The following is a 72089-nucleotide window of genomic DNA, read 5'->3' as shown; positions in this document are numbered from 1 at the left end:
CTAAAAGCAGATAAAATATCCAGTTGATAGTCTGGCCCAAAATGAGAAATTGTCTGGAGAATCAGGACTCTGTTTTACTGATTCTCCTGTTAATTCCTTATTTCGTATTGAATCCTCAGAGTCAAACTGGAACCTGGCTGAATTTTCCCTATCCCCAGAGGTATAGGTAACTGTAGGGATGTGGAAAATCTAGCCCATGTAACTACCTGATAAATCACAATGAGAACCATAGTCCTTCAGTGTGTATCTGTAGTCAGCTCAGTAAGTAGATGGTTAAATAAGTTAAAAACATCTGCTTTGACCTGTAGTTCAAATGTGTAAAGGCTGTTAAGGCCAACTTAGCATACTATACTTACAAGGTTGGTGAATCGAGTGCTATTGAATTGATTAAAAACTCTATTGTTCAAAACGTTTTTGTTTTTTTTAGCTGTGGCTGAAGTAAAAAAACTCAGAACAAACTTCTCAAGTAAACAGGATTTTGTGAGGAATCATTACTGTATCCATGGTAGCTTGGTACAGGTAGCAAGGCCGTTCTTATAGAAAATTATTTGTACATGAAGAGCAACACCAAACCAACCTTAAAGTAATGAAGAATAAATGATAACCAAAAAACCATTAGCAAAATAGATTAAAGAACAAAATATCATGTAAAAAACACACTTAAGAAAATTTGGTGTGTCGATTATGAGCTATTAAAAAACAAATTGGAATGCTTTTTCAGTTAACAGCATGACTCTAACAAGAGTTCTTGCACATTTGCAGTTACATACATTTTCTACACAGTTTCCCAGTTCCAGTTTCTCAGTTTTACAGCCAATGTAAGTCCACAATGCTTTATTTTATAGTTAATGAAAATGGCAGAATTTAGATTCGTATACAATTCCTTCCCTAAGCGAGTTTATTTCTAGCTCGATTTGTCTCCTCATACAGTATAAAGCAGCCTGCTCGGGCCCTCAGTGGATTAGAGTAAACTCATGCTATTCTTGGGAATATCTGCTACAACACCATGGGCCAGATGTAGGTAATCCCATTTTACCGACTCTAAAATACCGAATTTTACTGATTCAGTATTTTAGATTTGGATAATGGGATGTAGGAAAAAATTCGGTAAAAAATACAGATTCTGTAAAATTCGGATAGTCCCATTCAGTATTTACCGATTCGGCTTGGAGGCCCATAAGAATGAATGGGAATTACCGAATCGGTATTTACCGAATCAGTAAATACCGAATCGGTACATACCGAATCGGAAATACAAAAAACACCCAATTGAACCTGTCAACCAATCAGGAACACTCACCACACCCCACAACAAAGCAACAGAGGAACCAACCAATCAAATGCATCTACCCCACCCCACTACCAGGAAGTGGCCACACCCATACAGGTGCAGAGCAACTGAACAGCATTGAGAGCAGTGAGACACTGAGGACTAGGCTGCCCAGAGCTGAGCTGAGCTGCACAATGGAGTCCCAGGATGCCCAGAAGGATGGAGCTGAGCGGAAAAGGAAAATTAAATTCAGCACAGCTGAACTGCAGGTGCTGGTGGAGGAGGTAGTGAGACACCACACCCAGCTCTTTGGCAAGCAGTCTCTGAATGTTGCAGAGTCTGTTAAAAGGAACACCTGGCTGGGGATCCAGTCTAAGGTGAATGCCATAGGGGTCACAACCAGGGACATTGAAGACCTTAAAAAAAGGTGGTATGTTCTTCGGATCATAACCAAAAAGAAGCTGGCAGCCCAGAAAAAAGAAGCCGGTGCCACAGGTGGAGGAAGAACCGTGCACCAGCACTAACAGACCTGGAGCTAATGGTGGAGCCCACCCTGGAGCCAGAGAGTGTCCATGGGATAGGGGATGCTGACAGTTCAGCCAGAGCTGCAAAAAAACAAGGTAAGGTGCATGGACATCAATCCCCACCCTCTTCCCTGTCCCCCTTCCTCAAGGTGGTTGTGTGTATCACACTCCAGTACAGGTTTCAGGATTTACTTGCAATGCATCATGGGAGACGTAGTCATGGAAACATACATCAATACATACATCACAGAAAACAGCAAGGCATGCCACACACTACATCCATAAGCAGTTGAGGACTATGCAATTGTGTGGCAGGAATGTGATTTAATAATGACACACAGGTGTACATCATCACTGAGCCAATGTTCAAATCTGTCCCCAGGAGAGTCATCGTGCAGTACAGCGCAGGAAAGGGAGGACAGGGCACCGGCAACGGAGAGGAGTGAGGATGCAGCCACAAGTGCAGGGCAAAGCACTGTTCCGCCATCCACACCCACAGCGCAGGCAGCAACACCATAGCGACCCACCACACCACAGCCTCTGTCACCTCTGCTGTTTGGCTCACAAACTACCAGCACTCTCCCGCACACCAACTTCAGTTTCATCTGAACTGGTAAGGCCAAGGAGGCATGATGTGCCCCCTCTCAGGATTCTGAAGACGTCCGATGAGGATGATGGGGAGGGTGACACACAAACAGATCCTCTTGAGGCAGACAATGCTGGGCAGCAGACCGCATCTGGAGGAGGGCGTACCTGTGCCAGGCGCTGAAGGGTACAGGAGAGAGGCGATGCCCAGGATGGAGAGGGGGTCTTTTGTGGTCTTGAGGCCACTATGGTCAAAGTCCAGTGCCTGCAAGCAAAGGGCATATTACCAGTACATAGACAGGTGCACAACTTGAATACCAGGATGGGCAACATTGACCGGGGGATTGGCTCCATGGCAGAGAGCATGAAGTCCATGGCAGAGGGAATGAGGGACATGTCGCAGTGCACGATTGCTCTCTGTGAGAAACTAGATTCTGATCACACAGAGAGGCGCCCAGATCGACAGTGCATGCAGCAACACACCAAGGCCATGAACCGGCTTGCCACATCAACCTCCCTGCTATGTCGGCGCTCTGTCACCATGCAAGATGGCATTGTGCACTGCTGCACGGATTTGTCTAGGGGGGATGGGGAGCATTACCTCTGCCATGGAACTATTACTAACAAGCCAGGCAGCCACTGCTGGGGACACAGGTGTCGGGGACACTGAAGATTCCACCAGCAGGAGTAGCTGTAGCACTCCTATTCCTGACATTCGAAGAAGCAGCAGGTGCTAATCTGCTGACCGAGGCTCCACTGCCACCGTTGCCACCCAGCCTCGTGCATCCCGCACTGTTGTGCATGGGCGCAAACATTGATGATGCCCACAACCCACAAGACATGTCATGGTGAGGTAACCTGTGACCACCCAGTGGGGTATTCAGACATTGAAGTAGCATGGTGTGCTATCAGTAAATTGGCATAGTGCACATTAAACTACGTCTTTCAAATACAAAGCGTGGCTGTGTCTCCTTACTTACATCAAAATAGCTGCATGTGATCTCTGCCCGTCTCAGTCTCCCATCTGTGGCTTACGCTGTTCCTGCTGCATAGGGCTCTGGCTGTTCAGTTCCATCATCAATGTCCTCATGATATGTCATTTCCACTTATGTGCCTTTCTTGGTGGCAAGGTTGTGCAGCATGGCACAGGTCGCAATGATATTACAGCAGATGATTGGAGTGTACTGCCGTGCACCTCCGATCTTGTGGAGGCAGCGGAACCTGCTTTTTAGAAGTCCAAATGTGCGTTCTACAACGCTGTGTGTGGCTCTGTGTGCTACATTGTAACACCTCTCACTCCTGGTAGATGGATTAAGGTAGGGGGTGAGCACAAAGGACCACACAGCATAAGCGCTATCGCCTAGGTGGAAAAGCGAGTTCCATTAGTTACATACTCATTATACATTCATCTGCAGTAACTATCAGAGTGTGTCACAGTTAGTTACCTAGCAGGTATCCTTCCCCAAAATCTCCAGCAGCAAGACGTGTGTAGATCCCACTGCTCTGGAATATATAGGAGTCACAGGTGCTCCCAGGGAATTTAGTCACAATGTCTGTTATGATGTTGCCAGCGTTGCATATCACCTGCACATTGATTGATAGTGTTGACTTCCGGTTCCTGTATATGTATTCTGTGGCTGCAGGTGGGCAGATTGGGATGTGGGTGCCATCTATACAGCCTATGACGTGTGGGAAGTGTGCCAGTTGATAGAAATCCGTTTTTGGTCTTTACCAGTTCCGCATGTGTGTCAGGGAAGCTAATGTAATGATGCATTCTCTGCATCATAGCCTCCAGGAATTTCCTGAAGAAACGGGACAGGCAGCTCTGGGACACCCCACTTACCGCAGCAATCACACTCTGGTACCTCCCAGATGCAAGCAGGTGTATGCTACAAAGCACCTGCACATGGGGTGGGATGGCGTGCGCCCTTAGTGTTGGGTGCTCCAGGAGTGGGTGCAGGTCCCTGATCAAGTCCAGGATGGCGTAGGGGTGAAGCCTGTACCTTTGCAATATCTCTGGCTCAGTGAGTTGGAAAAGCGTAATGCTCTGCCTGTAGACTTGCCTCTCCCTTCTCCAGACCCTCTCTCCTGCTGCCTGTAGCCAAAGCCGCCTTGGAATGACGTAGAATGCCGCCATTGTGGTCAAACTGTTGCATTTTGGGCCCTTTTGTATAGCCTGCACCTGGTTACCCCCTGCTTTCACTCCATGGTAAATACCGACTCTTAAATACCGAATTTTATGACATTCGGTATTTTTGAGGTTTCCTACATCTCAATGGTCATTTTTTACCATTTCTTATTTACCGATTCGGTAAATAAGAATTCAGTAAATTAGAATTCAGTAAATAGGAATTCAGAAAATAAGAATTCGGTAAATTCCGAGTCAGAAAAATACTGACTCGTATTTAACGAATCGGTATATTTTTGGCTCCTACATCTCAAAAAGCCAATTCCAGTTGGTAATGGCCGAAATTCGGTATTTTTGTCCGTTACCGACCGGTATTTGCCTAACTACATCTGGCCGCATGTGTTGAGAGATTCCTCCGGTTCTCTGAGAGCTCCCTTTCCCTCATTTACAGGCAGCTGTGGCAGGAAAGACTTTGTATAGAGAAGGCTTTTATCAATGCCATTTGGCCTCCTCTACTCCAGGAAGAGGAGTGAGTGGTTGTACATACCGGTAGGCTCCAGGTTGATCAGCCACCGTAAATGGATTACGTGTGACAGCACAAAGTGATAGTTTGAAAGACAGAAATGTGATCACTTTATAAACGTTAGTGTAGCAGCATATATAATGAAAAACTATTGTGACCAATGACTTGTATTTTACTTTAAATGTATGAGTTCAAAATAGTAGCTAAATTTGGGACCACAAAATATAAAAGACCCAGTGAAAACAAGGCAGAAAGATAGATTTCCTACAAGTTTATGCAACATTATTTATATCTCTCCTTTTTTAATTCCCTTACTTTAGAGAGCAAGGTTTTTTAAAAGGATGAGAGTTTTTTCACAGGGTAGAATGTTTACTTTAGGTTTCTCTGTTGATGACCAATCCTTTTTCAGGAATTCTGTTGGTTAGGAATTCGGGTTACATCATAAGGTAGCTCTGCAAATACAGGTTGTGTTTTAGGCACAGCTAGAATGTAAACTCTGGATATTTACTGTCTTTGTTTCAGATAGAGACAGGACACTCATTAAATAGAGAGAACAGTAGGAAGTAATTGGACTTTCATTTGGTACTTTTTCTAACCATCCTTCTCAAGTCCAAAAACTAGATCAGTGAGGAAATGTTGGGGTTTATGTGACAGATGACTTTTCAACTTGCACTAGCTTAACAAAACATAACATTTACAGCTTTATCTGTGAGTTGTGATAAGATGTGCAGCTTTATCAGTGACTTGAATGAAAATTAATGAAACCACTCACTTTATCTACAACTACTTTTATATAAATAATAATATGAGAACATATTACATTTTGGTCACAGCCCTTTGAGACACTGAAGACAGAGAGAGGATTAAGGAAGCAGAAATACTAAGGGGTTGATTACAATGTAATTTGTAAAGGCTCCGAACAGCATTCAAGTCATCGGAGTCCAATTCGGAAGGCTTGTTTAAACCTACTCTGAAACACTCCTGAATGACCGATTATGATGTTTGGAAACCGTTCAGACTGTTCAACCCGTATACAAACGGCATTCAGAGTAACCGAGTCGTTCGGATCTGACTCATGAAGGTCTATGGACCTCATTTCAGAATGAGCGATTAGGATGTTGGATTCAGACAGCCTTTCTGAATCGGTTGTTCTGACAATGATCGGCTGTTGGAATCTATTTTTGGGGGCCAGTAGCAGGGCTCCCTTCACCCGGAGGCCCCCGAATCAGGGCCCGTGGGGGTACCCATGGGTCCCCCCTTTCCAACCTTGCACAGTGTGGAAGGCACCCAGGGTTGCCTGCCATAGGGTAAATGATTTTCCCCAACCACCCTTTTTTTCAATGAGAGCCTGTGTTCTTTTTCGAAACACAGGCTCCCATTGAAGTCAATGCGAGTCCTACCGAACGATATTTGGTAGCATCGTAAAGGGTTGTTTGGACTCGCGGAGACCGATTCGGTCAGAAACGATTCCGGAACCAATTCGGTCGGATGAGTTTCCGAACAACAAATGTGATATAAATTGACTGTTAGGGGACAGAGGACATGAATGCGAATGTAAGAAGAGGGGCAAAAAGACTGCAGTGGATTCTTCACTTGGGTGGGGGAATATCGCCCCCAGTCACTGCGAGCTGCGCAGGAAAAACACACACAGTGGCAATGAAAAGATTTAATTGCCATTTTATTCTTCTGATAGATGCACTTGCAGCAGCGCCAGTCCCAGGCCTAGAGTCGTGTTGGGTGTGTCCTCTGCTGCTGATTGGCACCAGAGGACAGGGCAGTGGCTGTCTTGCACTGGCCAAAGTGGCAGGTGCACTTTGAAGCTCTCTACCTAGCTGTCTTAAACATCGGGTGGAGACCAAGCACAGGTCTACAGGGTTTGAAGGAGTATCCAGCCAGCCCACTTCGTTCAATCCTGGTGCTGCTCTCACAGCATGAAAGCAGCGCCAGGATTGGTTAAGGGAGTTGGCTGGGCCCATGCTGGATCAAGAAGAAGATTGGGACCGGCGAGGACCTGCAGTCAGGTAAGTGACTTTTTTTTTAAATGGATGTATATAGTTTTCTGTCCCATTATTTACTTTTCTTTTTACTGGACCAGTTATACATCATATATGTTTTTTATTTTTACACCAGCAGCACTTTGCCTGCCCTTCCAGCCCCCCATAGCTGGCAGCTGCCACTGAAAAACGGGTTGATGTACTGAATTGTATCACAATTGGAGAGAAGACTAGACAGGGCAGCAGTATAGATGGGGCTAGCCGGTGAAAGGAAAAGAGGTGTGGTGAGAGCATAGATGATTAGAACAAGTAAGCAAAAAAGTAGTACATTAAAAAGAAAAGTGGGGCATATAGGAAGGATATGATCTCTTACCATTTGTGTATGTCTTTTAATTTTGGTTTATTGGCTTTACTCAACAGAAGAGTTTCTTTTGTGCTCACAAACTCTTCTAAGCACAGGCTTGGCCTTCAGTAAACAGAACCATGTGGTGAAGTGCCATAACAGAGTTTAGAAGTGTCCTAGCCAGATTCCCACCCACCAGTTTACCCTAGCCATGCATGGGATGTGTGAAGGGCACAGAAGATATTGGCAAGTTCTCTTCCAGGTAAAGAAGGACAGAACTAAGGGTGTCCCTTACAGCTCAGTGGTGGTTCTTCCTTCTCTTCCTTGACCTAGCAAGTCCAAAATTATTTTGGAAAGCTGTATATAACTTGGATTATGGCACTTTCTCTTAAGCCACTATCATTTATTTTACTATCTTATTTACATATTATCGGAAACTTGTGACTATTGCTCATAGTAGTAAAGAAAGAATAAGCACCTAATGGGCCTTCTGTTTTATCTGGCGACACATTACATATTTTGGGAAATGGGGTTACTGATTGTAGGGGCCAAACCCTACTCAAGCATCAACCACAATCCTTGTCAGGGTGAAGTAAAAAGCAAACCTAAAAATAAGCTGTGCTCAAACCGCTGGTAGCATGCCACAAAGCAGTCAGGTTTAACTTGGAGGCAATGTAGAAAGTATTTATGCAGCACCTCAAACAGTGATGAAGTTAAAACACAATAGAAGAAAGCTCCCATACCAATTTAGAAAAATCAAGTAAAATGTAATAAATAATTATACACCAAAGTGACAAAAATCCAATAGATAGAACTAGAAAAATGCAACTACAAAGATTTCAGTGAATATGGCACCAAAAAGCACGTCGAAAACAATGAAGGACCTGTTCAATAGGTGAATACACTGTTCAGTGATCCCTCCATGGGTCTGGGGTCACCCAAATTTGTGTGACGAAAAAGCGGTTATACTCATGCCATCAATTCTAGGAGAACACGGATCGCCTGCTATTCTTTAAAATCAGATGTGTCTGTGGGGATGTATGACGTTACAACGCATACACTCACAACGCATACAATCACAACAAAACATTTACAACGCAAGATCCATTACAAAGCATGCTATTATAACGCATGCCATTACAACGCAGATGCTATTACAACGCATGCCATTACAAAGTAAGTATGGGTAAGTATTTTTTCATTTTACTTAATGGGAATGTAATTGTAGTGTAAATGTTGGAGAGTGTAGGGGTTAAAATTACTATTCTAACTCCAGGGGGTGTAATAGTAGGGTAAGTGTTGGATAGTGTAGGGGTTAAAATTACTATTCTAACTCCAGGGGTGTAATAGTAGGGTAAGTGTTGGATACTGTAGGGGTTAAAATTATATTCTAACTCCAGGGGGTGTAGTAGTAGGGTAAGTGCTGGATAGGGTAGGGGTTAAAATTACTATTCAAACTCCAGGGGGTGTTTTTGTAGGGTAAGTGTTGGGTAGTGTAGGGGTTAAAATTACTATTCTAACGCCAGGAGGTGTAATAGTAGGATAAGTGTTGGATAGTGTAGGGGTTAAAATGACTATTCTAACTCCAGGGGGTGTAATAGTAGGTTAAGTGTTGGATAGTTTAGGGTTTACAATGACTATTCTAACTCCAGGGGGTGTAATAGCAGGGTAAGTGTTGGATAGTGTTGGGGTTAAAATTACTATTCTAACTTCAGGGGGTGAAAAAGTACGTTTAGTGTTGGATAGTGTAAGGGTTAATAAAAATATATTAAATTAAAATGAAATCAAATTAAATTAAAATATATTCAATTAAATTTAAATTCGATTTTATTAAAATAATAAAATTAATTTAAGTAAATTAAATTTAAATTAAAGTAATATTAATTAAATTAAATACTTACCCATACTTACATTGTAATGGCATGCATTTTAATAGCATCTGCGTTGTAGTGGCATGCGTTGTAATAGCATGCGTTGTAATGGATCTTGCGTTGTAAAAGTTCTATTGTAATGGTATTGCCTTGTTATGCCCGCGTTGTGATGGCTGTTTACCATCTGTGGGCTCTGTCTCCCCTGGTCGGTACCACCCTCTAGTGTGAATAACCAAACATGGAAAGGAAAAAGTAAAAAGTGGTGAGAAAAGTTGGCAGTGCCTTAGGGGAGTAAAACCATGAGAGTTCGCAGACTGGTTCACGCCTGCATCCCCAGGTTCTCATCATCAGCGACTGCCAACCCATAACAAAAATTGAGGTGAAGTAAAAAATAGAAAAAGAACAAAGTGCTAAGTGTGGTATCACGTGTTGCCAGTGCACCAGATAACCTATCGGGGCACACTGCAGTGTTAACCCTGTAGGGAGTAGCGGGGTCTGGACTGGGTTACCGCTATTCCCAATCTAAAAACGAGCTAGATAAGCACTGGCTGTATTACTTTATTCCGTGCTGTGGGTCGGCTCACTTAAAAACCAACATTTGTCATTGCCTGGGGTAACTTATCAGGGCAAAGGTCAATTTTCCACACTGCACCAATTTGTATCTGTTTTTTATACCTGTGGGAGACAGAGACAACACAACACAACATATCAACAGTTGGCACCAAGTGTAACGTGTAGTTTCATACATGTGGGAGTTTCATACAAGCGTGACCTTGACTCAAGGGAACACCTGGTACCTTAACAGGTTTAGCAATTGCAACATGATTAATGTCATCTTTGGACTTACATGCCCTTGTGGACTCCACTATATTGGACTCACAACACGCAAAGTCAAAACTAGAATACAGGAACCCCTGAGCACACTGAAAACAGGAAAACTAACCACAAGACTGGTGCAACATTTTCAAACACAGAAGAACCCCTACAAGGACATACGATGGGTGGTACTGGAAAGGGTAGTGGGAACCAGTACAATATGGAGACCAGACTATGTACTAAAGAGGCGCGCTGGATTTACCAGGAGGGGGTGGATCAACATGGGTTGAATGACCTTATTGAATGGAATAGAGTAGAAGTTCATTACACTTATATGATCTTCGATCTCATGAATCACCGCCAACCCCCCCCCCGAGTACTAGTTATCATAAGTTGCCAACATAAGTGTGTGTTGGGGTGGTGTCGGCCAGATTTGAAACAAAGGTTTATAAATAAGGGTGGTCATATACATACTCCCAATTTAACCCCTATAGTTATGGGTGCCCTCATATCTAACAACACACAAGAGACAGCTTTGGTAACATAGGGACTCAAATCTTTGTAGCATAATGCTGTACTAACCTATGAGTAGATGCGACAAGCAGACAGAGTGGAATCACGCTGCTGTAAACACACTAGCAGGATTTTGGCAACTAGGTGTTCCCGTAACACCTTCCACTTAGATTGTGAAGCATTCAAGGACACTAATAGAAATGTTATGCCTGACAGAACGTATTTAAGCATGGGCGAATTTTGCGAATCTCGCGTTCGCGAATTTTGCGGATTTGCGAATTGGCAAACCGCAAAATCCGCGAATTCTCGCGAATTTGCAGATTTTTTTTTTTTTGTGTTCGCAAGTGTTTCTACCAGTTCGCGAGGATTTGGTACTAGTTCACAATTGCAAACTTACTTGTCGGCTCGCAACGGTCGCGACTATGTTGTTTCTACGTCTGGTTCATCATCACAGCCTCCCAGCACCCTCTGTTTCACCACTGGCACCCTCTCTTTGACCCATGCCACCCTCTGTTACATCAATGCCACCCTCTGGTTCATCATCACTGTAGAAGATGGGGGGGGAAAAGCAAGCCCACCTGCCCTGCTTGAACTGACATGAATTAATTTGGGGTTAGTTTATTAACAACACCTGCCCTGCCCCAACTGACAATAATGAATTAGGGGCTAATTATTGTGTCACTGAAAGAATTTCAAGTCCCAGCCTGGCACCTGCTTGTCTGCTCCTTTAGCTGTAAATCAGGACCTTTGTGGCATACAGTTAAGGTCAGAGCAGGGTCACACAATAGTTGCAAGCAGGCAACCGAATTCTGGAGGGCCCCCTCAGGAAGCACTACAGAGAATCGTTACAAATCATGAGGTTGACCTTTTGCACCTGCTCATTGCTTTTGCTTTTGCTGAAATCGTTTTTCGGTTTTTTCGCGCTATTCGCGGGGCGCGGCGTCGTGCGAAACCGACCGCGGAAGCCGCCAATTCGTGCGAATGAGCATTTTATTTTTTTGCGGCTTGTTGTTTCGCGAGTTTTTTTGCAGTATTCGCGAGCCGCTTGCAGCGCAACACGCGAATTTACCCCAAGGTCGAGTACGGGCGCGGCCATTTTGTTTGCGTGACGTATTTCCGTTTCCGCCCGCTATGTATAATCTCGCGCAGTAAGCGCATTGCGAGTAGAGGTTCGCACGAGATCGCGCGGGAAATCTAGAGGTTCGCACGAGATCGCGAGGAAAATCTCGCGCGAACTTACTTTCGCGCTCGTGAACGGGCGCCGGCCATCTTGTTTTTCATTCATTTCCTGTGTCTGGGCATGGTGTTTAACCCTCTTGGTATCTTTGCCATCCTTTGCTTGTTTTCAGTTTTTTTTTTACGATTTTGCTTCTTATCTATCCCTCTCTTTTCCTAGCTGTATATTTTTGTCTTTTCTGCTATTTTTCTTTACTTTTAAACTACTTTTTTAAACTCTTTTCTTTTCTTCTTCCCTATCCTATTCTTTCTTAATTTTCTACTTCTTCCTACCTTAACTGCCCAGACCATGGTCAAGCCAGGCGCCGTGAAGCTGCCCAGGCACTTGAGGGCCGCAGCGGCGGCGGGGAGTAGTGCTGGACCCAGTGCCAGGACAGCATGCGGGAGATTGAGGGGGGAGCAGGTGACGCGACGGGAGATATTCAGCCCGGAGGAAGTGGGCGCGCTGGTCTACTTCGTCCAGCGCCGCCTGCCCAGGACCATCGCGGGAGGCGGCAGGATCGCGGCCGCGGCTACAACATGCGGGAGCGCCGGAAGCGGTGGGAGAAGGTGTGCTGGGCCATATCCCACCTCTACGGGGTCCAGCGCACCTACAGCCAGGTCACCCATCGCTGGACGGACCTCCGGGACCGCGAGCGCGACCTGCTGGACCAGCTCGGCTTGGAGATCCCCGGGCTTGGTGAGTAGTAGTAGCCATTTAATCACTCACTACTATGATGTTTTCTCCTGCTCTGTGTTGTTGTATTGCAAATATTTGTTTTTTACATGGAGCAAGCCAATAATGCCGCTGATGACGATTACATTGTAGTTAAATTATATTTCAAAATCTTCTGTGCATTTCAGGTGCACTGCTCTCCTTCTCAGTGGCGTTGCTACTATGCTTATTTGTTTTCTATTTCGTGGTCTCATTGGCCTGAGTAACTATTATGTATGAGTGTACTTTACAGAACTGCGTAATGCTAGACACTAGGGGGCAGATTACATTTACAAGCCCCTTGCGCCACGTTTACGTTGCCTTGCGTGACGCAACAGCGGCGTAAACGTGCCGCATCCCTGCGAGTCATTTACGACATGACGCATCTAGGGAGATGCGTCACGTTATAAAGCCATGGGCCTGCACCACAATGGGTGCGTTCCTAGTACTCAGGGTGGGCGGTCCGGCGGCTGTGCGCCTCGCAAAATTGCCTGCGTGAAATCTACAAGATTTAACGCAGGCACTTCTGCGACGCTGCTACGTCAATTCAATTCCTTATGTCTGCTCGAAGCAGGCGAAAGGACTGACACAGCATGTTAAGTATTGGGTGGCCCTGAGCATTACTGGAGTTGCATTGCGTTGGCGACGTGACTCCAGCGATGCGCCGCTTTTACGTGACGAGATGCGTCACGCAAGTGCCTACCCTTGCGCCAGGGTGCGCCGCATTGTAAATGAGGCGCATCTGCCGTGTCTCAAGGGTAGTTTTGCGTGACGCATTTGATCTGGCGCATCTCTGGAGATGCGCCAGAACGCGTAAGTAAGTATGCCCCTAAGGGGCAGAATTGCAATTACCGTCGCATCCCTGCAAAGTAGCAGGGATGCGCCATTAATTGTGCGGCCCGCTACCACCACCAAACATGGTGCGCCGTATTTGCAATGCGGCGCACCATGTGCCCAAAACGTCAACGAAGCTTTACTGCTGGAGTTGCGTCGCAACGATGGCGCAGCTCCAGCAATGCTCTGGGGTGCCCTATCTCCCCAATGCTGGGTCAAGCCGTACGTCTGCTTCAAGCAGGTGCAGGGTTTGTGTGACGCATCATTGTCCTAAAGGTGACTGATTGAAATTTTGTAGATTTCCCTCAGCCACTATTAGGATGTGTTCCAGCGCAGGAATGCCCTCCCTTGCGCCGGAACGCCCCCTGATGGCGCAGGGCTTTATAACGGGATGCATCTCCCAAATGCGTCAGGTTGTTATAATATTATACGCCGCACCATGGCGCCCTTTTTTGTTTAGCTGCTGCGTCACAAAAGTCATGCAAGAACGGCGCAAAAGAGCCGCAAGGGGCTTAAATCTGCCCCTTCCTTTGTACCCCTGTCAATAAGAAAAATAGTGGCGGTGGATTGATAGTTTGACTATTTAAATGACTGGTAATGTAGCAGGCAACTGTTAGTGTCGTCACTGATCTGACTGAAATCACAATGGAGTTTGTCTGTCACTTTGCGTCTTGCCTGCTGACTGCTGCCTGCCAGTCCTAGGTGAACGTTTCAGTACTTTGTTTAGTGAGTTACGTGACTTTCGAAGTCACAGGTCCACAAATAAATGAAAACTAACCCTAATCAATATAATTTCGCGGAAATATTTTGTTATTGTTCTTTTGAAATGTTTGATTTGGTTGACATTGACAAGCAACAATCATCCATGTTTTCTGTTCTTTCTTTCATGTTGTACGTCAGCTCCCCCCAGGGGCGAGAGGAGGACACAGGAGCAGCAGGCGGCGGATGCTGTTCAACAGGGCCAGGATCGGGCAGGCGAGGGCTCCTCTGCTGGCCCCAGTAAGTTTTCATTTTAGACTAGTACCTATTTTTCCTAGCGTTCCTCATTTGACTTTTTTCAAAATTGTCTTTGCTCTTCTTGTAGACTGTATCTAAATTCTTGTCCTGCCTCTACTATGACTCCCTGTGGTATTACTAGATTATTCTTATTAGTCTGTCTGTGTAGCTAACTAAGATTGCACGGTTGGCGAAACTCCCATGATTCTAGTCAGCAATAGCTCTATCAACTTAGTGCAGTCCTCTGGGATTGTCCATAATGTCTTTTGAAGTGTTCTATCTGGACTCATGCTTTCAAAAATTGCAAAACCTTTCGCTCAGTCACTCTAGTCTGGACCAAAATACACAGATTGTATTTAAGTTTAAAAGCTTTATTAAAAGTAAACACATTTATTAAAATGAAGTCATAATAAAACTAAACGTTTAACTGATAATGGAAAAGTGGTTAGTGCTGACGATTAATTGAAGACATTTCTTGTGGTCGAGCCGAGCTCTCACCTGGTTTCAACTTGATCTTGTTGTTAGAAGTCCATCTTCTGTCTGTGTGGAGAAAAATGGTGCGTGTTAAAAAAACAGCCTTCATCAGTTGTGCCAAAAAGTGCAGCAAGACAACCTTCCCTGGAAAAAGGGACATTTTTTTTAACTTTAACGTAGACAGTCACAAATTACATTGTTTTCACATGTCTTCATTCCTAGACCAAAGACTAGTGAGTGCTTTATTCTAACATTCTTAAATGTACTTTGTAGGTGGAACATCTGGTGGCGGGGCCAGTGTGGAGGTGGTGGTGCTCGACACGGAGGCGGAGGGCGATTCTTCAGGGGAGGAGACGGCGGCTGTGAGAGTTGAGACGGTGGTGGTGGCGGCCAGAGGTAAGCTCTTATAATTCCTTACTTATTGAGATTGAAGACTAGCTGGGAAGGCAAGAATATGAGATGCATGGCTGGGTGAATGATGAAGCAATGATGGGTGGAAGGACAACAGCCTGGGTGGGTGACACAGAAACTGTATGTGTCCATATACCTGGATCATGCTACTATCTGACTCTTAGATAGCATATGTGTATCTAGAGCAGGGGTACTCATAGTACGGCCCGCGGGCCGGTGGTGGCCCAGCAAGCCTTCCTTGGCGGTGCGCAGACCTTGCAGACAATCACTGCTCCCCCGGCCCCCACAGAGCAGAGGCTTTTTTGTATTTCACCTGTTAGCGCCCCTGCATCTCCACTCTGACAATCACTGCTCCCCCGGCCCCCACAGAGCAGAGTGGAGATGCAAGGCCACAAAGAGGTGAAATAGAACAAAGCCTCTGCTCTGTGGGGCCGGGCAAGCAGTGATTGTCAGGGTGGAGAAGCAGGGGCGCTACAACAAACAAAGCCTCAATAATATGTTAATGGTCTTTTAAAGACCTGTTAAGTACTTTGGTGTTGTTGTCTGTGTGTGCGCGTTGAGGAAGCGGTCTCAACCCGGGCTGAAGGCTGACACAGATAGACACACACACAGTGAGATGACAGAGGGGGAGGTAGAGGGAGGGCAGGAGGGAGAGAGAGATGGAGAGGGAGGGCAGGAGGGAGAGCAGGAGGGAGAGAGATGTATGTAAATGCTGGGTCTGGTGGCTCAGTGGGTGAGGGCATCTGCTGCAGGGACCTGTGTGCAACCTCATGGTCACAAGTTATCGTTTTGCTTTAGCCCCGCCCCCTCTGACTCCGCCCCCACCAGTGCGGCCCTCGGCCCCAAACTACACTGTAAATGTAGCCCCTGAGAGAATGTTTGTGGGTACCCATGATCTAGAGAGAGTAGACGGTCAGTGGATGAACTAAGTGTAACTTTGAAGAGCATGTAACACTGCACCCGCACGTCCGTTCCAGTGTAGGAAAGGCAAGGAAAAGAACTTTTAATTTTGTCCAAATACTACCATCAATAGTAGCAGTAGTTTGTATTGCAAGCACTGCATAGATCCGGTTATTACGGTGGCCACTCCCTACCTCTCTTAATAAGTTTAGTAGTACTCAGTCATTCATGTGTGGATGTATCACTGGTCACTCAATAAAAAGCAAAGCACCTAAAGTCATCCCATATATAAGCAAAAACATCCCATGTGAAGTGATAGATAATCCGATTATTTATCTTCTTCAATTTTCCATTTCTAGTACTCATTTCCACTGTAGGGTGAAAGTTAAATTAATTAAGCAGTAGCCCTTGAGTTGTAACAGAGTATTCTCAGTGCCACCCGTAATAGAAAAGTAAGAGCTTCACCACCTGCATGTACTGGACGGGTACAGTAACGCAACGCAAGTCTAGGTCACTCCTCATGGCGTGCGTCTCTTTTTCTCAGGTGCAAGTTTACTGCGCTGGCATTATGCCGGCTTGCAGAAGATAACGTACCAATTTTCCAAAACAAGAGACAAGAAGAAGAATAAGACTGGTGTACTTTCATAGTCGACTCCAATGGAAGTCCATAGTGCTCGTAGAATTTGTTCCTTAAACTCCCACTAATGTTAGAGCAAGGATGAAGAAGTGTGAGGTTAGATAGATACTGGCCTCAATAGTTATGTAATGCGTTTGCAAGTTGCTAGTTGTAGTGCAACACAAATTTCTGCTGAATGATTGAGTTAATCTTAAGGAGTATTGGTTACAGACTATGTCTTTCTTTCTTCATATAGGTTCTCCTTCCAAACGAACAAGGAGGAAGGAGCTGGCTAGAGCGGCCCGGCAACGGAGGATCGATGCCACTGTGGCCGAATATCGGCGGCTGGTGGCCCTGGAGGACGAAGAAAGTGTGCAGTCGACCACAACAACTACGTCGTCTGCATCGGCCTCCGTTCCCCCACGGGCTGCCAGTGCCACCCAGCACAGTGGTCCACCCAGACTGAGCCGGGCTGCCAAAGCAAAACGCCACCGCCGAGTAGCAAGGACAACAGCTACAGCTTCCTCTCACAGCCGTTGCACCTACAAGGCATTGAAGGCACGCCTGCGCCGCAGTACCCTGATGGTGTCCCGCCTCCAGCAGGAGCTCCACCACTTTTCCAACCAGTTGGAGGGGCTCCGCGTAGAGCACGCCTTGCTCCGCCAGGAGCATGATGCCCTGGCCCAAAAAGTTGACAGCATCCACCCATAGTGTTCCTTGCCCCTTTTTTAGAGACTTTTGGGGGGTGGGAATTGGGAGTTGGGTTTTTGGGGACTTTTGAAGGACAATCGTTGGGGTTAGGGAGGGTCTTGCGGGAGATTATTTTGTTAGGGATATAAATATACTTTTTCAAACTTTATCTGAGCATACCCGTTTCTTACTGCTTGCCTGGTGGGTGGGGGTTTAACGTTGACTTTGTTTTCCTGAAAGTTTAGTTCCATTTTCTTCCTTTAAGTGTAAATCCCCAAATGTTTTCAACACTAAGTGCCTCTCACAGACTAAGTGAAGTGAATCCAAGAGTCCTAGGACTTTAGTAGTACTACCTTCAGTCTCTCGTCTCTCGTACTAATACTCCATTATACCCCCAAACCACCAAACGCTTATCTTACCTGTAATTTGTGTTTGAAAGTAGGGCTAGACCCAGGGCTGGCTCCACGGGAAACAGCGAATATGGTTGGCAATCTTGGTCGGATAACATTTCCTCATAGCGGTGGTACTAGTGGTGTGACACAGTGGCAGTTGCATGCCTATGAAAAAAAAAGAAAATGAAATCTGGTTTGTCCTCCTGAGCAATTCAACGGTACAACTGAGAATATAGCAGGTGACAGAAGTACAGTAGAACAGTGCCACATTGTAGCCTAACAAATGGTAAAGTATAACTACTAATTCGGTTGAAGTTCTTTCACATTAGCAATGGTTCTTTGTCAAGCAGAGTAAGAATATATCCTCAGATTTCTTCACCAGCCTGTTGCTATCACCTTATCCTCCCCAGCAAGTGTGTGGATTTATTGCTGTCATTTTTAGTCACACATCAATCAAAACCACACAGCCCGGGGGAAGAGGGTTAGGGTTTGAAAAATGGATGGGTACGGGGGTTTTTGGGAAAGGTTTTGGGAGACAAGAAAAAATAGCACAGCATAGACAAACAATTGTGAACATAAACAAATCTTTGGGTACAAACCTATCCATCAATCTTTGAAAGTGCATGCACTACTGCATACATGTCAGTGAAAAGTAAGTAGTACATTCGACAACTGTGGAAGAAAGAATGCGACAGTACAGGGCCTGTGTGGAATTATTGATAACGATATTCAACATAAGGTCTCTGTAGCCAGATACCCGAGAGCCTTGCTGGTCACTATAAATCCATTCACAACAACACTCAATGGGGTTGGTCTGGAAGGTATAGTAGATAGAAAAGGAGAAATTGCTTTTTTTCTAGGTGTCCCCTCACTCACCAGGGTTGCCCCTTGGTGACATGCTTCATCATTGGGGCCATCCCAGTCCTCTACGGCCTGGGGCGTGCTGCGACTTGCGAATTACGTAGGAGCACTTACAAATGACTATGTGTGGTGCAGATGTGATAGTGGAGTGGACTAAGTGATGTGTTAAGGGATCAATTTAGAAGCAGAGAGAGATCCAAGAAATGCAGTCACAGTCAGAGAAAAAGGCAAGGGATACTGTATCTATGTGGTTGTAGTGGTCCTGTTGGAAGTGGTAAGTAAGTTGCCTGCAGAAAAAAAATCCTCCTATTAGCGGCACTCCTCCATTGCAGCCGACGCTTCGTCCATCGATGTTGGTCACCAGAAGACACCCTGTAAAAAAAAGCACAGCATAGACAAACAATGGAACATAAACAATTCTTTGGGTACAAACCTATCCATCAATCTTTGAAAGTGCATGCACTACTGCATACATGTCAGTGAAAAGTAAGTAGTACATTCGACAACTGTGGAAGAAAGAATGCGACAGTACAGGGCCTGTGTGGAATTATTGATAACGATATTCAACATAAGGTCTCTGTAGCCAGATACCCGAGAGCCTTGCTGGTCACTATAAATCCATTCACAACAACACTCAATGGGGTTGGTCTGGAAGGTATAGTAGATAGAAAAGGAGAAATTGCTTTTTTTCTAGGTGTCCCCTCACTCACCAGGGTTGCCCCTTGGTGACATGCTTCATCATTGGGGCCATCCCAGTCCTCTACGGCCTGGGGCGTGCTGCGACTTGCGAATTACGTAGGAGCACTTACAAATGACTATGTGTGGTGCAGATGTGATAGTGGAGTGGACTAAGTGATGTGTTAAGGGATCAATTTAGAAGCAGAGAGAGATCCAAGAAATGCAGTCACAGTCAGAGAAAAAGGCAAGGGATACTGTATCTATGTGGTTGTAGTGGTCCTGTTGGAAGTGGTAAGTAAGTTGCCTGCAGAAAAAAAATCCTCCTATTAGCGGCACTCCTCCATTGCAGCCGACGCTTCGTCCATCGATGTTGGTCACCAGAAGACACCCTGTCCACTGCCTGCCTGATGCTGAATTGTGGCTCGCTACTGTGAAGCCTGACTCCATCCTTTTTTCCCCATTGCAGAGACTGAAACCCGGCCTGTAATTATTCAACGAAAAACAGGAAGTGATATAATATTACAACACCACTGATAAATAAATATAAGGTATGTAGGCTGTGGAGTGCAAAAAGTCACAATTTGATTTTCCTAGTAGACAGTACAATATTTTTGAAAGTGCGTACTCTGAGTCACCTTTTGAAGGATAAATAAGTATGGGCAAATTAATGTAGCGGATCTTGCCCCTCAAGCTAGGTGTACTGTAAACTGTGTTTTAGAACAAAATTAGATCTTCCTAGCAGTGCTCCCACCCAGACCCTTACTAAAGCCAGTCGCAAAAATGTAGAAGACCCCCAATCAAATCTCAAAAAACGAGGCCTAGCAGAAAACTGGTGACAAAACTTACTTTGAAAGTAAAAGTAGGCCGAAGTACCCCCTTCCTAATTACCCCTTACCCACCGTGGATTGCATTCAAACCACTTGCAAGCAACCAAGCAAAAGTAGCCATAGCCATCATCGCTCCAAGACTCGAAATCCCCCCCACTCAAACACATGCAATAGAAATACTGCTAACCCTAACGAACCCTAAGTTAAGAATAGTGGCAAAGGCTTTCTTTAACTATGCCAAATCCCCCCTTTCCCACCATGGATTTTCTTCAAATGACTTGCAACCAAAATTACACATTCTCACGAGTGCTCTAAGACCCCCGAACTCAGTTGCAAAAATCTAGAACACCCCGAAACACATGCAATCCTGCTGCTAGGGCTAACCCTAACGAACCCTAAGTTACAAAAAGTGCCAAAAGGCTTTTCCGCGAGGATTTTGTCCCAACCACTTCTACCCGGTATTAGACCTTCCCAGGAATGCCCCAAGACACGCCAACCCACCCGCCAAGAAGCATAACACCCCCAAAAAGGCCAAAAGCAAAATCTCATACTTGCAATATTTCTCGGCCTTCGGTCCAAACGCGCTGCGTAGCTAGGCCATAAGTCGGGGTTGCCACCACGGATTTCCTGAAAAGCAAATGCAATCAAGATTAGAGTGTCCCAGCAGTGCTCCCAGACCACGAAACTCACCCACAAACACCAGGAAGCCCCCCAAACAGGCCCCCGAAAACGCTACATTGAGCAAAATGTCAGAAATAGCCAAAAAAAAATCGGCCTGGATATTGTCCCAACCACTTCTACCCGGTATTAGACCTTCCCAGGAATGCCCCAAGACACGCCAACCCACCCGCCAAGAAGCATAACACCCCCAAACTGGCCAAAAGCAAAATCTCATACTTGCAATATTTCTCGGCCTTCGGTCCAAACGCGCTGCGTAGCTAGGCCATAAGTCGGGGTTGCCACCACGGATTTCCTGAAAAGCAAATGCAATCAAGATTAGAGTGTCCCAGCAGTGCTCCCAGACCACGAAACTCACCCACAAACAGACGGAACCCCCCCTAAGAGCACCTCAAAGGCAAGCAAGTCATCAAAAACACAAAAAATGTTCCGCCTGGGATTTGATCCAAAACACTTTTATCCGGTATTAGAGCTTCCCAGCAATGGCCCCAGAGCCGTCAACCCAGGAGAAAACGAGTAGAAGACTCCCAAACAGCCAAAGAGCAAAAGGACAAAAATGGGGACTTAGTCAATTTTTCACAAATTTCACAAATCACTCCGCGCGCGCTCTGCAGCTAGGCCCTAACTCCCCTCTGCCACCATGGATTTGCTTCAAGCCTCTTGCAAAGTAAAGTATATATAGCCAGTAGTGCGCCCAGACCCCGAAACTAAGCATGGGCGTAAAATCCGTTTCGCTTGCGGATTTTGCGGATTTTCGGGAAATTCCCAATCCGCGAGATTCGCGAATCTCCCGCAAAATCCGCAAATCCGCGAGCAGCGGATTTTGCTCGCACTGCTCGCACTGTTCGCGTGAGTTCGCGGCTTCCCAGTACAACTTCGCGCCCCGCGAATAAGTGCTAAAACTGAAACTACTTACCAGGTTCAAAAGTTCAGGCTCATCATTAGTAGCCATTTCCTGTAGTGCTTCCTGAGGGGCCCCTCCAGAGTTCAGTTGCCAGTTGCAACTATTATGTGACCCTGCTCTGAACCTCAGAATAGTTACACATATGCCACAAAGGTCCTGAATTACAGCTAAGGGAGACAAGCATGAGCCAGGCTGGAAGTTAAAATCCATTAATCAGCCCCTAATTCATTATTGTCAGTTGGGGCAGGGCAGGTGTTGTAACTAATTTTGCAACAATGAAAGCACTTAGCAAGTGCAAAAGATCACTAATCAGGAAGCACTAAGGAAGCAGGTGCCAGCTAAAAAAATATTCTGTGACACATTAATCAGCCCCAAATTAATTCAGGTCACTTGAGGCAGGGAAGGTGTTCTTTGCTTTGCCGAAAATAATGTACACTGGACAACCAGAGGGTGTGGTGATGAAACAGAGGGTGGCGTGGGTGGGCCAGAGGGTGGCATGAGTAGTCAGAGAGTGGCAGTGGTGACAGAGAGTGGCAGTGATGAAGAAGAGTGTCCCAAACAGGCTGGACACGTAGAAACAACAAGTTCGCAAAACTTGCGACCCGACAGGTAAGTTCGCAAATTGCAAAATTGTAAAAACCCTCGCGAACTGGCAGAAACACGGGCGAACACAAAAAAAAAAAATCCGCAAATTCGCGGGAATTCGCGGATTTTGCGGATTGCGAGTTCGCAAATCCGCAAAATTTGCGAACGCGAGATTCGCAAAATTCGCCCATGCTTACCCGAAACCCACCCACAAACACCAGGAAGCCCCCCAAACAGGCCCCCGAAAACGCTACATTGAGCAAAATGTCAGAAATAGCCCAAAAAAAAATCGGCCTGGATTTTGTCCCAACCACTTCTACCCGGTATTAGACCTTCCCAGGAATGCCCCAAGACCCGCCAACACACCCGCCAAGAAGCATAACACCCCCAAACAGGCCAAAAGCAAAATCTCATACTTGCAATATTTCTCGGCCTTCGGTCCAAACGCGCTGCGTAGCTAGGCCATAAGTCGGGGTTGCCACCACGGATTTCCTGAAAAGCAAATGCAATCAAGATTAGAGTGTCCCAGCAGTGCTCCCAGACCACGAAACTCACCCACAAACAGACGGAACCCCCCCTAAGAGCACCTCAAAGGCAAGCAAGTCATCAAAAACACAAAAAAATTTCCGCCTGGGATTTGGTCCAAAACACTTTTATCCGGTATTAGAGCTTCCCAACAATGGTCCCAGAGCCGTCAACTCACCTGCAAAGAGGTACAACAACACCCCCACAAGTGCTGAGTCTTTCTTCATTGGGCGTAAACCAGCCCTCTGGTTTGATGGAAATAGGAGTCTGGAGGAGGAGGATAGAGGAGCATGTTCTTCTGAACTTGTGAACCTGAGGAATGCAGACTGCGGCAACTTCAAATCAATTAGCAAACCAGCGAAGACAGTTCTGCTGATGGGCTTGATTTTGTGATTATCTGATTAAAGTTTGAAATATATTAACTGTGCACAACAAAGAAAGACAGACACACAGCAATAAAAGTGAATAGGGACGAAAAAGAAAGTTATTGATTCGTTGTCTCATTTTCAGGGCTCGGTATCACGGTCCAGGAATGAGAATAAGGCTTCGTCATCATACTCTGCGAATTCAGGCAGGGTGAGCTCAGTGTCACCTGACAGAGTAGAAATTCCCTCATCTATGTTGCAGGCCACTTCCTCTTCATCCGGCACGCTCTCTCGTACTCTGAAATCTGGTGGTATGAGGTGCTGATTCATCTTGATCATTGTTAACCTCTCCACATTTTTGGGCGAGAGGCGGCTCCGTTTGGGAGTTACAATGCCACCAGCAGCACTGAAAACCCGTTCAGAAGACACGCTTGCGAGTGGGCAAGACAAGTAGTTTAAAGACAGGTTGGTGAGCTGTGGCCACAATTCTTTTTTCCCATGCCAATACGCCAATGGGTCAGAATTAACATAGACCTCTGTTGAGTCATTCAGATAGTCCTTCACCATCAACTCAAGGTCCTCATCCAAGGTTCCTCCACTTTGCTTAGCTGTTGCTGTGCCTCTGACCTTTTGAGAACCAAACCCACGCAGAGCTAGCCAATCCTCTTCAGCCTCCAATGTTTCTGTTGTGTTTCGTGCAGATGATCCGGTTGCCGGTGTCTTTAACGGCTGAGAGGTCACTTGTGCCACAGCCACAGGTGCAGAAGTGGATTGTTTTGACTGGGGATGGCCTGCTGATGTACTGCCATTTCCTTCAATTTCCAGCCGTTCTGTTTCAAACCTCTTGGCTGACAAGGCTAGCCAACGTTTGTACTTTGGAACATGTTCATCATCAAAAGGAAAGAATGCTTGGCATGCCAGCGCCTTTTTGTAGCGTGGATCCAGAATAGTAGCACAAATGTAATGCTGTTCTGAGTGGATCTTTTTAAGACGTTCATCACCTTGTAGGAGCTCTAATAATTGCTCAGCCAGAAGCAAAGAGTCTTGGTTTTTGTCATCTTTTTCAAACACAGAACACACCTCCTTCAGTTGGTCCTCCAGCATGTACAACAATGGGATAGCTTTTCCCAAATTAGAGTCCTCCTTGCTGACTGCACGCGTGAAGAACTCAAAAGGACGAAGCATGCGTGTCAGGCTTTGAACTATGTTCCATTGCGGCCCACCCATCCTCAGCTCCTCTGTACCCTCTGTAAGGAAATATTGATCGAGTTCCGTATACTGCTCATACAGACGCTCAAGCATGTAGAAGGTTGAGTTCCAACGTGTTACCACCTCCTGGATGAGTGCTTTCACTGGCATTTTACGTTGATATAGCAGGCTCCTCAGCTGCTTCCGGGCCTTAAAAGAATGGCTGAAATGCTTGCACATTTTTCGGCAGTTGTCCAATACACTGTACGCTGCACTGGATTTATTAGCCAAGAATTTTTGGACAACCAGGTTTATACAGTGCGCCAAACACGGCACTCTGAAATAGTAACCGTCCCTCATGGCCTTAACTATATTGGCGCCATTGTCCGTGGAAACATAACCAACCCGGCGTTTTAGTGGGGACAGCCAGTTAAGGACCTTTGTGTTAAAGACATCCAAAATGTTTTCTGCTGTGTGACGTTTCTCCAAACCAAACATGGCTAGTGTTGCATGTTTCCGAGCAGCTTTAAAAACAATGTTCGTGTCAACACCTGTGTTTAGCTTTGCTTTAGCCCCTGAAAAAGAGACCCAGTGTGCAGTGATGCACATGTAATCAGCGCCTGCGCCACTGGTCCACATGTCTGTTGTCAGATGTATAGTGTGAACAGCACTCTTCTGCAAAGCTGCCCCAATCACCTTCAGAACATCTTCATGTAGTGCTGGAACCGCAACTCGGGCAAAATAGAACCGGCTAGGAACCTTCCATTTAGGGCAGAGCGCTGCCACTAATTCTAGAAAACCAACCCCTTCTACAAAAGAAAAAGGGAGAAGGTCCAGAGCTAGCATTTTAGCCAGCTTAGTGTTATACAGACGCGTCATTGGGTGGTTGCGTTCATATTGCGCTTCTGTAAACAACATCTTTTTAATGTTGCCCTGGACCAAGGATTTACGGGATGATGATGATATCTTCGACCCAGTTACGCTCGCTGATGAACTTTTCCGCATTGATGTCTCACTCTCTCCCACACTCTTAGTGTGGCTCACATGGGGTGTGCTGCTGACAGGGGTACTGGGTGTAAGTGAAGTGTTTGAATCGTCTTCTTCCTCCTCGTCATTATCAGATGAAACAGCATTACGTGCAATTCCGGCTTCCTCGATCGCCTGTAGGTGCGCAAACCATTTGACAGTGTGCTTTCTTTCAAGATGACCTCTCTGGCCTCCGGTACCATAGTTGGAACCCAACTTACCACGACTAACTCGAAGCTTACACATGCTACAAATGGCTACGGTTTCATTTTTTGGGCAAACACTAAAGAAGTCCCAAACTGCAGACTTGAAATGTCTTTGGGGGCCGGAGGAGGCGGCGATACTGGTGGTGGTGGTCCTGCTGCTAATGCCAGATGAAGTGGAGGATGTGGATTGCCGAACTTCAGTACGTTTTGCACTTTCACCACCACGAATTGAGGTCGAGGACGAGGTGGGTACCTTCTTGCGAGGAAGAAATATGGAAGCGGTAGGTTTTGGTGTACTACTTAACTCCAAATCTAATGATTCCATTTCCATTGCCTCCTCGCCGACATCATCATCACGCTCAGCAGCTTCTCGGGATAGGGTCAAAATGTCTCTTTGCTGCATGCCCGGTGGGGCTGCAGTGACCTTTGTGATGACTGGCTCGTCGTCATCGTGAGAGGCTTCATCACCAGCAGTATCTGTCACTTCTTGTTGAGCCTCATCACACTCCATGGGTATGAGTTTTTGGACGACCTTCCTTTTACGCTTAGGTACCTGTGTCAGATCATGGTGTGCCTCACTGTCAGACCGCAGTTGTGGTTCCCAAGACAGATCACTTGCATCAGAACGAGGTGGGCTTGAAGAAGATGTAGACACCCCCCTTGATCTTTTCCTTGCTAGGGATGTGGAAGACAATGAATGATCATCAGGAGGAGTGGCTTCCAATGATACCTCGGCTTCATTGTCGATTTCCTGATGTGCCCCTACTTCGGGAGGAACAACTATTGTGGGCACTTGTGAACCTCCATGCACCTTTGCTTGCGCATCTCCTTTTGCTGCCTCTCCTTCCACATGTACTTGGGCGTGTACTTGCACATGGTGTTGTTGTTGCGGCTGTGGTTGTTCAACACTTGTCAGATGAGTTACAACAACCTGTGTTGATTCAGGGACATTGCTGCTACTTTCTTGCGATGAGCCAACATCACTGGTCGATGGTGATTGGAGAAGTACACTGACTGCCTCTGAAGCACTCAAGGGCTTTGACTTAAGTTGGCGTGGTGGTGGAGGCACTGAACCCAATGGAGCAGGGGTGCTGCTCCCAGCTTGGTCCCCAGCAGATCCTGCTGCTGCAGGCGTACTTTTTTTTTTTCTCCCAAAAAACGTGGCGGGTGGCACACCAGCCTCCTTGGTAACTTGCTTCTTCTGCTCCTTACTAGCAACTTTCTTGCTAGAGGAGCTACGGAGACCTTTCTTTGAGGCCATCTTCTTCAGAGCAGGTCAGACAGCAGGCCGCAGTTGCACGAATTGTAGAGTTGTCTGAGGTCAGACGTGACGTCGCGTGACGTTATGCTGCACACACACACCGCTGCAGGACTTCTTCCTGGCACTGGTGGTTCTCTTGAGTCTTGTGCACCTAAAAAAAATGGAAGACAGAGGAACATCAGTTCAGTTATACAGCACAAAAAAAACGAAAAACACTGCAAAATCAGCACAATCCCAATCCATCCATGCCCTCCATAATGTTTAAATTCAAGACAACCCACAGAAAGACTAGGCCCATGCAAGACTCACTACCCCTGGGCATAAATAAAGGTTGAAAAGTAGGCAAAATGGTTGGAGGCCTAACAACAAAGCCTGCATTCAAAATGGCCACTTGCCTGCCAGCACATGGCCAGTGCCTGTAGCTGCACTCAAAATGGCCACCAGCCACATGGCCTGTCCCTCCCCATGAACACCCCCAAAAATCGAAAAACACTGCAAAATCAGCACAATGCCATTCCATCCATGCCCTCCATGGTGTTTAAGTTCAAGACAACCCACAGAAAGACTAGGCCCATGCAAGACTCACTACCCCTGGGCATAAATAAAGGTTGAAAAGTAGGCAGAATGGTTGGAGGCCTACCAACAAAGCCTGCATTCAAAATGGCCACTTGCCTGCCAGCACATGGCCAGTGCCTGTAGCTGCACTCAAAATGGCCACCAGCCACATGGCCTGTCCCTCCCCATGAACACCCCCAAAAATCGGAAAACACTGCAAAATCAGCACAATCCCATTCCATCCATGCCCTCCATGATGTTTAAGTTCAAGACAACCCACAGAAAGACTAGGCCCATGCAAGACTCACTACCCTTGGGCATAAATAAAGGTTGAAAAGTAGGCAAAATGGTTGGAGGCCTAACAACAAAGCCTGCATTCAAAATGGCCACTTGCCTCCCAGCACATGGCCAGTGCCTGTAGCTGCACTCAAAATGGCCACCAGCCACATGGCCTGTCCCTCCCCATGAACACCCCCAAAAATCGAAAAACACTGCAAAATCAGCACAATCCCATTCCATCCATGCCCTCCATGATGTTTAAGTTCAAGACAACCCACAGAAAGACTAGGCCCATGCAAGACTCACTACCCCTGGGCATAAATAAAGGTTGAAAAGTAGGCAAAATGGTTGGAGGCCTAACAACAAAGCCTGCATTCAAAATGGCCACTTGCCTGCCAGCACATGGCCAGTGCCTGTAGCTGCACTCAAAATGGCCACCAGCCACATGGCCTGTCCCTCCCCATGAACACCCCCAAAAATCGAAAAACACTGCAAAATCAGCACAATCCCATTCCATCCATGCCCTCCATGATGTTTAAATTCAAGACAACCCACAGAAAGACTGGGCCCATGCAAGACTCACTACCCCTGGGCATAAATAAAGGTTGAAAAGTAGGCAAAATGGTTGGAGGCCTAACAACAAAGCCTGCATTCAAAATGGCCACTTGCCTGCCAGCACATGGCCAGTGCCTGTAGCTGCACTCAAAATGGCCACCAGCCACATGGCCTGTCCCTCCCCATGAACACCCCCAAAAATCGGAAAACACTGCAAAATCAGCACAATCCCATTCCATCCATGCCCTCCATGATGTTTAAGTTCAAGACAACCCACAGAAAGACTAGGCCCATGCAAGACTCACTACCCCTGGGCATAAATAAAGGTTGAAAAGTAGGCAAAATGGTTGGAGGCCTAACAACAAAGCCTGCATTCAAAATGGCCACTTGCCTCCCAGCACATGGCCAGTGCCTGTAGCTGCACTCAAAATGGCCACCAGCCACATGGCCTGTCCCTCCCCATGAACACCCCCAAAAATCGAAAAACACTGCAAAATCAGCACAATCCCATTCTATCCATGCCCTCCATGATGTTTAAGTTCAAGACAACCCACAGAAAGACTAGGCCCATGCAAGACTCACTACCCCTGGGCATAAATAAAGGTTGAAAAGTAGGCAAAATGGTTGGAGGCCTAACAACAAAGCCTGCATTCAAAATGGCCACTTGCCTGCCAGCACATGGCCAGTGCCTGTAGCTGCACTCAAAATGGCCACCAGCCACATGGCCTGTCCCTCCCCATGAACACCCCCAAAAATCGAAAAACACTGCAAAATCAGCACAATCCCATTCCATCCATGCCCTCCATGATGTTTAAATTCAAGACAACCCACAGAAAGACTGGGCCCATGCAAGACTCACTACCCCTGGGCATAAATAAAGGTTGAAAAGTAGGCAAAATGGTTGGAGGCCTAACAACAAAGCCTGCATTCAAAATGGCCACTTGCCTGCCAGCACATGGCCAGTGCCTGTAGCTGCACTCAAAATGGCCACCAGCCACATGGCCTGTCCCTCCCCATGAACACCCCCAAAAATCGAAAAACACTGCAAAATCAGCACAATCCCATTCCATCCATGCCCTCCATGATGTTTAAGTTCAAGACAACCCACAGAAAGACTAGGCCCATGCAAGACTCACTACCCCTGGGCATAAATAAAGGTTGAAAAGTAGGCAAAATGGTTGGAGGCCTAACAACAAAGCCTGCATTCAAAATGGCCACTTGCCTCCCAGCACATGGCCAGTGCCTGTAGCTGCACTCAAAATGGCCACCAGCCACATGGCCTGTCCCTCCCCATGAACACCCCCAAAAATCGGAAAACACTGCAAAATCAGCACAATCCCATTCCATCCATGCCCTCCATGATGTTTAAGTTCAAGACAGCCCACAGAAAGACTAGGCCCATGCTAGACTCAAATACCCCTGGTGAAAAGGCCACAAGTACAGCCCCAAAAAACGAAAATCACTAAAAAATCACCACAATCCAATGCCATCCATGCCCTCCATGATGTTTACATTAAAGAGACCCCACAGAAAGACTCAGTCCATGCACCACTCACTACCCCTGGGCAAAAGGCCCCAACAGCAGCCAAAAAAAATCGAAAAACACTCTAAAATCAGCACAATCCCATGCCATACATGCCCTCCATGATGTTCACATTAAAGAGACCCCTCAGAAAGACTCAGTCCACCCACCACAGAGTACCCCTGGGCAAAAGGCCCCAAAACAGCCCAAAAATCGAAAATTCCAAAATTTTTGTTGCAGCAACTGTAATGCCCCAAACAAACTTACTTGTAAAATTTCTAGTCCAACAATGATCCAAAGAAAGTCAAAAAGGCCTCAAATCCAAATATCCAGCAGCATCCACAAAAAGTATTCCTTCCAGTTCCAGATCCAAATGAAAAGTGACCAGGAGATGGACAAAGCACTGGGAGGAGCCTGCTGGACAGGAACAGGAAGTTGAAGACTGTGGGGCGCTTCCTTCCTCCCACCCCACTCCCCCCTCCCCAAAATGGACTCCTCGCTAAAAAAGTGCAGGCAAATGTCAACCTAAGCAGTTATTCAGATAAAAATCATCATTTCAAGAAGGTTTATGCTGCTTGCTGGTGGATTTCTTGTGCAGAATTGCAAATTTTATATTTTCGTTTGTGCGAGATTCTTGCTGCTCGCCGCATCTCAAATCTCGCAATTGCGAAGTACCGCGAGACGTGATCTCGCTGTACTCGCGTTGACAAACTCGCTCGCAAGCCGCGATGACGTAATCGCGCTCGCCAAATCCCGCGGGATCACACAGCAAGATCCAAAATGGTGCAGCACTCGCAAACTATCGAGAAAAACAACCCGGCAAACGATGATAAACGCCGCGCGCCGCAAAAATTGTATCACCAACGCCGCGCGCCGCAAAAATAATCCGCTGCGTGCGAATTTGCGGATTTTGCGAGAAATTCGCAAATCTCGCGGATTGCGAATTTCCCGAAAATCCACAAAATCCTCGAGCGTAACGGATTTTCCGCCCATGCTTAAACGTATTCAGTTTCACTGGGATGCGCGATGTACAATTGGGAGCCCCATACCAAGCTGAGAAATTGTCATGATACTGCATGCACTATGATACCACTGCACGTGTAAAATAATTTTTCTTATGGAACTCCATTTAGGGAGTACGGTTAATACGCCAGTCTAATATGGTGCCGACCGTAGTCCTGAATGATCGAAGAGGACGTCAGGGTCAGAAGAGGGGTGGGACACATACACACCTACGTGGCGCGCAGTGTAATGAAAAACAGTTCTGCTCATCGAGACCGCGAGGAGCTGAGCAAACACTTGCGGGGTCATGGTAAGTGGAAACAGACAGGCTTGGTAGTGGGCAGAAGTGTTTAGCTTTTCAGGTTTTTTAATGCTCTCCTCGCGGGGAGCAGTTTCACGATACTGCCTCCGCGAGTATAAATGAAGCTATGTTGTAGATCAAGGCATGAATAAGCTACATACACACCCTCGGAAATAGGAAGGGGTTAGATATGTTTGAGGCTCAATGGAGACTCACACTCAACTGCCTCGCATTGTATGAGCATGCTCTCCAAAAGTCTGTAATTTTAGAAAAAGGAGCAAGCCCTAATTTCTCTTATAACAAACGGGCACAGTATGATTTAGATACTCAATTCATTTCTCTATCTCTTCACAGGCTGACTTTCAGCAGGAATAGTGACGGACAGTGTGAGTGTGGACTAGTACACATTCAACAGTAAAGGGGGTTGCAGGTATGCCCATAAAGGATAACCACCCGGTAAATATGTTTATGAAATGAAGGTGGCTCCCACATGTATGAAACTATATGTTAACTGTTTATTTGTTATATTGTGTTGTCTCTGTGTCCCGCAGGTATGAAAAGCAGACAAAAATTGGCGCAGTGTGTAAAATTGACCCTTGCCCTGATGAAATTGCAGCAAGTTACCCCTAACCATGAAACATGTTGGTTTTTAAGTGAGCAGACCCACATCACAGAATAAAGTAATACAGCCAGTGGTTGTCTAGCTCGTTTTTAGATTAGGAATAGCGGCATCCCAGTCCTGACCCCGCTACTCCCTACAGGGTTAACTCTACCGCTTGCCCGGATAAGTTATCTGGTGCACTAGCAACACATGATACCACACTTAGCACTTTGTACTTTTTTTTCTTACTTCACCACAATTTTTGTTTTGGGTTGGCAGTCGCTGATGATGAGAACCTGAGGGTGCAGGCGAGAACCAGTATGCGAACTCCCATGGTGTTACTCCCATGAGGCACTGCCAACCTTTCTCACCACTTTTTCCTTTTTCCTTTCCATGTTTGGTTATTCAGACTAGAGGGTGGTACAGACCAGGGGAGACAGAGCCCACAGACACATCTGATTTTAAAGAATAGCAGGTGATCCAGGATTCCCTAGAATAGACGTCATAAGTATAACCGCTGTTTCGTCACACAAATGTGGGTGACCCCAAACGCATGGAGGGATCACTGAACAGTGTATTCACCTATTGAACAGGCCTTCATTGTTTTTGATTTTGTGAGTGGGGGGCGACCTGTTCTTTTACCCCCTTCAGCTCCTTTATGTATATGACCAAAAAGCACATGCCAACTGTGGTTATCTGGTTGTACCAGACTGGACAAAGTCACAAGTTCAGGCCAACCACGATCGAGCACAGGCCAGCTACAGGAACTCAGTCGGGCCTGCTGAACAAGAGTAACTTAAATCCTGGTTATGGTGTGATGCGAAGGACCTGCGTTGAGTTGCGCTGGGTGGCTTCTAGAAACCATTGACTGGAGATTGTAATGTGAGGTACTGTACCAAGATGCGATTTACATCGAAGTCAGTGACGGTTGATGTGAGTTTGCAATGCGGGTTCCAGCAGCGTCATCGGGGAAGCAGCAAGGATTTGCAAAGACTTGCGTAGCCATGCGTTGGTGCTGAGGTTGAGCTGTGTCACACTGGGCTGGTGAATCTGCTGAGGCTTGCAAAACACTTATGTTAACATGTCCTAAGCTATGTCGAGCTGGGCCGGTTTTCAGCGTTAAGATACATTGCGTTGGGTCGGGTTACGGAAACTGCTGAGCCAATCCGTGGTCCTGCATCACAGCTGTGAGGAGCTATGTAGTGCCGGGCCAATTGTTGGCTTTTAAATGCATTGTGCTGGATCAAGCTTGCGGAGCTGTTGAGGTAGTGTACAGTCATGCGTCAAAGGTTCATGGCACAGAGAAGCCTTGTGTGTCCCTGTGGCTTGAGAACAGGAGGTTAGTTGAATGACCCTTGGATATTTTGAACTCCTGGGACATATAGGCAGGCTAATTCAGCAGGACAGCTCACAGCAGAGGAGTCCTGGTGCAGCAACAGCAGGCCTTGGGCAAAAAATCAGGTTAGCAAGGCAGACTTCACAAGTGCCTCTTACTGGTAGAGTCCACAGGTCCAGAAGTGATCTGAGGAGTTGGGTCTGAGGACCAATATTTACACCTGATACCCACCTTGAAGTGGAGGAGGCTTCTAGAGATTTCCACTCCCTGTGGTGTCCTCCAGGGTCTAGCCACAGCTTGTCTGGGTTCACAAAAGGCTAGTCACAAACCATTTGTGAGCGTGCTCAGGAAGCGCCTTTGTGATGTGCAAGTCTGTTACGTAACAGTTCCTCACCCTCGGTACCTCAGAGTGGCCCATCATGCCAACACATATTTTTCCTTTGTCTCACTGTCTGGGAGAATTACAAAAAGACCACCTTGCAGCTACATCTGGTCATGTGACCCAGGATCAGGTTGCAGGTACCGAATGGTTAAGACAAGAAAATGCAAACTTTCTAAAAGTGGCTTTTTCAGAAGTTTGATTAAAAATCTGGCTTCGCTATTATCAGAGCCTTTAATTGCAATTCTTTAGACATGACACTCGATCTGTCTACCTGCTTACAATTGAAAGTTATCACTTATTAAATGTCATAAGATAACCCATTGTTATTCTATGGTAGAGGTAGGCCTCGCAGTAGTGAAAAACGAATTTGGGAGTTGTTAACTACCAGGACATGTTAAACTTAAAAGAACATGTCCTGCTTTTTAAATACATTGCACCCTGCCCCCTGGGCTGTTCGAGGACTACCCTGGGGATGACATATGTAATTATATAAATGGAGGGTTTGGGCCAGGCAAAAGGTTTATTTTCCCAGGGCCAGGTTAAAAACTGCATACTGGCTGCAGTGGCAGACCTGAGACATTTTAAAGAGCTACTTAAGTGGGTGACACGATCAGTGCTACAGGTCTACCAGTAGAATTTTATTTACAGGCCCTGGTCCCTTGTAGTTCCACTTTCCTAGGAACTTACAAGTAAATTAAATATTCCAACTGGGTGTAAGCCAATTCTACCACGATTAGAGGAGCAAGCACAAGCATTTAGGCACTGGTTAGCAGTGGTAAAGTGCACAGAGACATAAGGACAGCAAAAATTAGATCACCAAAAGATGGATGAGGAAGGCAAATGGTTGGAGGATGACCCGGCAGAAAAGGCCAAGTTCAACACATATGGTAAGTCAGAGAGAATAAGGCACTCTACCAAACTACTATTTTCTCTGGAGACCACTCAACGTGAAAAGCATTAGCCCACCAGTGAAAATTAACTCTCCTACTCAAAGGCCCCACTAAAGGCAATAGCTAAAGACAATAATTTGGACTATGAAGCAGAAACAGCACGGCAGTGTGATGGCATTCACGTCCCCTTCTCTAGCCTGCATGCAAAATACAATGTACTATTACTGAGGAAGTTCAGTCAGTGCAAGTAAGTGGATCTAATTTTGCTCTCTGTTTCTTACTGTTCCTAAACGTCTTGAACACTGCCAGGCTTGTTTAAGTAACAGTGTCTCTGGGGTCACAATTAACAGCTAATGGAGGCCATCAACATGTTATTTTATGGTACACATTAACTTGCAGACTAGATATGTTTGCTACTATTAATATGATTATGTACATAAAAAATGTGCGCGCGACTAGAAGACATTTGCCTTGCTATTCAATTATAAATAGCTTGGGGCCACATGATAAAAATATTACAAAATATGCGGTGGAGCTTTGCTTAGGCGATACATGCTTCTGTTTTCAATATGTGCTAGGATGCCTCCAAACAATACTGCGTGGAATTGTTTTGTGGCAGACTCATCAAGAGATGTTATGCACAGAATGTATTGTAAATCGTTCTTCTGAAATCAGAATATAAAGGGCTGACAATTGTTCATCGAATAGTAGAAGAAAGATTAACACATGTCTACATATAATCGATCGTCTGGTTGAAACGCACGCTAAAAAGATTAATCATATTTTATCAATTGAAAATTAAAATTTTAAACACCTCATTGACTAAGTAATAGCATACCAGTGCCTTCAACTGAAGATGTTTGTCAAGTTTCTCCGATAAAATGTGCATTTCGTTGACCAGCGCCATTAAATAACATGGAAGAATGCCAGCATTTCAAGTAATTGACACATTTCTTGCCCAGCCATAAGATATAATATCAAAAGGGAGAAGGAGCAGCCAAACAAAACTCGAGGGTCAATATCATGATGAGATTGACTGACCCAGCATAGGACCCTGCGCTTGTTTTAATGCTTATGCGCTTGCAGTGTGTAATGCGAATTTATTTAAAGATATTTGTGAGTTTATGGCCACATGCATCAACCTATTTAGGAAGTGCAAACGGTGCGAATCGGTAAATTCTGCCGTTTGCGATTCCTAAATAAGTTTTTGGGATGCATCATGCATTTTTGTGAAATTCGCTATTTTTAGCGATTTCCAAAAATGCGATTGCTTTTAAGGAATCGCAAATTTGCGATTCCTTAAAAGCAATGCATGATTGTTTTTCAAATTGCGAATTCGCATTTAGGGGGTGCAAATTACCACGAGGGTGAACCTTGTGGTAATTTGCGAAAAAGTATTAAAATGCTCAAAATTGCATTTTAAACACTGTCATGTTACAGACACACATGTCCTTAGGACATGTGTGTGTGAAACATACACTTTAAAATACATTTCAGGGGTGCAGGGGGGGTCTTTTGGACCCCCCCTGCACCCATGGAATGCATTAACATTTTGCGAATCGCTAATTGAAATTCGCAAAATGTCAAAGCCTTCCCATTGATTCCTATGGGCCTTTTGGCCCATAGGAATCGATGGGAATTGGGAAATCGCAAATTAGAATTCGCATAATATTTGCGATTCGGTAAAAATTGCGATTTTTACCGAATCGCAAAAATTATGCGATTAAAATCATGCATCCCATTTTGCGATTCCTTATTTGCGATTCCCTAAAAATCGCAAATAAGGAATCGCAAAACCATACAATGATGCATGTGGCCCTTTGTGTTTTATATTATGAGACAGTACTTCTCGGAAAACAGCAATGTTTGGCGCTTTCTTTTTCTGAGCTGTGATGTCTGAAAATACAGCACTAACTTCGAGAAGTATGAATTAAATGAATTCTCTTTATGCACTGTAGGCACATGAAAACAGTTGTTCAAGTCTGCGCCAGTAAATCCCATAGTGCTGCGTTTTTGGGAGGGCTAAATTAAAACCCTGGCACAGATTACTAAATATTTTCGACAGGCGCTATTCCATGCCCTTGTTGGCAAGTTAAAACGGTGCTTGATCTAAATCACCTTTTGGGGGCTGTATCACAAAGAGCGAAATCTGAGAGTAGATAGTTAAGGTTCAAGCCCATATTTACCAAACATTCATGCAACACAACCCAGCACACCACCTTGCTTTGCTGCACTGCCTGAAAGGGTAGGAATGTGCAGTATTTACTATTACAAAGCACATTCCTGTCCTTTCCTAGTGAAGGCACAATTTTGGCTGACTAGTGTGAACTGAGGCATGCTTGCGTCATGTTGCAAAGGTGCATGCATTGCAAGAAGGATGTTTATTGTACTCAGAAGCATTTGCCTCGTTTAAAGTGTGCTACAGAATGCAGCACACCAAGAAAGAGGAAACAACGAGGAGAAGAGAAAAAAACATCTTTCTCCTCGTTGCCCATCTGGTGGGGAGGCATACAGTTCTGATGCATTACCAGGTCTATCACTATTGGTAAATCTGGAAATGTGTCAGAATGCATGGGTGGATGTGTGGGAACACCCACGCTGAAGCCATGACCTGCAACCCAGCTGCAGAGTAACACAAGGCTGCGATTTGTGCTCCCTTGCATTACTTTAGATTTATCAAGCCACTCAGGGCCATGCAAAGTGGCCTTACGTGCAGCTGTGGTCCTTGCAGGTAACAGTGGCAGGGCTGCGTAAAGGGTGATTTCTAGAGACTATGCCAAGGGAAAATCTATTATTTATTTAATTTTCCCTCTGCATCGTCCCTCAAAATCCCCCCTTACTCGGCCCCACTGCTATTACCTGCACGGACCGCTGCTGCTTTCATGGCTTGATAAATCTCATTTAGGTATGGGGTCATCCTTGCATCCCCTTGTGTGCTGCAAGGGCTACGCAAAATCTTGATGTAGTAAGGTGGAGCATTATGTGGTGATGCTCATTTGGCTTCCCCATGCAATACACTCACAGTACCCCACAGAGGACCCTTGGAATCACAATAATGAATCCTTAGCCCATTTCTGGTAGAATGGAAAAGAACATTCAGTATTTACTATAGGAACATGTATTCATCATCTCAGAGTACCAACTTGGATGATAAGTAATTGACATGGCTCAAAAGAAATTTGATGCCAATTTATAAAAATACAGCAGATTTTTATATAAATTTGGACTCCCAAACAAAGAAAATCGAATAAGTATAACCAGAGTTATGGATTTTAGAAGCAATAATAAATCAGTGCAAAATAGTACTGCAAACCGTTATTATTGCAGTCAATGGTGAAAAGCACAAGTGGCAATCAGTCACTTGCAGGTTGAGTTGCATAGAAGCCAAGGAGGGTAAAGGAGATGCAGGTCTCAGGACAAAGGGCCAGATGCACCAAGGCTTTTGCGACTCGCAAAGGCCGAAATTCGCAGAATTTCGGCCTTTGCGACTCGCAAACGGCCGATTTGCATTTTTTCATATGTATGAAAAATCGCAATTTAAGGAATCACAATTATTTGCGATTCCTTATTTTGCCATAGCATTTAAGGAATCGCAAATTTTGCGATTCCTTAAATGATAAGTATGACACATTTTGAAATTGTGATTTTGTGTTAAGAAATCGCAAATTAACACCAACTTGTACTTGGTGGTAATTTGCGATTTCTTTAAAAAATTCCCTATTTGGCATTTGTGAGGGTGGCATGTGACACACATACATGCCCATAGGGCATGTATGTGTGCCACATGCACACACATGTACATTTCAGGGGTGTCTTTGAGACACCCCTGCACCCTTGAAGAAATTCTCAAATTGCGATTAGCAAATTGCGAATTCGCAATTTGAGAATTTTTGCACTATCATTCCTATGGACCTCCTGGCCCATAGGAATGCATTGGAAATTATTCTTTATTTGCGATTTCGCAAAATGTGAATTTGCAAATAAAGAATAATAAGGAATCGCTAAAAAATAGCGATTTTGTACATACATTCCGTTTTGCGAATTCTAAATAGCGATTCGCAAAAAATCGCTATTTAGGATTCGCAAAACGGAATCTTGATACATCTGGCCCAAAGTCTCAAAAGTCAGTTCGTTTGTACTTGGCTTGAGAAGCCCAGGTGCAGAGTTGTCCTGGATGTCCTTGGTGCTGAAGCGGGAGCTGCAGGAGAGATGGTTTTTCTGCTTGCATTTGCTGATGGGTAACTGGGTGCAAAAAGTTGACAAGAAAGTCACTGCTGACATCTTATGAAGGTTTTGTGGAGTTACCTCAAGGTAACCAAAACGTAAAGGGGATTGTTACCTGAAAAAGCCTTGGCTGCTGTAAACTCAGCAGAAAGTTAATTTGACGTCCAGAGGTTCGGATGGAAAACAGCAGCTGCTTGAAAGTTGATGGAGATTAGAACTACATGTCCCACAATGCACTGGACCATCTACATTTGGGGGATCCCTCAGCGGACCTGATGGCCAGCGATTCTTTGGTATCAATTCTTTGTTTTTATTTGATGTTTTCAGGGGGCTAGTGCGCATAGTCTAGGGGAGTCTGTAGTTGCTTTTGGTTCTCAAAGAGTCCCTCTGTCTGGGGGAACTGAACTTTAGTCCAGGACGATGTGCAGTCGTGCAGTTCTAGGAAGGTTACCACAGGTGCAGAGTATCATGCCTTTGCTTTGTGCAGATCCTGTTGTCACAGACTTGGTCTCCTCTTCGTCCTTTATCGCAAGTAAGATCAGAATTGAGGTTCCGGTGTCAGGGTTACTCCTTAAATCCTAGATTTACGTGTGTTAGGGGTATGGGTGCAAATGGCCAATGGGTTACTAGCCCCAGTGGCCATTCCGCCCCTGAGGTGACCACGTCTCGGGGTGTGGGTCACATTTTTTACTGAGAGCCCTCTATTCTACCACTTTAAAAAAAAAGTGGCAGAGCTCTTTGTCAGCTGCACAGACAAGGAAGCCCACCCTAGATTTGTGGCTAGCCTTCTCGTGGTGTATACCCCCTGAAAACCAAATTTTTCTCCCTGCCCTGGTGCCAAAGTTTTTGGGGGCAGGGGAAGGCTGTTTCCTCCTTTGGGAGGCATTTTGGTTTCATATCAGCGGCTGAAAAGTATTTGAAGCTCAGCGCATTGATGTGTCACTTCACTGCTCATCATTTCAGTGAGGTTGGTGTGGCCTCCATTGAGTCCAGGCCTTTGTTTCAGACTGCTGGAAGAGTTCCCACCTCCTAGCAGGGGGTCAGGTGCCTGACTTGGTGGAAGCAGCTGCAGGCTGCCAGCCAGATCACAGGAAAGGCTTGGGCAACCTCTAAGGTAGCCATTTGCGTGCATGCCACATCATCCGCAACATGAGATTTGTGTCAGGGTATTAGGAGGCACATTGCTTGATACCAAACATGACATATTTCGGCAGTATCATAATGGAGCTGGTGACCTCGAGGTTGCTGTGTGGCAATCCATATTATCCTATGGATGGCCTATTCACTTATTTTAGTCTTTAATGGTAAAGGTCACTAGAGAGACATATAAGCTTGCACTTACATGTCCACACCTTTAATATAATGCACCCTGTCTCGTGGACTTAGGAGGCCTTCCATAGGGGTGAATGGCATGTATTAAACATGGTGCATTGACAATGTAAGGATAAAGTCAAATTCGAGCAGTTTGCACTGCTCCAGCAGTCTGAAATGACAGGCCTGCTATCAGTAGTTTATTTGGGTCACTGCGGGTGGCATAAACAGTGCTTCAGTCCCCAGTGACCCCTTTAACACCCATGCCCTGGGTACCACTGGTATCATATACAAGGGACTTATGAGAGGGATAAAGACCTTGTCAATTGTGGTTACCAATATCAGTTTTAGGGAGAGATCCCTTCTACTGGGACCAGGGCAGCAGGCTCCAGTGCACTTCCAGGGTCATAAGCATCAGCACTTAGGAGGTGGTGTGGGGGAGGGGGTTGACCACACTATACTTGATAAATATGCCCCTCATTCTCTAGTATCATTTTGAGATTTCTGGTAGCTTAGGTAGTTGAAGTATTGCGGGAGCAGCACTATTTTACCTCCTTAGGTACTGGTTAATGGTTACTTGTGAAAGAAACTTTCCAAGCATAAGCTGCTTTTGGCTGGGAATGTAACAACACTTATTAGCATATCTAAAGTGAACAACAACATTTTCATGGTTGATAACCATACCTTGATTTTCATGGGATACCAACTATCACTAAACGGCTGAATATTGGTTGTCCTATAGTACCAATTCACATCTACTTACAAGAAGAGGCACAGAACTTACGTGTTAAATTTGGAAATCTCAACACATCTTATTGTGGTGTAGTGCCATTTCAGCATTAAAGTTAGTGCTAGTTCAAAATTTATCAAGGAGTGTGGCCCAGAATGGAATTGGTGCCTCCCATTGAAGGTGTTAACCAGCCAGGTTAAAATAACTATGCTTGGCCTACATCTCTGGACTCATCAGCTGCAGACATTGCCTAGATTTAACTTTAGTGCTTAAACCCTCAGCATTCACCCGTTTGGTGCGTCAGATGGCCCCGGCCGTCCGACATCACAGTGGGCGTGGGCGTGTGCGGTGGACGGCCGGGGGCCGCCCAAAACACACCCACTCCATGAATCACCCGCACCACAGCGGAATTTGCGCGGCGGTCAACGGGTTAATGTGTAACTCTCTTTCACAATGATAACAGTCGATATTCCCTTCTACCTACTCTATTTCAACCATATACTCAGAGTGAGGTTACTCAGATCAGACCTCATGCTCATTCATCCTTCCATACTCTCCTCCTTCTCCACATGGCGCCTCCGTCATATTCATTCGTCCAAATACTCCAGTGGAACATATCCAAATTCTTTAATCAGTGAATATCCCTATCTGCTCCTTCTAGTTCACCTCTCAACTTAGTAAACTCAGAGGCTCTCATTTATGAAAACTAGGCAGCGACGAGTCAGAAAAGGTTGAGCTTCGGTACAACATTTCCAAACGCTTTGGATCCATTGTATTTACAATACAGCAAACAATGACATAAGGCCCCTTGGTGCGTCAATAAATTGACGCATCCTTGGGATGGTTGTCGCAGACAAAAGGGATGCATGTGCAGCAAAAGTGATGCTAGGATGCTTTGCAGCATGTAAAAGCAACAGAAATCACCCCAGTATCAAATTGGAGTGTGCCATGCATCAAAAATCCATTAAAAAGTGACGCATTTGAAGAAAAAACATTTCCCCATACCTCACAAGGGAGTGATGGAGCAGGCAGCAGCAGCGGGGGCAACAACAACCCCAGCACCAGCCAGGATGTCCAGACAGACCCCCAGGGGAACAGCAAGAGTAATTTTAGTGAGGAGGAGAATCACATTTTGATAAGAGAGGTGACAAAGTTTGAACATCAATTCTTTGTCACCTCTAAATTACCATTAATGAAGAAAAATGCAATTTTATCAATCAGGTTAAGGTTCAAATAACTTTATTCCATTTAGTTGAATCATAAAAGTTTGCAAACATACATTAAAAATAAAAGCAAGACAAATATACATAGGGAATTTTTTTTGCAAAAATTAGATATACAGCACATCTATTTCCTATTCCTAGGTCATAATATCCCAGCACTGAATCTAGAAGTTTCAAGAAAACCCAACTAACATTCTACGACACACTTATGCAAGATATCAAAAACACCTTTGGCAGACCAAAGTGGACAAGATTTCCAGTGTCAGGCAACCTAAATGTGCACTGCAAAAGTGCAAGAAGCATTGGCACAATTCTAAGTGTAGGACCTAGGAGAAACTGGCCAACAACCTGATGGCAGCCATACTGACCAGAGGAGGAGGACCTGAGGACCAAGAGGAGCTGACGTCCTTGGAGGAGCAGGTGGCATCAGTCATTCCAGGAGAGTTGGTGGCAGGAGATCCCAGACAGAACAGTGCTGGCTCTGAGGATCAAGGATGAGTACATTACTATTGGTAAGAAGATGCCCCTTCATGCACACATACAATCCTACATGTGATGTTTGCTTCCCTGTTGCTTGGTGCAAGTGGGCCTGCTTAGGCCCCAGTCAGCCAAAACAGCGTAGGACAGGATATGGTATGATTGTCTTGTCATGGATAGCACATTACTTGCAGTGCCCTTTCAAACACAGCCATGGAGAGTCGATCAGTGCTGAACTGTGTGACTGTGCGCATTCTATGCCCCTCTGTTTACTGTCACAGGATGTTGGTGGAACTCAACTATGATGCACATGTGTTTGACGTAAATCAACAGCATGAAGTGCAGGACACATACTCAGTCATCGCACAGTCTTTGGCACTACACTCACTTTGGACTGTGACAGAGGGTCTGCAGCTGAACACACTGTAGCAGCACTCACAATCTCTGGATGTGCACACTGATACATATTGTTGACTTACTGTTGTGTATGTCTTGCTCGGGCACACGTGATCTGCACATGGTTTTACCATACACCACATTGTCAAGTAGTATTATGTGGTTCTGGGGTGAGTGTATCACCCAGCAACAGACTTTTTGAGTAGGTATGTGCGACATTAGTCATAACTGCAGTGAAACATGGTTAACTAGTCCATTTAACCAGTTATGTACATTTAACATGATACCGCCATTCACATTTGATCTGTCTTACCCCTGTCAATATTAGTAACAGTACATTTACTCGGAGGGCAGGCCTTTATGTGTGCCTCCTGGTCCAAGGATAATGCATTTCTCAACACAGGCATGCATTGTGGCACACACTTAACGTACATTTCACCTTTGGGTGAGTACAAGTGTTGTGTTCCATTCATCTATGCACTTGTACCCTCAGGTCAGAGGTACAAAAATGTTGCCATGCAAAAGGAAATTGCCATTACAATCACTCCATCTGATCATGTGCAATGAGTTAGTGTATATGCACATACATATTTGCCAGCCTTGAAAACCATTAGAAATCACACTCTTGACTGCTTGACTGCTCAGTATTCTTAACACCATCGCTGCTAGGGATATTTTCCTCCGGTGCTGAACTCCCTTGAAATCCCATTGTTCATGACGAGCTCAGCTCGTCATAAGCACACGACCAGTGTACTGCATGACGAGCTGAGCTCGTCATGAGCAGCGAAGGGGTTAATGTGTTGTGATGTCCAATCCAATGTGATACTGCTTTGTCTATTTACTCACTGTACAATGCCATCTGCTCATATTGTCTTTTTATAGGCCTCAGTTTGTCAATGCATTGCAGAGTACTGCATGCCAAATTTCTCCTATACCTACTGTAGCATGATGTGGTGGATCTGACAATGTAGGCAAGAAATACTTCACAAGTGCTGTGTTTTCTGGTATGCCAGACATGCATGTGTGCGTTATTGACAAGTGTCAGGTTGTACACATTTGCATGACACAAGGCATTTGTCAATGAAATATGGCTAATCATTATGTCAGATTGAAATGCTCCAACTTTACTTACTATAAAATACTGCCATTCTGCATGTTGACACATTGTTGATACACACTAAAATTCGAGGTTATCCTCAGGTATGGTCATTGGTGATTTGTGTTCCTAAATTCAATGAGTGCCATCTTTTGTACTCTTTGCTGCTGCAAATATGTCATGCCTGGCCTGTACCTTTAATGAATACCCTGTTTCACGTTGAATTTCTGTAAATGTGCAATTGATAGGTGAGTCGCATGGCACCATGTTGCTGAATGGGTCTGATGACAAGATGATTATAATTTGAGGCCTACTTCTATTTGATGAGATGTGGGTGAGTTGACATTTACTGGGACTGTGACATAAATGGCTTCAAACATTTATTACCATGTTGGACCTTCCTATTATGTTTGGACATTATGTCCATCATTGAACTTGTACTTTAAGTGAAGAACTTCTGCAGGCGATGTGGGTGCATCACTGATTACCAGCCACTGTATTCTGGATCTTTCCTGTATCCTCATCCTCCATTGGGTCCTGGTAATCATGGGCTACATCCCATGGGACATTTGTCCCTACACAGATGTTGTGCAGAATGGCACATACTAGGATGATCTTACGGACCATCGGGGGTGTGTATAGCATTCTCCATGCTGACATGTCCAGGCATCTGTAGAAGGACTTCAGCAAACCAAAGGTTCTCTCAACGATGTTGTGGGTCTGCCCAAGGCCTGGTGTACTGTCATTCTGGCTCAGTATGGGGATGCGCCACAGGGGTCATAACCCATGGCTGGAAACCATATTCTTGTTCAGCTGAAAGTTGAACAGAAATTGCAACTGTCAATGCTTTTGATCTTTTTTACTGCTACTTTCCTGTCCAGGTATGCCATGTGTACTGAATGACTCATACACATTTCTTATAATATTTCAGAATATGCAGTTGGCCATAGGTTTATACATGTCTGTTCCATTTCTTTGTTTAATAGCAAATCATGAATGAGGACTGATTTATTGTACACTTCTACATCCGGACGGTCATAGACATGCAGTAGCTTACTGTGATGTGTATTTGGGAATGGTCTGTGTAGTTCTATGCCTTGATTGTTCATCATTGCTGTGGCACGTGTATGTTTAGGTTGGTGACCTTAGAACACTGTAGTGTCTTGTCCAGGTTGGAATTTAATCAAAGGTGGTGACTTATGTATGACATATTTGGCACCATTGTGTTGGACTTCGTGAGTCTCACATTGCTGGATAAATGTGCTTCACCTTTGGCCTACTTACTCCACAGAACAAGTGAGTCAACATATTGGTTACAACCGTCAATGTGTGTATGTGTATAAGTAGACTTTCAGTATTAGTAAGACATATGTGTGTTTTGTACTGTTGGCTTCACAATATTATCCAGTATTTACATTTATACATGTCTATGGCCTGCACTGACATGGCAGGCCACACATGACCTTTCCACATACTTCTTCCTGTGTTGCTACTGGCACTTTAGCCAACAAACAAGTTTACTGTCAAGTGTGACACACTTGCTCATTTCCACAGTTCTTGTTCTAACACAACTGACCTTGTGTGACCTTGACGGATAGCAGGGGTAAGTACGCCATTTAAGAAACACTCATCTCATATTTGTATCTAGTGTTGCCTTTGTACTCATAATTGCCTTGTCTGTCATGCCACATGATTTCATTCAGGATTAGTTACCAGGTGCATTTGATGTGGTTCCATTCCATAGTGGAATAACACATTGCTACTCACTGATGGTCTGCCTCTACTGCCATTGAGAGATTAGTAAGTACATGTCAATGTGGGACATCATTGTCTCCACATTGCAGTGCATTGTTGCCACTATGTGCATATGACACAAGGACCCACAATTATAGGAAAGTAGCAATGTGCAGTGTTGCAAGTCACCTGTTTGCACCGCATTGCATCTCAGAGAAAGGGCAGTAGTGCACTGTATTTATGCCATACAGGACATTCCTGACATATCACCGTACACTAGCACACAATGTGCTGCCTAGCACAAACGCAGACACATTTGTACCATGGCACTCAGGTGCCTGCATTGATTGTTGGATTGTCTTTGTGCAGGAGGGGGCATCTTTCTGCACAGGATGTACCCTCAGAGCCATTATTGTCTATGTATGTTTGCCACAAACTGCAGCAGACATAGGAAGTGGGAGTGACTTGGCTGACTTCAGTTCAGTTTCCTTGTTATACATCATCTGAGGAAACCACTTGGTTTGTCACATTCCAAAAGTTGCCTGGCATGTGATACATGACATGCCTCATGAACCATAGGAGTTGCTTGGAGACAGAATGCCCATTGAACCCCTCCCGTGCACACAGTGATGCTACACTGCATTTTGGCAAGTGAAACATTGCACTGCACCTTTGCATCATTCAAGGGCACAGAAAGTGGCTTTACATGTCTTAATATGAGTGACTTGTGGGTTTGCATTACATGTGTACTTTGATGCATAGTGCATGAATGAGGCACAGCCCTCAGACATATGGCCCTGTCTTCTTCAATAGACACAGAGATGGCTATTATGTCATACATTTGTTACTGTTAATAGGTCTGTAATGTACTTACAAACAAGTAGTCTATTCCCATATTGGCCATTCTGGAAGCGGTCATTGATGATGCAGTACCTGAAGATGTAGGTATCATGCGCACTCCCTGGGTATTTTGCCAGCACATTTGTTAAAATCCCTGATGGTCCATGATGGCCTGGGCATTGATAGAGTATGTGTGTTTCAGGTTACGTTGTAGATGTTGCTGCGTGGGAAACAAGTTGCACATGTGTGCAATCCATGGCACTCAGCACATGTGGAAATATGGCAATGGCATAGAAACCTTGCATGGTGTCCAGCCACTGTTGTTGTGTCTCGGAGAAGAAGAGATAGTGGGGTGTGAAGTGGATGATGGCATCTAGGACAGAGGGTAGGAAGGCCAAAAAAGATGTCCGCAATATTCCGGCCACCCTGGCTGTTGTGATCTGGAATGAACCGGTTGCTAGTAGGTGGAGGACAGACATCAGCTTGACTTGTGGTGGGATGTTGGTGGGCCTGGCTGTTGGTGGCTGGATCCTTGGCACTATCTGATTCAGCAGTTCTATTATGTACTCTCTCCTGAGTCAGGAGTATGTGATGACCTCATCCTCCCTGCGGTCTTCTGCTGCCTTGCCTATGTGGGGGGGGGGGGGCAGGGGGGGTAGTGCTGGAGGTCTCCCCGCAACTCCCAGCTGCAATATTAGCACCTCCATGGTGTAGAATAGCTTGCTAAACTGGTTTCCATGACTTGTCTTAATTTGTTTTTCACAAACAATAATGCACATGTTTTTTCGGACACTTACAACTCAATGTTTTAACTTCCTTTATCTAGATTGTCTTTCACACGCATATAACCTAATGTTGTTATATATGTTATTATTATTTTTTTCACATACAGCTGTTCACAGTGATCACCTCCATGAACGTTTGAAATTACTATATCTTATTTACCCGCCAGATAATCAGGAAAAAGAAGATCCATTGTTATTAGGCCCTTGTAAGATACATTTATTGTTCTGATTGGCATAGCTTAAGGGTGAATTGGTTAACAAATTCTATTAGATTTTTTTAATAAGCAGAACTTTATCACACTCAGGCAGTAAAACGCTACATCTAAAGAATTTGTTACTTTGGAATCGCAAACTTTTTATTAACATAGGTGGGATGTCAACCCATCTGGATAGTCAGAGCAACCTTCTGAAATCACAGTCAATTCATGGGCATAACCTAAATCTTTCTCTTTTCTAATTTTGGTCACTGTTACACCGATGAACATTTCTGCCACAATCATTTTTATTCTTTTTATCCTTGTAGTTCGATTTGCGTACACCAACGTATTGCACCTTGTCTTCCACTTCCAGGTGAGGATAGGGTTCATATCCTGTTCTCCAATTATCGGAGAACGCACATCTTTGCACGGCACGAATCACTCTAAGAGGCACACCGCGTTTCAAAGGGTACGTTTACAGTTATAGTATGATCTCGTGCTAAGAAAATAGTTTATTTTTTTATCACGAATATCCAGTAAACTCATTTCACATTATTTTTCAAGGTGATACCCTTGGACCTTTAAATCGGATGAACAAGTCCATACCTTTTTTGAGACTAGTACGTCATGTTTAGGTAAGTTACATTTCCACAATTTTGTGTTTCACACTATCACATTCTAATGATGGAAACCAGGGGCCTTATTTATGAAGGCCTTGCGTCAGTTTTGCGCCGCCGGTGCGTCACTTTTTGTGACGCACCAGCGGTGTAAAAAATGCACCTCGTTGCGCCATATTTAAAAAGTGACGCATCTAGGTAGATGCGTCACTTTTTAAACCCCTGCGCCACATTATACCTGCGTCAGGTATAATGTATGCAGAGGGGGCGTTCCCCCGCAAAAAGCCTCGTAATAGTGACGCAGTGAAATCTATGAGATTTCACTGCGTCACTTTTAGGATACTGTTGCGTCAAAATCTTGCGCCTGCCTCACAGCAGGCATAAGACTGACGCAAGCCCTTTCACATGGGGCTTTCCTCATGTGAAAGGACGCATTGCTGGAGTTGCGTCACTTTTGTGACACACTCCAGCAATGCGTCACTTTTGCACTTACAGATGCGTCAGAAATACTGACGTATCTGTAAGTCCTTGCGACATGATGCGTCATACATTAAATATGACGCATCCTTGGTGTCGCAAGGAGTGCGCAGTGAAAAGTGACGCATCGCTGTTTTCACGCAGCGATGCGTCACTTTTCATAAATGAGGCCCCAGGCTTATAGTGAACCCCACTCAGTTCATTTTATTATGCCAATTCACAATATATGCATGGAAGATAATTTTATATTCTCAAGTGATGGGATTCACAAAACACCAGCTTAGTAATCTTCATTAATCAGTTACCATCGAAGACGTAGTTCCATTAACATTTACTATCGTTCCTTAGACACAGGTTTGGCATATGACAGATTCACCAATACACCTCGGTATTTTTCTTTTAGTGTACATTTTTTAATTTTCACAGGAATGCACACTGCTTTTGTTTTCTTGTCACATTATTCAGATTTTCCTTTTACAAATGTTCTCTACTCTCACAAGCATGCAGAACCTATTGGGGATAAATAAACTGTCGTCTTCTATCACCAACAACATCATGGTTGATTTATGAAAATGTAAACATTGTACAGGATTGAACTGAGTTCAAGTTTCTTGTATTTTGGTAGGATTAATTACCCTGACGAAGGGCGCAGCCCGAAATGCATTAAGCATATTCATGTTATGTATAGGTGACCTGAGAACACTGTAGTGTCTCTAGGTATATGAGTTTGAATCACATCAATTAAAAAGATTATGGGCACTGTAAAGTGAAAAAGTATTTAATCATGGAAAGAAAATAAAGAAAATGCTTGCAATTACTTTGAACACATTTTGGACAAATTATTTTGAATTTGGATTTCGAGTGCCGATTGGGGACGCTCCCTATTAATTGAGGACATTGCATTTATTGTTGATTTACTACACCTCACACTTAGGAGGATTTACCAACCGGCACCATTAAAAGAGAACAACTGATTATAAGGTTTACAAGTGAATTTGTGAGTCTTACGACAAGTTGAGCTTTGTCTTAATGTACGACAACTAATGCGTCATTTTCAACGCCTGGTTTGCTGATGCACAGGAATTTTGATGCATTTCAGGCTCTGCGTGCCACTTGCTGACAATGCATCACACATTGTCAATACCACAAATGTCACTACATCAGTTTTACGCTGGATTTTATGAGGAAATGCCTACTTTGAATATATTACTCTCTGCATGACACAGCCGGTTCTGGAGCTTGTAAATTTCAATGTAGGCCTGTCAAAACTGATGCATTTGGCCAAATTCGTCGATTTGTAAATATGGAGTACTGCCTGTGCCACCTTTGCCTCAAAATTAGTGACGCAACAGAGGTGCAGGCCTCTCATTAATAAGTCCCTGAGTCCTTTTTGTTCAAGTTCCTCGGTCAACTACTCTCTCCCTTTTTTTATAGACAATTTTATTGATTTTGACACACGAACAAAGACCAGCAGTCAGTACATCACAGCAGAAATGACAATTCCCAATCAGTTGGATGGTGAACTTGCACCACCAGACCCAATGAAATCAAACTTGATGCAAACATTTAGCAGGTGATGCAAAGTTAAGCCATATTACCCGGCCATTTGTCCCACACCTTGTGGTATTTCTTCGGACAGCCCCGTGGTTCCTACATAGGTTTTTCTTGTGCGGCGCACCATCCACCCCCTCCCACCATTCCTTGAGGCTAAATGGAGCTGGACACTTCCAGTTGTCAGCTTTGTCCCACTTGGCTACAACCATAGCTGTGTTAAAAAAGCAGTTTCTCTCGTTTCCAGACCAATCTAGCCCATCTGTATTCCCCAGGAGCGTGTGACCTAGGTCATGGGTAACTTTCCAACCCAGAACCTCCGTTAGTTCCTTCTCGATGCCCCCAGAATTGTGTCAGTTGAGGACATGCCCAGACCATTTGGAAGAAATCCGCTTGGTCTTGGGCACAGCTGGTACAAGAGGCTTTTTGGAAAAGACCAGCCCTATGAAGGCGCGCAGGGGTTAAATAGTTGGCATGCAGGTAGAACAGTTGAATCAGGCGGAGTCTAGTCGATGTAGTGATCAGTTTAGGTGCCATGAGCGTATCTTTAGCGATCATGAGCCTTTCTCACAGAAGCAGGGCTCTAAGACTACATTACTCTCTGCGTAGGAGAGGCAGAATGAATGGGCATGCATGCTGTATATGTCTGAGACCACCAGGGAGAACTAGGCACTCCACGAATTACCATCCCCAGAAGTCTCTCAGTCGTTGAACCGGATGAGTAAGAATCGGTTCATCCTTCAAAGCCCCTCTGATTCAGAGGAGCAGGGCTAGTCAATCCGTATCCCGAGTGCTTTTAGGAATTCCAGCAGTTGTTAGAGCGAGACGTTGTTCCTCGCAAACGCCGCCTGGCTCCCTTTTTTCTCAGCAGGTATTTCTAACTCGAGTCACGGAGGACCACACTGGAGCGCGTTTGCTGTCCTCCGTCTCGAGAGCTCCCTTTGCATTCCCACCGGGAGCAGGACCTTCGAGCAAAATTGCCTGCATTCCCGGATACCTACAGGTATTTCAGGCTCGAGAGGCGGAAGGGTCGCGCTGGAGCGCGTAAGCCATCCTCCGTCTTTAGAGCCTTCCTTTTGTTTTGTGTTTTCAAGAGTATATAAACAGAGGCATGACTTTTCTAGAGTTGCAGGAATGCATCCCTGACATTTATATATTTTTATCGTGGCATTAAGGTCGGAGTGCTCAAACTTGTTTCCTCAATGCCTCCCAGGACATTACTCCTTGGGTTCTTCTGGCTATAAGTGAAGGAGCGCCTATGTTTCAGGTCTACAAGCCTAATGGGGTCCATGATCATTTTTGTTTGCACAGGGGCGCACTTCCTTGCTGGTTTTGAACCTTGGTTATTTTGAACCTTGCTGATTTTTAACCTTGCTGATTTTGAACCTTGCTGAATTTGAACCTTGCTGATTTTGAACCTTCCTGATTTTGTTTTGTTGAGCGCAGGAGCGCTATTGTTTTAGTTTTGCCTTCCTTGCTGATTTTGGTGCTAATGACTGCGCAGGAGCGCTTGTGTCAATAATTCTCATCTATCTGATAGATAGATAACCTTCTGGGTTATTGAAGGATTCAACTGCCGTGTTGTGATTGTGAGTGGTGTGAAACTTCCAGCATTGATTGTGGTTTACCAGTTGTCGTTAGTTATCTAACCCATGGCTTCTTCTCCTCTCCTCCTTACATGCAGTTTCCTTCCGATAGACGACTCCTATGCTTCTGTGGTGATCTAGACTAAAGAAACAGAGCCACGACTAGAGGAGACATCTCTGTGGCAGTATTTTCTCATTTTATCCACTTCCCTTTTCCCCGGGGGGCATGGACACATAGTGGTGTTAACTTCACTCTGTGTGTGGGTGCGTCCTGGAGAAGGAGGGGGGATTACTGCAGACCATTGTTCCTGCTGACCTCTTTCCGAGGTTAGTGGTTCCATTAAGTGAAGCCGCTGACACCATGACAGCATCCCTCCAGTCCTCTTCCTCCAGAGGGCCCACCCACTACTCCCACTGGTTTCTGAGCCGGTCTAGTGTGGTTGGGGTGTTATTGATTAGTGTACGGTAAGTGCGGGAGATGCCCCTCTTCCCCAATTTGCCCATCATGATCCATGCTTTGGGAGGGTTGTATTCTGGGACTGCTTGGTGTCTGATATATGCGATTGGAGGGCATGATGCAGCTGCAAGTACTTGTAAAATTGTGACGGGTGTAGGGAGTACCTGGATTGAAGGTCCTGGATGAGCACATGTGGCCGTTGGCCCATACATCACCAAGTTGAGAGATCCCTATAAGATCCCAGGAGCGAAATCTACTCTTTTCTTTTTAATGACCATTCTCAGTGCTCATTTCCTAATTAATATGGTTGCCTTTAATTGGTTCTGAATCATCACAAAATATTAAGGGCATACCTTTCTAGCAGAAGTACAATGCAACGTACTCCTAGGGGTGCATGGCTTGGCAACCTTTGTAACTAATGTGGGCCTTAGCCCTTTGCAGACATCAGAAGGGCACACAGCCAGCATGGGGAAAGTGGTTCATGCACTTAAGGGCACATGTCAGTTTGACCAGCTGTCCTGGGAGGGCCAGTCATGCCCAATTAGCATGCTCTCCACCACACTGTAATGCGCAGCCTGTGTGGAGAACATGCCTAGGTTCATACTGCCTGTCTGAGCGCAGAACCAGAGCACTCAGACCAATTAGAAGGCTGCTGTTATGGTGACAGCTGCGTTGTGAGTGGCATAGGAGAACCTAAGTGGTTCCTGCTTCTGGAGGAGAGAAAATGCTGTGGTCGAGATGGAGAGATGGCGGCCCTGCAGAGGAGGTAAGTGGATTCTTTCCCCTTTTATCTCCTCTCACACAGCTCCCCTACCCCACCCACAACCCCTCTTCTGTAACAGTCGCTGCAGCAGAAGGGGCTAACCTCTGTTACTACTTCAGACAGCCAAATCCATCATTATCACCTTGATCATAAGTAAACTAGAAAATCATAAAGGTCTCCTCAGTCATACTTTCCACTGGACAATGTCCTCAATCTTGATTTGCAAAGTATTTTCAAGTTCATCAGACACACAAACAAACAAATCTGTGTGCATTGCATCTTATGGTCTTAAAGGCCTTCCATGGTCCTTCATACCTCTTGCACAACCTTGCACATTATACTTTGATTATGCAGTTTTCCACTTGTGCTCTGTCGACAGTTATGCTGTTAGTTGCTGTTGCACTTAAAACAAAAGGTAAGCAGAAAGGATATTTTCATGGATGAAATTAAGCCACTTAGCGACACATCTGTGGGAGCTCCTGGCACAGCTGCTGCTGATTTTTTCCATGTTTGGGCTACTGACAGAATACAGTGGACTTTGATGCTTTAAAAAAAATATATATATATATATATATATATATATATATATATATATATATATATATATATATATATTTATATATATAGAGAGAGAGAGATTGTGAAACGTGAAATAATATTTCATGTCTTTGTTTTTCACTCGAGTTATGTACATTAGTTGCTTATATTTCCATTTCACACAGACTGTTTTCCTTACTGTTGGTTTCCTCCACCTCCCCTCAGCATCCATCCTCTTCCTCTCACCTGCCTGTGAACGAGAGCGAGAAGGAATGTAGCTGAGGTAGGAACCCTACTGGCTCTCATGCTCCCTCCCTCTTGTTTTGACGTCACTGTCTGGTTTTTAGTAGCTATTTAGCTGTCATTGCTTGTTTTCATTTACATTCAAAAATGTTTTTGTTAACAGTCTCCATCCTTGATTGTTCAATAGATCATGTTTTTAAAACATACAAAAGCTCATCCTCAGATTAATTCTTTGTCACATTTAGTGATGTCATAGAGAGTGATCAGAGGCACCTGACATAACTTCTGCTACTAAAATAATTTTGGGTTATTAAAGGCCTTCTGGAAAGTAGAGAAGATGGGGCTCGATGTTCTTCAGGTTTGATATTACGCTCTGGTCGCTATGTACAGAAAAAAATGTATCTAATCTACTGCATGCTTGAGATGCACTGGCATAAATCATGCGAGATTAACGAAATGTAAGGAAAGCCAATTGTTAATCAATTTTAATACAAACATAAACACTTATGATTACCCTGCATGTTTAATTATCACTCTTCATGTGGGTGAAATGTAGCTCTGTATTAATATAAACTGAGCACACATTAAGTGCCTGCACAGAAAATGATAAAATATTATGTATGAAATGAATCATTAGCATGGACCATTAGGTTCTCTATTTTGCTTTAATTAAATTTGTCAGTGGTACCCTGTTTAACTGAAAACCAGCCATAACCATAGAATTAAATAATAATCAAATAAACAACTATTCAAAGAGTTGCATGGAAGCGGAGGTGCCATTTAACGAAAACATGGCAATTTAATGTAAATTACAGCTCGTGTAGACACAGCTCTGAAAATGATGTACCCTGTGGTTTCTATATGTTTGATTTCACAAACAAGTTTGCTATTACACAGTAGGCCTGCTTCCTCTATTTGTTGGATGTTAACAAGCCACCTTACAAGTGAAAGTAGCATGTGATATTGCACCTAGTAATTGAAAAGGTTATCTAGCTCATTGACGATATTTTACTCTGCTTATCCTACAGTTTTGAGTGAATAATTTGCATATCCTGTGTGCTTCATGTCTTTCATTTGTTAAAACATGGGTCATACCACCTAAATATTTTTGACCCTGTGATGAAAAAACTAGCCAAATGTTTTAGGCGTATGATGTAGAGATTTGTGCGGGGGGGGGGGGGGGTGAGTACTTGAATTTGTAGATAATGAAAATCGTCAGATGTTTTATAATTTCTTGTAGGAAGTGTGATTTAACGAAATACAGAGATAACAATGGAAAAATATGGTCTGATATAATATTGTGATAACATACGCGCTAAGAGACCAATGGTAATATTCTGCGCTATATAAGTGGCATGTAAAATAACGTAACAGTGCAAAAACAAATGACAAATCAAAATACAAGCAACAGTTTTTTAGTTTTTATGACGCCATTTTAAACAGCATGGACCCAAAACTCTTTACGTGATTATCAGCCAGATTCATCATTGTCCCGTTTTGCGAGTCCTTAATAGCGATTATTAAGGAATCGCTATTAAGGACTTTCAAAACGGGATTCATGTAGGAATCGCAAAATAAATTGTGATTCCTACAGCTTTCTTATTTGCGAATAGCAAATTGCTAATCGCAAATAAGGAATAACTCCCCATTCATTCCTATGGGCAGGCCCATAGGAATAAATGGGTAGTTATTCCTTATTTGCGATTAGCAATTTGCTAATCGCAAATAAGGATGCGATTTCAAGGGTGCCAGGGGTGTCCAAAGGACACCCTGTAGCACCCCTGAAATGTGAATTTACACTAATGTTGTGCACACGCATGTCCAAAGGACATGTGTGTGTGTAACATGCAACTTAGAAAAATGCATTTAAATGCATTTTTCTAAGTTTTTCGCTTTTTACCACGAGATTTGACTTTGTGGTAAATAGCGGTCCTAAATTGCGAATTCACAATTTTTAAATGTTTCATGAATAGCATTTAAGGAATCTCTAATAGAGATTCCTTAAATGCTAATCCTCGCAAATTTGCGATTTCTTTATTAGCGATTTTTGCATTTGGGATGATGAATCCCAAATGCAAAAATTGCACTCGCAAAGGGCTAGATTCTCAGAATCTGGCCCTTTTGCGAGCGAATTTCGCTTGATGAATCTGGCTGCATGTGTTTTGTTAAATAAAAATTATTTTTATGTAAACAAAGTCTTAAATTATACTAATGCATTATTATGATATCAATATAGGTAAGTATGCTTTCTTCATAGACATGGGCAAACCTAGGACCAAATTATGTATGTGTGCCATTGGTGCAGAAATGGAACACGTTCACTTTTGCAACTTATTTCAACTCGAATATTGAGACATAGGCGAAAAACTGTTTGCCACAATTAAATAACAGACATTTCGGTATCTGGGAAACATGGAACGCACTTAATTTATTCATGTGTTTTTTTTTTGTTTACCTAATTTACATAATAAAGATTGAAACATTTAGCGACTTTTATGTTTAAATTTAAAAAGTGACAGTAAGAATGAAGGAAATTAATTTTGACGGGTTCCTTTTTGCAAAAGAAGGAAACATATATGCTGCTTTTTAAAAACGTTCCTCGCAAATCATGCTTTTTATGTTAAAAGTATGTTGCACAAGTGAAATGATTTACACTTAAAAGATATGTCATATTTCTTCCAGCTTCCTGACAATTCTGCCTTCACTATTTTTGTCGTTGTTTATAAATGTTATACTGCCTGCATCAAAATCCATTTACTACATTTCATCGTCTTAGATTAGCAGAAGAAAAGTAGGGGTGGGCGGTGAACTCCGCTCCATTCGCGGAGTTTGTGGAGTTTTTGGCACTCTATGGAGCACACGGAGTTCCAATAATAACCCACTCTGCATAGCAGAGCGGAGTTATTTCCTCGCTCACCAATGTAAAGTTGGCAAGCACGGAAAATCCACCTCCCGTCAGATTTCTCAAAGCGAGCGGTTAGATTTCTCAACAGGGGCAGTCGCGGATGGTTGCAACCGCTTGCGTTGAGCAACATCCATTCACGTAAGGAAAACTGCCCCTTGGGTAAAAAATCTACTCCAGCAGCAAGAAAAGAAGCAGTGCCCTCTTGGGCTGCTCATGGAGTTGTTTGCGCTGATTTTACAGCGTGGGCCTGTGTTGAAAATCAACGCAAACAGCATGACCAAACACACTCCGCTGCAGAATTGTTTAGTCACTTCGCTGAGTTCCAAGGAGCGGAACTCCACAAACTCCGCCCAGGTCTACAGAAAAGGTTTTTAAAGCCGTTTTTCACTATTTCAGCACAATTTTAACATTTGTGTAATCTTGCTCTGTTGTAAAACAATGTTGTGAATATTCTTTTTGCTGTATAAGAATAGAAATGTGGAAGCAGATGCAAACTATTTTAAACCATTCTTGTGCCACTGCACACAGGTAAGGGGCGTGGTATCAACTTCTTGGTATTCACATTGATTTGATTTTAGTAGTCACCATTGAATGAAATCAATCCTGATTTGTGATTTCCAATTTTGGACCTTATTTTGTTTGTAATTAGTTTTTTAATAGCTGTGTGTAATATATCAGGCAACTAAAGTACTACTATTGGATCATCAAGGCCCGCCCAACACACTGAAATCAGCACTCCGGATATCTTCCGAGTCTGGTGGTTTAGTAGACTAATGCGTCCACCCTAGGGGCCTGTGTTTAACCTCATGGTCAACAGTTCAAACCCCGGCGGGACCACTCAGCCTTTCATCTTTCTGAGGTCGATAAAATGAGTTCCATTGGGTAACAACAAACATCTGTTATTCAGCGCCAAGATTCCCACTGGTGAACGTGTACTTTACGAATACACCTTATGTTATCTTCAATTTAAAAAAGAGCCCTTGGACCAACTATATAAGTAAATCATTCAATACCCTCCAAATAGACCAGTCTAAACGGAACAAATATCTGCTCTTGCACACAGTATTTAAAACCATCTTGAAAAGACAGACAAAATCACTGTCAATGCTAACCAATATGGGCCAAGCTGAAGAACACACTGGTCCTTGAAGTGGTGGCCGCATCATATGTTAAAAAAGCTTCTCTCTTGTCGGAGACTCAAACATATTCAATTCAATTTAAAAGATCTTTATTCTGCAGATCGGGCAAAAAAAGACAAGAAATGACATAATAAATGAATATTCCATCATTATTGAAAAGATTCCACAGTAGAGAAAATGATAAAAGACAACAAAGCCTCAATGAGCAGATAGCAACACCCACTGGAGATAGGCACATAAAATGTTGGTACAGACACTAAGTATACCGGTCATCAAAATGATTTCTCAGAAATGTAAAATTACATGGCAGTTTAAGATTAAAACCACATAAAAGGAATATAACAATAATGAAAGAAGAAGGCTCCAATCCAACCCTGAGCAAGACATGAATCCTCCATGGTTCTCCTAGCTCTAATAGAAGCTTTTAAAAAGGAGCATACGCTAAAGCAAGTATGAGAAGAATTCAACAGTTGCAAGTGATGTAGTGCTTCCTTACATGTAAGGTATCCAAGAGTTTTTAACATTGGTTTACGAAAGTGCTTTCATGCATGGCTAAAACAGGTACAAAAAAACATATCGTGAAACAAGGACTGTTTCTGAAGTGCCATCACAAGGACAGGGTGGAATAGAGCTCCTCGTGGTGGCATACGAGCTAGCAACACACAAAATATGCCATATAGTACAAAGAAAAAGAATAATTCCAAAGCTTTTAACAAACTTGGGGGCAGATTTATGTTAACTGGCGCATCCCCAGGGATGCGCGAGTTAACATGCGCCACAGTGCGCCACAGCTCCGCCAGCCATAGTGCGCCGCATTTATAATGCGGCGCACAATGGTGCAAAAACGGCACAGATGCGTGACGCATCTGTGCCGGAAATGTGTCTCAATGCTGGAGTTGCGTCGCAAGCGCGACGCAGCTCCAGCAAGGCTCGGGGGTGCCCCATTTTAACAATGCTGCGTCAAGACCTACGCCTGCTTCAAGCAGGCGCAGGCTTTTGACGCAGCATTGGCTTAAAAGTGACTGCCACTTTTGCGAGGCGCACCTGCCCCGGAACGCCCACCCTGCGCCGGAACGCCCACAAGCGGCGCAGGGCTTTACAACGTGACGCATCTGCCTAGATGCGTCACGTTGTAAATCGTTCGTAGGGATGCGCCACATTTACGCCGCCTTGCGTGACGCAACAGCGGCATAAACGTGGCGCAAGGGCCTCATAAATCTGCCCCTTGTTGGTATATAACTCAGCCACTGTATTGCACATCCATTGTCCAGGCTGAGACAGTCCAAAATAATGTCTCTACAGAGCTTGCCATGAGGGCTATCCCAAACACAGACCCATATCAACAGCGGTGCCAGATGAACCCCATCCTCGATATATAACTGGTTCAGTTCTGCATGTGCAATATAACTTGAAGCTGGTGGTGGAAGGTAAAAACATCTTCGGCAGATGAAGTTTTTCTCACACGGAATCAAAGAGATAATATGGTGACCCTAGAACCCTGCCCTATACATTGCCCCGGGATTCATTGAGCATTGTATACTTTTAACAAAGGTGAAATGTTGCCTTTAAGTGTGGGACTGGAAAGGTTAAAACCAGCTCCTGCTGATCTACCAAGCTTTAAATGACAAGAAGTCCCCTGGGGATGCCAGGTGCCTAGGGAACCATATCTTCAGTGCTCGATTGGAAAGGCCTGCCTTAAACAAGTCCTGGCTGCAAGGTTGATGTGCCTCCAGATCAAAGAAATTAATCCAAAATGGCACTAAAAGAAATAAGAATTGCCACAATCTTCAGTCTTTAGAGGTTTGGTGTTAGCAAAACTATTTAGCAAAATTATATGTATAACAAACATACTTATAGGGGCTTACAGTTAGCTAACATCAGCCATTGGTCTATTATTGTGTCATCAACATTTTTATTTGCCTCATTACAGCATACAGCATTGGCAGTGGGTCAGCCCACTTCAGCCATTGGCTGATTTCACTGTGAGTGATGGTATTCTGCCATTTTAACAAGAAGCACATCGATACACAAAGTAGTTTCATTCAGTGCAATGTCTGCCTTTTGAAACCCAAAAAGTATTTTTGCTTTTTGCCATCTATTTTGGGTTGTCGTGAACCCAGCAGATTCCATAACAATAAAATTTTTCAAAAACAAAAAACCCCACTGACAAAGCCAAAAGACTGGCAGCAAACACCAGATGTATTAGCTTTGACAGTGATTGTCTTTGTATGCATTGTGTTGTGCCTGGGGGGCTAAGATACTAACACTATTCCTGGAAAGGGTCTAATGTTCACCAGATTAGCTCCATAGTCTCCTGTGGGGTCTGGAAAAACTGCTGTGTGTGGGGGTACCAGCCAATTCTATTTTAATGAGATAAAGATTATTTTAAACTTGATAGCTCATTAGTAGTTGATGGCAAGGCCAAGTTAAAGGGCTATTTTTCTAGCCCAAGTGTTCCTTGGCAGTCAACTGAAGCATATTTCAATAAAAAAAGGCAGTGTTTTCAAATTCAAGAATAGTTATCACAAGAACTCACACAGTATCTGGGTCTTTTAAAAGGTGATCTCATATTTACAAAACAGCTTTAATATTAATTGAGCTGTTTTGGGATTTTTATATTAATGTTGTCTTTCAATAGGAGTAATAATGATTCTAAAAAATGCACTTTTACTATTAGTTTTACAAACAGAACAGCTCTGTATTGTCAAATATCGCTGTGCCTTTCACTGCTAAAGACTGTAATTGCAAAATGAATCTCACATCAATGGTATGTGACTTGTGTTCTGCTACAATGCCATTTTCTTTTATAAGTTAATCAACAATTTAATTGCAGCAGATTTGTGCACACATTTTAACAATAATTGACGTTTTTAGTATGTAAATGTAAAAAAGCATATATAAAAGTTTTTGCTTGAGAGTCTAAGGACCCGATTTGGAGGTCGTACCGCTGTCCAACCATGTCATAAATTGCAAAAAGACCGCTGTGATGGCGGTCTTCTGCCCATCGAATTACGGAGCATGAAATCTGAACCGCTGTCTTCAGTGTGGTTCCTGTCTGGGATGTGGCGGACTACAATGTTGGCGATTTGCACTCCGATGCCATAAAGGCCACGGTTTTCCACCAACTAGATTACAATAGCACAATTGTGCTGGCGGTCCCCTAGTGGCAGTTCACTGACGGCAGTAGGACATCACAACACACTGTCAGCAAAGTACCAGACGTCGCCTTCCTCACAGAAACCTGGATGAACGCCTCCTCAGCGCCCGACATCGCCATAGCCATCCCGGACGGATACAAGATCACCCGGAGGGACAGCCTCAACCAGACGGGAAGAGGCATCGCCATCGTACACAAGAACACCATCCGCGTCTCGACCACCTCCGACGAAACCTTCCCCACCGCGGAACACCTTCACTTCCAGATACACACCGACCCCACGACCCCCCTCAGAGGCCTCATCATCTACAGACCACCGGGACCACGCACACAATACAGCGAAGACATCGCAGACTTCATCAGCCCGCACGCCCTTCCCTCCGCTGACTACATCCTCCTAGGGGACCTCAACTTCCACCTGGAGAACAACAATGACAGCAACACCCCCACCCTGCTGGACAACCTCGCCAACCTCGGACTCAAGCAACTGGTGAACACCTCCACCCACTACGCCGGCCACACGCTTGACCCCATCTTCTCATCCAGCAAGCACATCTCCTTCAGCCACTCCACTGGACTCCACTGGACTGACCACAGCTGCGTCCACTTCAGCTTCAGAAGAACCACGACCCACCACCACCCGCAACAGGTTCCTCGCCGGAGCTGGAGCAAGATCACCGCCGAGCAGCTCACGCCTCCCTCAGCCAGAACCGTCCCACGAGCACAACAGACCCCAACGAAGCAGCCAGCAACCTCACACAGTGGCTGACCGCCTGCACCGATGACCTCGCACCACTAAAGAACCCTCCCAGCAGACCCGGCAGCAAGAAAACCCCCTGGTTCACCAACGAACTCAAGGACTCCAAGAAGAAGCACCCTCGAGAAAGCCTGGTGGCACGACCAGACCACAGACAACAGGACCGCCCTCAAGCACACCACCCACAAACACCACCAGCTGATCAGCGCCACCAAGAAGACAGCACTCAAAGAACGACTGGACAACAACGCCCACGACAGCAAGGGACTCTTTAGCATCGTCAAAGAGTTCTCAAACCCCAGCGCCGGAAACAACGACATCACTCCCTCGCAAGACCTCTGCAACTCACTCGCCTCGTTCTTCCACCGCAAGATTGCCGACATACACAACAGCTTCGACGCACAGACCACGCACCCTACCGCCGAAACAAAGCCCGCCACCACCACCCTCTGCAACTGGACCCCGATCAGCACCGAAGACACCACCCGCACGATGAACACCATCCACTCCGGATCCCCTACCGACCCCTGTCCCCACCATGTCTTCAACAAGGCCGACGCCATCATTGCACCCCATCTCCGGGACATCATCAACACCTCCTTTCACACCGCCACCTTCCCGGAGAGCTGGAAGCACGCCAAGCTCAGCGCCCTCCTGAAGAAACCAACAGTGGACCCCACCGACCTCAAGAACTTCCGCCCCATCTCGCTCCTCCCTTTTCCTGCCAAAGTCATCGAGAAGACCGTCAACAGACAGCTTGCCGCCTTCCTTGAGACGAACGGATCCCTTGACCCCTCGCAGTCCGGGTTTCAGGCCAACAACAGCAACGAGACCGCCCTGATTGCAGCCACCGACGACATCAGATCCCTGATCGACAACGGGGAAACAGCGGCCCTCATCCTTCTGGACCTCTCTGCTGCGTTCGACACTGTCTGCCACCGCACCCTAGTGCAGCGCCTCAGCAACATCGGAATCCAAGAGAAGGCACTGGACTGGATCATCTCATTCCTCGCCGGAAGAACCCAGAGTGTCCGCCTCCCCCGTTCAGATCCGAGGCCACCGAAGTCATCTGCGGCTTACCACAAGGATCATCACTCAGCCCAACCCTCTTCAACGTCTACATGAGCCTCCTCGCAGCCATTGTACGCCAACACAACCTCAACATCATCTCCTACGCCGACAAAACCCAACTGAACCTCTCCCTCACCAACGACCCCGCCACCGCCAGAGCCAGCCTACATGAAGGGATGAAAGACGTCGCCGAGTGGATGAAGAACAGCCGCCTGAAACTGAACTCAGACAAGACGGAAGTCCTCATCCTGGGATCATCCCCCTCCGCCTGGGACGATTCCTGGTGGGCCCCCGCCCTGGGCACTACTCCCAAACCAACGGACCACGCATGCAACCTGGGCTTCATCCTAGACTCCTCCCTCTCAACCAGACAAGTCAACGCCGTCTCCTCATCATGCTTCAACACCCTGCGCATGCTCCGCAAGATCTTCAGATGGATCCCCACCGAAACCTGGAAGACCGTTACCCAGGCACTCGTCACCAGCCGACTGGACTACGGGAACACCCTCTACGCCGGAACCACAGCCAAACTTCAAAAAAGACTCCAATGAATCCAGAACGCCTCCGCACAACTCATCCTGGACATCCCCCGACACAGCCACATCACCGGACACCTGAGAGACCTGCACTGGCTCCCCGTCAGCAAGATAATCACGTTCAGACTCCTCACCCATGCACACAAGGCTCTCCACGACCTGGGCCCCAAGTACCTCAACGACCGCCTGACCTTCTACACGACCACCCACCAGCTATGATCGACCAGCCACGCCCTCGCCACCATACCACACATCCGCAGAGCCACCGCCGGAGGAAGGTCTTTCTCCTACCTGGCAGCCAAGACTTGGAACTCCCTCCCCTTCCACCTTCGGCTGACCCAAGACCATCTCTCCTTCCGGAAGCAGCTCAAGACCTGGCAGTTCGAGCAGTAACGTACCCCTCTCCCCCAGCGCCTTGAGACCCTTCCGGGTGAGTAGCTCGCTCTACAAATGTCGTGATTGATTGATTGATTGACTGATTGAGAACAGTGCCCATTGGATGGTTCCAAAAACTGTACAACTGATATCCATTAGCCAAGTGGACACACCTTCAAATCACACTATCAAACACACCCCATCACAGATCATGATCCTTTGCGTCTCCACAGCAGCACAGCAACTCAGTGCAGCAATTTGTGTCGTATAGGGCTACTGTTTTTTCCATATCCCATTTAACACTCTTCACACACTTTCTTTCCATTTTTTAATAATATCCCTTGGTGTTTTTTGTTAGTTGTTGTCACTTACTTTAATTTCTAGTTATGTTATGTCAAAAAAATCCATGTTTTTCAGAGGTGAGTTGTCAGTCATGGTGGATGAAATCATAAGGGTAGAGCCACAATTGTTTTGAGCTCAAGTCTAACATACTCCTCTCTGTAGGAAAAGGGAAATGTGGTCCAGGATAGTCGACAAAGTGAATGCTGTGGGTACAACCCTGTGCACAAAGGAGGAAATTAGAAAGAGGTATCACAACCTGGGGGAGGTTGTCCATAACCTATCTTCCAAACACCACATGGAGGCCCAGAAGACTGGCAGTTGTCCTCCTTGCCCTCCATTGCAACTCTTGACAGGAATAGCTGGGGGAGTGGAGTCTGGTAAGGTACACCTCACTAACTGTCACAACACTTCAATGTGCTGTTTGCTTTCATCTCAGCTTTTGCTATTATCTACTTTCCTAAAAAGCAAAACTCAAAGCATCAGAGATGTTTGATTATAAATTTCAATGTGTGTTGATGCATATAAGATCACCTGCATCAATCTCCAGTAAAGTCTACATGTTGCAATGCTATCTGTAAGTGTATTTCTAAGAAATCATCATCCCAGGACCTATGATCAGTGTTCAACCCAACTACTTTTTGACAACAGGTATGTTACGCTAGCCATCAGTCAAGTGTTGGCAAGTTGAGATTGAAATGACTACAACGACCATGAGGCCCTGTTTGTCTAATTGCAAACTACATGTAATAGTGAGTTTTCCCATTTTCATTTGCCTCACAAGTTACAACTGATTTCCACTTCTCATGGATTGAGCAATCTACATACAGTGCTCCACTTAGAGACATTTCTGCATACCTAGCTTGATGTTGTCCTGGTCTCCTCAACTGAAACTATTGCTGGCATGAGTGACACCATACCAAGTGTGTATCTCAAATAATTGTAAAGTATTAAGGTAACTTATCTGATTAGAAGTGGCAGTTGATCTATTGACTCTACCCTGCTCATATGATGACTAATGCTAAATATACACACACATTGTGTGTTTGCCCATATTGTACACAACTAGGCCTTGAAATGGTCAAATACACATTATGTTACTTCTCCACTGTCTTGCCTTGAATGTTTGAGAGATCGCGAGCATCTCAATTCTAGTACCTGTATTGAATGTTTCCAAATGTCTTCTTAACATGTTGCATACAAAGAACTATATCACAATTGTTGGCTCTACCTATGTTGTTTTTCTTAGGTCTTTACTTACTGTGACACAAAACATTTTGATGTAGATACCACAATTCCACCAATAACAATGTTATCCATTTCCCAACAGGTTGATATGGCTAAGCACCCGGTCAGAACTTGGCCGCCAAACAGACTCCCAATCCACCCCCGATGAAGCCCTCAGTGATGACAACACTCCTGGAGATGTGGACGTGGATGACCTTCCTGACACATTTGATCTGCCTAGGAACACGGCAATAGTGAATCACACTGTGCCCACACCAACACCCCCACGCCAGCTGCAACACCTCAGCCAAATACATTCCCCCAACCTGTGTACCTAGCAAAGTCGTTACAATTGTGTCCCCCGGTCCTGGATCCTGAGGGGACAATCACCAACCCAGTCACAGAAGAACCAGGAACCAGTCGGAGGGTTCAGTCTGGGCCAAGGCCACAGGCTCGTGGGGGTAAGAGCCATGGGAGGGTAACTGCAGGCCCACTGAGTGAGCCCACTGGGGCCACTCACACCCAGGCCACTATCAACCAAGTCTTGGGAGCCTAGTAGGAGTCCCAAGATGTGATGGGCCAAGTACTAACAGAAATCCGGGAGCTGAAGTAGCTGAAGAGGGACATACACCAGGAGCTGGCCACTCATAACACCAACATGGGTCAGATCATTGGGGTGCTGCAGGAAATCAACACCACCCTCTGCATGGCTTTCCTACCACCATTTACCTCTTCCTGTGGTCCAACTACATCCAGCCCATCTACATCTGTGGCAGCCACAGGAAGGGAGGCCCTGTCAGAGGAAGACATGTCTGCAGACACCCTTATCTCAGCAGCAGCGGATCCCTCCCTCCTCCGCAGGTGGGAAAGGCCACCCAAAACTCCAGGAGGACAGATGACAAGACCTCCACCACCGCCAGTAAGAAACCTTGCACCTAATGTCCTCCAGTGTGTGCAACACATTCACTTTGTGGACTATTTCTGGACACTTTCTGATGGGAGTAATGTTTTGGACTTCAAACAATTTGGCATCTACAACTCTGGTTTCATTCAACATGACTGACTTCTTCACTTTTGGTTTTCCCTATTTTGTGTTGCACAATATTTTCTCCTTGTTTACTCCAATAAAAACACTAGCCACAAATGCATTGCCTGCTGTAGTATCTCTCACAGCTAGCAATGTATATGTATATTACCTACTGGAGGTCGCCAGTAGGTAGTTATAGTTAGGAATATTTTGTATAGGGAATTCGCAACATTCTATTTGAAATAACTTTGGCGCCGGTTGAGGAATCTGCCTGAAATTTTCCTCAAATTTGCCTCGCGAAGCTCCGCTCCTTCCTTGAAAGTTTGGAGGGGATTCGTCAAGCGGGGGCCGAGATAAAAGGGAGGTCCCAAACGTGTTTTCCCTATGTTAATTTCCATAGGGCGGTCAAACTCACTTTTAGCCCGAACGGCTGAATGGATTTCCACCAAACTTGGCAAAATTGTAGGGACTGGTAGCCTGATGTGCGTTTGCTATGTCTCAAGATATGTGCTCCAGTGGATTTTGAGTAATTTAGGTTCAAAAAAATATATATATCTATAAGCGCGCCCCGGTACGCGCACCGGGGCGCGTACCAGCGCACTACGCGAGTTCGCACGCGGAAAGCTGATTGGCTCTCGGGTGTCTGTTAACATTCCAAACAGTCCGGAGCGGCCGCCATCTTGTGTCTCGGTAGGATCGAGACACAAGAGGTGGCAAAAACAAAGTGGGAAATGACCAAAAGGGGGCAGGGTAGACACCCCCTGACCCCCTAGGATTGATGTGGGGGCCATAAAAGGGCCCCGCGGGGCAAAACATTTTTTTTTTTTCGATTTGCGCGGAGGGAGCGCCCGGTACGCGCATCGGGGAGCGTACCGGGGAGCGTACCATGGGGAAAAAAGAATGACAGAGTTTTTAAAAAATGTAGCCTTTTTTTATACATTGGAGGTAGTTCTAAAAAGAACTGTTTTTTTCTTCTTTTTGTTGTTTTATATTTTTTTATTGTTTTTTTGAACATTTTGTACTTTTTTGGCTTTTATGAACAATTTTATATTTTTTTGTTATTTTTATGGGGAGAAACAAAAAACAGGGAATTGTAAACGGCTCAACTGGAGCAAAAAAAATCAGGAAAAAATTAAGGTTTTTTTGGGGCAATTGTGGTTGTCACCAGCACCGTTGATGAGTTTTATGCTTTGCTTACCATAGGTAATTGTTTTACCACAAAATATACAACTGCTTTTGTATTGTCCAAACTGGGGTTGTATGTTTGGGACCACCTCCCTTGTCTCTGGACCCGATGGAGTGGGTTGCTTTCTTTTGGAGGTGCTGGGTGAAGATTGGGGAGGGTTTCTGGCCAGTTCTCGGACCTCTGCCGCAGCATAGTTGTTAGGATGCTGGCATTGCATGTGGCGAATCATGTTGTTGTTGCCAAAAGAGTACTTTTTGTTAGGGTTCCCCCTTGAAAGTTCAGTGCCACAGATTAGGCAAGTAACCCTTGGCGCATTTACTTTTTTGAGGTCCTTTGGGATGGAAAAAAACTCCTAGATAATGTGCTGCTTTGGCCTATATGGGGTATTATCTTCTGGCAGGAACGTCCTCCTCTCCTCCTCCTCCTCCTCCTCCTTCTCTTCTTTATCTCCACCACTGTGGTGTTGTGGTGGTCCTCTTGGTGGTGGTGGTGGTGGTGGTGGCTGAAATGCTCCTGCTGCTGCTCCTACTGCAGCCATTTCAGATTATAAATTAGCAATAGCTCTGGAAATAGGTCTTCCTCACTCAAAGTACAAAGTGAGAGTGAGGAAAAAAGGTGGGGGCTTTCATCATTAGGAGAAAAAAAACTGTCCTGATCCAATGAAAAGTGTTATTTTCAGGTCACATGACCAGGGCTTTCATCATTTGGAAACCAAAACTGTCCTGAACCAATAAAAAGTGTTATTTTTAGGTCACATGACCCGACGCGCTTACGCTACGCGCCCCGGGTCACGTCGCGTAAGCGCGTCGGATGGTTACGTAGCGCGATCGTATGCGCTCGAGTGCTTCCGGGTGCGCTTACGTCGTGCGCATCACGCGGACGCGGCTACGCGATATGTCACGATGATGTTTTCGTTTGCGGCAATAGCACTAACGGGACGCTCACCGGGACGCGCACCGGGAGCGCTTCAGGGCAAAAAAAAAAAAGAACATGAACAATATACATAAAAATATAGTATTACATAAATATACAATATAGGATTCATTATAAAAAATATTACATTTCATAGCTATAGAAATTTGATATTAAAAAACCTTTGAAATTCACTGAAAAAATTATAGGTTTGAGGCCCTATATATAGTTAGGAATTAGCATTTAAAAAACCTATGAAATTCACTGAAAAAAACATAGGTTTAACACCAGTTATAGTTAGGAATTAGCATTTAAAAAACCTATTAAATTCACTGAAAAAACCATAGGTTTCACACCAGTTATAGTTAGCTGGAAATTTTACTGACATAAAACCATTGAAATTCCCACGTTATAGTTAGTTGGACTCACTATAACTTGCACGCCTGCAATGCACTGCTGATGACGTCACATATTACATCACTCATGACATGGTCAGTGACATCACTCATGACATCACTGATGGTTGGGATCCACTTCACCTCACGTGGGGCACTGACTTTGGATATTAAGCGCACCGGAGGACAGAAATCCATTCAGGGCTTTGAAATGAACACTTCGCAATGTACCTATTTCAGGGCTGAACGACGGAGGCACATTACATGATCCAGAAATCACTGCCCATCAGAGGGCATATATTAACTGAAAAGAGGGTGTGTCTCAAGCATCACGCGAAGATGAACCTTTGAAAAAGAAGCACTCAGCTTCGAAACGCGTCAGGTTGCATCAGCTGTCTGCCCGATGGAGCGTTTTCACCATGGTGGTCAGTGCTCGAGGGAGTCTCTGCCCTAGGGGCAACTTGAGATTTGATTTAACACGCGGGCGCCCTTGCCGCGAGAGACTGCACCAGCTCCCTAAAGTTGGTGCCACGAGGTTGGGATCCACTTCACCTCACGTGGGGCACTGACTTTGGATATTAAGCGCACCGGAGGACAGATATCCATTCAGGGCTTTGAAATTAGCACTTCGCAATGTACCTATTCAGGGCTGAACGACGGAGGCACACTACATGATCCAGAAATCACTGCCCATCAGAGGGCGTATATTAACTGAAAAGAGGGTGTGTCTCAAGCATCACGCGAAGATGAACCTTTGAAAATTAAGTACTCTGCTTCGAAACGCGTCAGGTTGCATCAGCTGTCTGCCTGATGGAGCGTTTTCTCCATGGTGGTCAGTGCTCGAGTGAGTCTCTGCCCTAGGGGCAACTTGAGCTTTGATTTAACACGCGGCCGCCCTTGCCGTGAGAGACTGCACCAGCCCACTAAAGTCGGCGCCACGAGGTTGGGATCCACTTCACCTCACGTGGGGCACTGATTTTGGATATTAAGCGCACCGGAGGACAGAAGTCCATTCAGGGCTTTGAAATGGACACTTCGCAATGTACCTATTCAGGGCTGAACGGCGGAGGCACACTAATTGATCCAGAAATCACTGCCCATCAGAGGGCGTATATTAACTGAAAAGAGGGTGTGTCTCAAGCATCACGCGAAGATGAACCTTTGAAAAAGAAGCACTCGGCTTCGAAACGCGTCAGGTTGCATCAGCTGTCTGCCCGATGGAGCGTTTTCACCATGGTGGTTAGTGCTCGAGTGAGTCTCTGCCCTCGGGGCAACTTGAGCTTTGATTTAACACGCGGCTGCCCTTGCCGCGAGAGACTGCACCAGCCCCCTAAAGTCGGCGCCACGAGGTTGGGATCCACTTCACCTCACGTGGGGCACTGACTTTGGATATTAAGCGCACCGGAGGACAGAAGTTCATTCAAGGCTTTGAAATGAACACTTCGCAATGTACCTATTCAGGACTGAACGACGGAGGCACACTACATGATCCAGATATCACTGCCCATCAGAGGGCGTATATTAACTGAAAAGAGGGTGTGTCTCAAGCATCATGCGAAGATGAACCTTTAAAAATGAAGCACTCGGCTTCGAAACACATCAGCTGTCTGCCCGATGGAGCGTTTCCACCATGGTGGTCAGTGCTCGAGTGAGTCTCTGCTCTAGTGGCAACTTGAGCTTTGATAATATATATATATATATATATATATATATATATATAAATATATATATATATATATATACATTCCAGTGCATATGTTTTTAAGAGTTTCCAATCACTGTTGTGCATCAACTCCATATGTTTCGCGACAGCATTATTTTTGTCTTTATTTACTGTGGCTCTGATATGCTCCAGGATGCGTAATTTGAATTGTTTCTTCGTACTCCCAATATATTTCATGGCGCATGGGCATTCGATTACATAGACCACGTGCGTGCTTGTACAGTCTATTAATTGGTTGATTTTCCACATTCTTTTGTTGGGTAGCATTACTTCTTTTTTGTTTGTAGCAATTAGGCAGACCTTGCACCGTTGGCATTTTATGAATCCTTTCATATTCATCCATTGGCTTCCCTTCTTCTTTTTTGTTTTATCCTGGAAATGGCTCTGTATCAATCTATCTCTCAGGTTTTTGGCTCGGCGATATGTGACAAGTGGGTGATTACCCATTATCTTACCCACTGTTTGGTCTAATTGCAATAACTTCCAGTTTTTTCTCAGAGTATTAACAATTTGTTTCTATTCTCTCGTATAGTCCAATATCAGTCTCACTTTTCTTTCATTAGGTGCTTTATCTTGGGTGGTGTTAAGTGCTGTTTTTTTGGTTATCAGGGCATCTTTTCGTTTTTTTTGATTTGCTCTTTGCCATCCTTTCTCGATAATAGCTTTGTGGTATCCTCTGGTTTTGAACCTTTGAGCCATGTTTTTACTTTTTGATTCCCATTCTTTTTCTTCCGAGCATATTCTTCTTACTCTCAAAAACTCCCCATATGGTATGTTTTCCTTAATTGAGGATTTGTGGAAGCTGTCGAAGTGTAAAATTGAATTGGTAGCTGTATCTTTTCTATGGAGTGTTGTTTCCACCTTGTTGTTTTGAATGTAGATTTCAGTATCCAAAAAAATTGCTCTATCTTTACTGATGTGGTATGTAAAGCGAATGTTAGAAGTAGAAGAATTAAGAATCTGGAAATAGTTCTCAAATTCCAAAGCTGTTCCTTCCCAAATTATCAGAAGGTCATCTATATATCAGACCCATTTGGCGATTTTTTCCACATAAAAATCATTGTCAGTGTGCCACGCGATTTGTTGTTCCCACCACCCCATTGTGAGACATGCATATGCTGGGCTGAATGAGAAACCCATGGCACAGCCATGGATTTGTTGGTAAATTTCTTCTCCGAAAAGAAATACATTTTGGGTTAGGCACATTTCCACCATGTCAATCAGCATCTGATTATGTTGATTGAATTGAATATTTCGTTCTTTCAAAAAGAAAGCACAAGCCTTCAAACCAATGTTGTTGTCAATATTCGTGTACAGAGACACGACATCCATTGTAACCAATAGATAGTTGGTTTGCCATGGTAGGTCATCTAGATGTTTCAAGAGGTCTGTTGTGTCACGTAAGTAAGAGCTTAAGCTGGTAACAAACGGCATAAGGAAAAAATCAATATAGTTTGCAATTGGCTCCATTAGGGACCCTTTCGATGACACAATGGGTCTCCCTGGTGGTTTTAGTGGGTTTTTGTGCACTATATATATATATATATATATATATATATATATATATATATATATTACCTACTGGCGGTCGCCAGTAGGTATATATAGTTAGGATTTTTTCCCTATGGGATTTCTGAAAATTCTATGTCTAATAACTTTGGCGTTTGTGGACGGAATCGGCTGAAATTTTCAGGAAAATGGCACATTTTGTTTCTGAGCAGCTCCTGGAAATTTGGGGGGGTTTGTCAAGGGGGGGCCG

This window comes from Lissotriton vulgaris, chromosome 8, assembly GCF_964263255.1.
Source record: "Lissotriton vulgaris chromosome 8, aLisVul1.2, whole genome shotgun sequence".
NCBI lineage: Eukaryota > Metazoa > Chordata > Amphibia > Caudata > Salamandridae > Lissotriton > Lissotriton vulgaris.
This window is presented reverse-complemented; position numbering follows the sequence as displayed.